The sequence below is a fragment of the Zingiber officinale genome, chromosome 9A, assembly GCF_018446385.1.
Source record: "Zingiber officinale cultivar Zhangliang chromosome 9A, Zo_v1.1, whole genome shotgun sequence".
Taxonomy (NCBI): Eukaryota; Viridiplantae; Streptophyta; class Magnoliopsida; order Zingiberales; family Zingiberaceae; genus Zingiber; species Zingiber officinale.
The window spans coordinates 20,544,802-20,616,890 of NC_056002.1; positions in this window are offsets into that span (position 1 = coordinate 20,544,802).

Below are 72,089 nucleotides of genomic sequence, written 5' to 3' on the forward strand. Positions count from 1 at the left end.
TTTAAAATTTTCAAAGCCGAAGTTAAACTTCAACTAGGTAAGAAAATTAAAGTTGTTTGATTTGACTGTGAAGGTGAATATTACGGTCGATATGATGGATCAGGTGAACAACCTCTAGGACCTTTTGCGAATTACCTTGCTGAGTGTGGAATTGTGCCTCAATATACCATGCCTGATACACCCAGTCAGAATGGTGTAGCTGAGCGTCGCAATCGAACCCTAAAAGACATGGTGAGAAGTATGATGACTTTCACTTCTTTATCAGAGTCCTTATGGGGTGAAGCACTCAAGACTGCAGTTTACCTACTCAATAGAGTACCTAGTAAGGCAGTAACTAAAATCTCATTCGAGATGTGGACGGGTAAGAAGCCTAACATTAGACACTTACACGTCTGGGGTTGTCTAGCTGAAGCTAGGCCTTATAAGCCTAATGAAAAGAAACTGGACTCAAGAACAGTTAGCTGTAATTTTGTAGGATACTCTCAGAAGTCAAGAGGGTATAAATTTTATGATCCCTCTAATAGATACTTCTTCGAAACGGGAAATGCCAAGTTTATTGAGGACAGTGGGAGTGATAAAATCAGGGAAATATCTTTTGAGAAATGCATTGGCAATCCTCTTGTGGTTACTACTAGTGTGATCAGTAGCGGTATGGTTACCATATCACACATTATGGGTATCACATATCCATTAAACGTAGTGAATCAAGATATTCCCATGACATCTCCAATACAATTGGAGGAACCTGCCACTAAAATTGAAGTATTGTCTCATATTAATGAGCAAGTACCTCAACCACCTCAAACACAAGTGCCTTTAAGACGATCCACAAGGGAACGGAGAAGCACGAATTCTCATGATTACATTTATCTCCAAGAGCATGATTTTCACATAGGGTTGGAAGGTGATCCTACATCTTTCTAAGAAGTCAAACAATGCTTTGATCCTGAAAGGTGGATTAACGCCATGCAAGAAGAGTTGAAGTCTATGGCGGACAATGACGTTTAGGAACTTGTCGAATTGCCTAAAGGTAAAAAGTACATTGGTTGTAAATGGATATTTAAAACCAAGCGAGATTCAAGGGGTAACGTCGAAAAATATAAGGCTCATCTTGTTGCTAAGGGATTCACTCAGAAATAAGACATTGATTATAAGGAGACTTTCTCCCCTGTGTCGATGAAAGACTCACTTAGAGTAATCATGTCACTTGTAGCTCATTATGATTTAGAGCTACATCAAATGGACGTAAAAACTGCATTCCTCAATGAAGATATAAAGGAGTCTATATATATGGTGCAACCAGAGAACTATGAGTCTAAGGACTTAAAGTACCTAGTATGTAGATTAAAGAAGTCCATTTATGGTTTAAAGCAGGCGTCCCATCAGTGGTACCAGAAATTTGATCAAGTGGTTACCTCATTTGGATTTAAAGAGAACCCCGTTGATAAGTACATATATGTCAAGTTCAGTGGGAGCAAGTTTGTTATACTTGTTTTGTATGTGGATGATATATTGCTTGTGAGCAATAATAAGGATATGCTATTTCAAACTAAGTCATTTCTATCTGGTAATTTTGAAATGAAATGTCTTGGTGAAGCATTTTTTATTTTAGGCATACAGATCTATTGTGATCGTTCAAGAGGTATTCTTGGACTTTCACAATAGACCTATATTGAAAAGGTACTTATAAGATATGGTATGCAGAATTGTACACCCAGTGACACACCTGTTTTAAGAGGTAATAAGTTTAGCTTGCAACAATGTGCACAACTTGAACTTGAAATAAAGGAGATGGAGCTATTCCCATATGCGTCAACAATGGGAAGTCTCATGTATGCACAAGTTTGTACTCGACTAAATATAACATTTATAGTGGGGATGTTAGGCAGATATGTTAGTAACCCAGGACCGCCACCCTAGAAAGCGGTAAAGAGAGTGATGCGGTATTTGCAAAGAACTAAAGGACATATGCTCACATATCGGAGATCAGATCACTTGGAGGTGATTGAATATTCAAACTCTGATTTTGCTCGATACTTGGATAGCAGGAGGTCCACTTTGGACTATATCTTCATGCTTGCTGGAGGGGCAATATCTTGGAAGAGCGTTAAGTAGACGCTAGTAGCCACTTCTACTATAGAGGCAGAGTTAGTAGCATACTACGAAGCATCCAATCACAGGATTTGGCTGTGGAACTTCATCACAGCATTACAGATTGTTGATGGCATTGACAAGCCACTGAGGATCTACTGTGATAATAAAGTCATAGAACTTTATGTCAAGAACAACCGTAGTTCGTCGAAGTCCAAGCATATCGACATCAAGTTTCTAGCGGAAGAGTTCAGAGTTGTCAGATTATGGTAGAGCACATCATCACATATTCCATGTTGGCCGATCCACTCACCAAAGGCTTGGTGCCTAAGGTGTTTCATGCACATGTTATGGATATGGGAGTCCTTCTTATGGAAGAAGAACTCATCTAGTGGTAGTCTGTATTTATCTTATTGGTCTATATTTGATAATAAAGACACATTTTATTTTGATTATTGTACGTACTTAAAGTTCAAAACACTAATGGGAATTTATATGTTTGTTTGACACTCTAACTGTGATATCATCATTTACTACTGTTGTTTAACATTTGATGTTTGTAAATATGATAAAGATTCCTTTTGGAATCATAAAGTTGATCATGATTTGCTATTGCAGTTTAGCATAAAGTATTTTGCAAATATGATCTGACCTCTTTTGAGGTCATCTTATGATCAGTTGGAAATTGACATGTATTGATCACATTTCATGTAATTTCCACTCTATACATCCACATCTTGATCTATGTCATTAATGACATTGGTATTGTAATTACTGTTGGGGCTTATTACAATCATATACAGTAGCTATGTAACAACCCACCCTTCTTACTACTACTCTCTAAGGGCGATTATTACCTAACTACTACTCTACTTATTAGTGTCACTGACGCTATTATTAGAATCAGTTAGATTTATCACGGTTCAGAGGAATTCCTACCGAAAAATTTTGGCAGAGTCTCCCCTGTACCGGTGACCAAATCCATGATACATAAGATATATACGCAGCCATAGGCGGCTGGATCACATTTTTCACAACCACGCAGTTATAAAATAAGAGTGAAAAGAAAGAACTACTCTAGCATAAATAACCAACTACGGTACTCCACAAATAACACAAGTAAACCAATTACAAGTATAGAATAAACTCAAATACAGTCTCAACTCATAATAGCACTTAAGGAAAACTAAAGAATTAAACAGAAGGTTTTTGACAATATTGTCAATTAACTCTGGATCTCTCCACAGTCCAGTCACCACACACCTTCATCATCACCACCACCCTGTCGCCTCCCTTTTATATTTTAGCTTTTCCTTTATCTGCAGTAGGAGGAAAGAAAACAAAACTATAAGCGAAAACACTTAGTAAGTACTAATCTATCTCACAAAACTTAAAGTGCATAAAAGTAATGAAAAAATACTGAAACTGAAATGCTAAAACAAAGCCGCATGTACTCATGGTATACAGAAATAAAACTGAATACTAAACATGCTCACTAACTGACAGGATAATAAGGAAATTAACACTGTAAGCTTAGAATTAAAGAAACTAAACTTTTATTGATTCTAAGCATAAAACCTACTTCATTTTCTTATATCCTTATTCTAGAAATTAATCTTTTAATTTCTATTTTACTTTCTTCTTCTTGTTCTTTTCTTTCTTCTTTACTTTTCTTTGGGCCCAGGCTTAGTACCATCTTTGTTTTGCGCGCTCTCTAATAGTGACTGAGGTAGCGAGCCTCTAGTCCTATGAGGTAAAGACCTTGGTCTTACCAGGGCCAAGACCTTGGAATTGGTCACCTGGATTTATTTAACGACAACCTTGGAAGTCGGATACTAGTCTCTTACTTTAATTTACTAGTTATCTCTTTTTAACTAGTCTCTAGTCTTTTCTTTACTCTTTTATTTTCCTCATAATTTTTTACTAGAGTTTGTTGGAATCCTTTAGATATACCTAACAAGTATAGGATTACAATTAACTAAACATGCTATATAAAACAACACAAGGGAAACCAATCTAAACTCTCTCTAAGCATGTTATCAAACAAGGCAAAAGAAAAGGAAAATCTGAACTTCTAACATGTTGTAAATAAAGGAAAAGAAAGCACATCTGAACTTACTAATCACGCTATAGAATAGGGCAAAAGAAAGTAACTTTGGGCCTTCTAAACATGTTATAAAATAAAGCAAAAATGAAGCTAATTTTGGGGCTTTCTAAGTATGCTGTAATAAAAGCAAAAGAATGCAACTTTACACTTTCTATCATGCTGTAAAAACAGGGCAAAGGAACCCCTTTTTGCTGGAATTTATGGTAGCAATTAGACTTACACGGGTACCACATTTAAGAACTAAAGGCACGCTTAAAAGACAACCATAGGTTGAAATCAGGGCTGTCCGGTTTAACAAGAATTCAAAACAGAAATTCCATGCAAGAGATGCTCTAATCTACCCGGTATAAAGAGCTTCAATTCTGTAATAGCATAAATTTAAACTAACAGCATGAACCAATATCATAATCAAGGAACTAATGGCACCAACAGGGAGTGCTATATTTCCCCAACCGAACACCTCTAAGCCTTGAAAACTCTCGGCAGTTCTAATCACAAGAACACCTAAACCAAAATCCTTAAACGAATGAATAAAGAGTTGTTCACAGAACACCTCTATGCATTCAAAACCATCGGCAGCAACCATGAAGTGGCAACCTGTACGGTATGATCCGAAAACAGGGAAGCAAGGGAACAAACAGAAACCTAAATTTGCATGGCAAAATACCTAGCAACAACTAAAGGAAATTACAACAAAAATAGCTTTTCGCAGCTTGCTATTAACAGCGCACATTAAAAGCACGCCGTTAATAGTATTATTAACGGCGTGCATATTGATGCGCGCTGTTAATAGTATAAACTTAAAATTACGTCTAGATATTAACAGCGCACATTAAAAGTATGCCGTTAATACTATAAATATTTAATAACAATAACGGCATGCAAAAATAAGCATGCTGCGAATACTTTTTAAAATTATTAACGGCATGCAGCATGCTGCGATTAGTTTAAAAAATAATAATAATAAAAAATTATTATTTACGACCATGATTAAAAGGAATGTGTTTTGACCCAGCATGTTTTGACCAACTTTATTTATTTTTTTAAATTATAGTTTAAAAGATAGTTATCTTTAAAAAAAATAAATTAAACAAAAATATGTAAATAATAAAAAAATACATCCAACCCCAAAAGCCGATCAATAATAAACATGGTTAAAAAAAATAAGTAAAGAAAAACTTAAAGTAAGTAATTAAATAAAAATGTAATAAGTAAAAAAACACAATTAAAATAAAAAAATGCTAGGTTAAAAACATAAACCGGATCAAAGCCGTCGAAGCCATCGCCGCTTCCTCTCCCACTATAGGAAAATTGATCTATTGTGATATTATCTTAATGACACTTATTTCTAAGTGTCATAATAAATACCTTATAATGACATTTATTTAAAAATAATACAAAAGTAAAATAAAATATCATGTTAGATCCTTTATCTTGACATTTCTAATAAATGTCATTATTAATCCATTAATAATTAGTTTAATCTATTAATAATTAGCCTTAGCAAAAGTCCAAACCCTCGTCCGCACTTGTCACACCCTCCGCACTTTTCCCTACGGCGTCGAAAAACTTCTCACGCTGCACGCTGTAAGATATCGGAAAATTTAAATAATAAGGTTATTTGGGAAATAGCCTTATAAAATTTTTCCAGAATTTTTAGAAATTTTTTGGAAATTTTTCCGAGCTCGTACGACGGGTTTTAAGGGGACAAATTGACGGCGCGGATAAAGCCTGTTTGGGATATCCATTTAAATGAGGAAATGTTTTATTTATATAATCCTTTTTCCTTATTTTCTTTCCCAATTTCCCAAACGCCGAACCTTTCTTCCCCAACCCCTCGCGACCCGACTTCCCTCTCTTTTCTGTTCTCTCTCGTGGACGATCGACGCCGACGGAGCAAGGCTTCAGCTCCGGCGATCTTTTCTCTGTCGGAATCGACCCTTAAGCTCAGATCCAGCCGAAGCCCTTCTCCTTCTCAGTCCGATCTCTCTCTTCTCTCACGCGGAAGATCCGACGCACCCGACGCCGATAGAGGGCAACTGCTTTCCGACGATCTGGGCCTCTTCGCGTCGCTTGAGGACCGTCGCTAGATTCTTGAAGGTGCTGACGCTGTCCAAGCTCTTCCGATGGAGCGATCCCTTCCTCGGCCGGTTCTTACGCGTGAGCGACGATGGCTAGGTGGCTAGGGCACGGTGGAGGGCTTGGTTTTGGTTGTTTCCGATCGATTGACCCTTCGTTTCCTCCTTCTTGAGCTGTTCACATAACGATCCGTGGCTCCTCAAAGTGGATCGGATTGGGTGATACCTTCTGGAGACAACCGATTGAGGTAAGCTTAGGTCTTCTTCTCTGTTACCGATCCTCTTCTTCTTTTTGGTTGAATTAGGTTACAGATTTGGAGATGTTGGTATCAGGGAGGTGTTCTTGAGCTGCCGGGAAGAGGCTAGAAGGATGGTTAATTGATCAGTGATCTCCCTTCTTGACCTCCTGTTGTGATCCGATTGATTCCAATAAGGTTGAGTGCTGTGGATCAACAAGCACGACTGTGAGGTGAGGTTCTGTGTACTGTAGGTGTTCTTGGTTCTGCTCTACTTGTTCCAGCATCAACAGTAGTTGTGATTTGAGGTAAGGTGTAGGAATTAGGGTTAATTGGATTACTAGATCAGTTAGTATGATTGGTATATCATTAGTTGATACATGTTGTAATTAGTTGTTGATTGTGTGTAGATTTATTTAGTTTAGAATTAATCTAATGGATAAGAGTTCATCTCCTCTTAGGTTTGTGTATATCCTAATTCTCCCATGTTTCTACCTCTTTTTCTAACAATTAGGATAAGAGTTCTATGATAGAGTTCTAGGTTTTCCATACTTTATTTTCTTTTTTTTTTTTAATATCTTTTTTGTTTTGTTCTATGATAGAGTTCTAGGTTTAGTATGTATATTATCTTGATGACATATTAAACGTTTTCTTTCAACTTAGGTTCCTGCAATCTCTATGATTCATTTGCAATCTAGTTTATTGAACTATCTCTCTTATAACAATAGCAAATCTGTTTGGCACAGGCCAAAGAATGATCATATTTATATACTGTTATCCATAAAAAAAATTAACTTTGTGGCAATTACATGATGGAAGGACATAATACCAAGGAAAAACTTTGTCAGTTACCTCTACCTATTAAAATATAATGATAGGTTTTTTCAAGTTTTGTAATTACAAGTTTTGTAAAACTTGTGTGAATAATACATGATATTTATTTGTTTAAAATATAATGATGTAGGAATCAATTTTTTATATGTGATTTTCTTTCTTGGTAATCAAAAAGTTAACTTGCATGTTTGATTGTTTTGGAGATTTTTTGTCTTAATGAGTGATTCACCTTTGTTTAGAACCCTCCCAAGCTGGCTACTCCTCTATTTGATACTAAAATGGCAGAGGACCCTAAGATGACATACATAGACCTAGATAATCTTCAAATTGTGTTTTGAACGAAGAGGTATTTACTTATATTCGCAAGCATGTTATATATAAGTCTGCCACTAGATTCATGTCTTTAATGTACTGTTGAATTGATAGCACTAATTCTTTTCCGCACAGTAGTGTTTAGTCTTGCATTGTGATGGCGTCTGAGTGTTGGCTTGGTCTCTGTTGTCTTGCTACATATCTAGAAAGCTCCATGATTTGTGCTAAGGTAGTTCTTCTCAACGAGCATATCTGAGATGGAACTTCCATGCTACTTGCTTTTCCGAGTTTGATTTGCTGCTACAAGATCGAAAAGATATTATGTAATTGTTGTTCCTTCTGGTCGAACAGTTTCACTTTTCCGTCTTAGTTTCTTGTATGTTCTTTGTTAAATAATTACGTGGATTTAATTCTTATCGGTAACAGCTGAAACGTATCCAATTTGGATTTTCCAGCTCAAAATATCAGTAGTTTTGTTGTGGTAGTGCCTTAACAGGATTTGAGACTTCTCCATTCAGGTAGGTTATGCTCGTTTGACTCACATTATGGTAATTATTTTTAATTTTTTATAATTTAAGTAATAAATAATGATATATGTATCTTTTGAATTGTGTTGTAATGATTTTGTATATATTTCTATATTTAAGGAAAAGACAAGTCCGGTAGATACAAAAATTACAAGATTGCAAGTTTGGATTGAAGGTCACAAGAAAAAAAATGGGGAGCCTAGTACTCAAGCTGTTGGAGAGAAAATAGTAAGCATGTCCACTCATTTTAGATTCCTTTAGTATTTTATTTCACTGATCTTGTTTTTCATAAGAATTTATACTTAAAATCTCTATTTATACAGCCTAAAATGTTTTTTTTGTACCTCCTTGTACATGTGTTCAAGCTGTTTTTTACTTGTGAGTTGATACATGTGTTCAATTTCAGGTGGACCTAATTTGACCAAATGATGAAATGCAGTTTCTCGATGATGCAATAGGAAGCACGGTCGCATGATTATCTAAATTTATAGTATTGTGTGATTGATACATATTATACTAATTTGTTTAGATTGTAAGTTGAATTGTTGTTATGTAATTGCTAGTTTGTTAGAGATTTCATATATTGTTTTAGATGTTTTGAGTTTTTGTGGTATAATGAAAAGCTATGACTTTTATTAATTCTGTATGGATTTGATTTGTACTAAATTTGTTGTAAAATTTTAATTTATTATTTTTGTCAATTTTTTTTAATATAGTTAAGACCATTAACAGCATACGTTTGCGCGCTATCGATAGTATTTTTCGCAGCGCGCAACGCATGCCGCGGATACTATTATTCGCGTCGTGCTTTCTGCGCTGCGGAAAATACTATCCACAGCGCGCAAAGCACGCCGCGGAAAATACTATTCGCAGCGCGCAAAAGCACGCCACGAATAATTTATGACTTTCAACAGCTTTTAACTGTGCAGCGCGCAATGTGCGCTGCGAAAAGTGAATTTGCGTGCTGCGAAAAGCCATTTTTGTTGTCCGCGGCGTGTGTTGCGCACTGCGAAAAATACTATCCGCAGCGCGCAAAGCACGCCGCGGATAATAGTATCCGCGACGTGCTTTGCGCGCTGCGGAAAATACTATTCGCAGCGCGCAAAAGCACGCCGCGAATAATTTATGACTTTCAACAGCTTTTAACTGTGCAGCGCGTAATGCGCGCTGCGAAAAGTGAATTTGCGTGCTGCGAAAAGCCATTTTTGTTGTAGTGAAAGGATCTATAACAACCCTAGGACCATCTATTCAGCACAATGGAATCCATGAGCAAGGAGAACAAAACTCAACACCCAAAGCTACTCCTACCACAGGTGAGTAGTACTTACTTAGGGTTTCTTGCACTTACAACCGGAAAGGAGAGGAAGAAAGCTTCTAGGGTTCGGGTAGCTAACTTTTCCCGGCGATTCCTTCGTGCTCCCGAGTTCTCCTCTGTCGCGACAACCACCCGCGGATGAAGGATGGTCGGGAGAAACTTCGTCGGCGCCGGAGACCACGCCTGACTTCTTCTTCATTGTCGCCCGAGCAGGAGCGCCGCGCGGAGTCGAGATCGGGGAGAAGGTAGGGTTTCGGCTCGGGAAGGAAAAGAACTAGGTCCTTTAATAACTAGGGTTTTATTCCAAACTATACTATATCCTTAATTCTTTCTACATAGAGTTAACAAAAATCTCCTAGCTCAGTTGGTCAAGCCAGTTTTGGCTTGGGTCCGTCCGACCCGAGGTCGTGGGTTCGAACCTCGCTTCCAACGATTTTTGCCTAAACTTCCTTTGTTTCATAAAAATACTAAACGACATCCAAAAATTACGCAAAAATATTCTAAAAATCTCTAGAATATTTTAAAGGCATTTCCAAATATTTCTATGGATATTTGGAACTCAGAATAGGAAAAATTGGGTCGTTACAATTTCCCATACCTTATAAAAAGTTCATCCTCGAACTTAGAATAGCTCTGGATACTTCTGTCTCATGCTGCCCTCCCGCTCCCAAGTGACTTCCTCGTGCTTCTGGTTCTGCCAGACGACCTTCACTAGTGATACTTCTTTATTTCTCAATCTCTTAACTGCTCTGTCCACTATCTGTGTAGGTCTGCTCTCATAACTAAGATCCTCTTGGATCTGCACTGACTGAGGCTGAATCACTTGGCTCTAGTCACGTTGACACTTCTTTAGCATGGAGACATGAAATACATTGTGTATTGCTGACATCTCTTATGGTAAGTCCAGCCTGTAGGCTACTTTCCCAATCCTCTCTATGATCAGGTAAGGTCCTACATAGCGAGGACTTAATTTGCCCTTCTTGCCAAATCTCATCACTCCCTTCATAGGAGCGACCTTGAGGAAAACTGAATCTCCTACTTGGAATTCCAATGGCCTACGGCGTGTGTCAGCATAACTCTTCTGTCTGCTCTGGGCAGTCTCAATTCTCTGTCTGATTTTCTGGATCGCCTGAGTGGTCTCGTCTATCAGCTCTGTCTGAATACCCAGCTCTACTTCCATTTCTTTTCTCTCTCCTGCTTCTTGCCAGCATATGGGTGATTTGCATTTCCTGCCATATAGTGCCTCATAAGGTGACATCTTGATGGTGGCCTGATAGCTATTGTTGTAGGCGAATTCAGCTAAGCACAAATACTTGCACCAACTTCCCTTGAAATCCAGTGCACAAGCTCTGAGCATATTTTCTAAAATCTGATTCACTCGCTCTATCTGTCCATTAGTCTGTGGATGGAAAGCTGTGCTGAACTTGAGTTTGGTGCCTAGTGCATTCTGAACGCACTCCCAAAAGTGTGAGGTGAAGCGCTCATCTCTATCAGAAACGATAGATTTAGGAACTCCATGAAGTCTGACTACCTCTTTAACATATAGTTGGGCCAACTGCTCTATGAAGTGGGACACCTTGATGGCTAAGAAGTGAGCAGACTTGGTCAATCGGTCTACTATTACCCATATCGCATCATATCCATTGGTAGTTCTTGGAAGACCTGTTATGAAGTCCATGGATATGTCTTCCCATTTCCATTCTGGTATTGGAAGAGGCTGAAGAACTCCTCTTGGTCTCTGGTGTTCTGCTTTGACTCTCTGGCATGTCAAGCAGGTACTGACATACTTAGCTATATCTCTTTTGAGTCTTGACCACCAAAACCTCTGTTTCACATCTTGGTACATCTTGGAAGAACCAGGATGCATGGAATATGGTGTACTGTGAGCTTCTTCTAAGATCTTCTTCCTCAGTTGTTCATCATGGGGCACGCAAATGCGACTCCCTTGATAAAGAATCCCGCTATCTGTTACTCGAAACTCTGATTTGTCTTCTTTCTGTAACCCTTGCTTGATTTTCTGGATGTCTGGATCTTCACTTTGCTTTCTCTGTACCTCCTCAAGCAATGTGGACTCTAAGGTCAATGCAGAGAGTTGCCCTTCAATAATTTCAAGTCCAAAATCTGACAACTCCTTCAGCAGTGGCAGGGCTAGTGATGACAAAGACATCAGTGATGCACTAGATTTTCTGCTGAGTGCATCTGCCACTTTGTTAGCTTTGCCTGGGTGGTAGAGAATTTCACAGTCGTAATCTTTGACCAACTCTAGCCACCTGCGCTGTCTCATGTTTAAGTCCTTCTGAGTGAAGAAGTACCTAAGACTCTGATGATCTGTGAAAATTCTACACTGAATTCCCTACAAATAATGTCGCCAGAGTTTAAGTGCAAAAACCACAGCTGCCAGCTCAAGATCATGAGTAGGGTAGTTCTTCTCATAGTCTTTGAGTTGTCTGGAAGCATAAGCTATGACTTTCCCTTCTTGTATGAGTACAGCTCCTAAGCCCATCTTGGAAGCATCGCTGTAGATGTCGAAACCCTTATCGCTCTGTAGAACAGTCAGAATGGGAGCACTGATCAATCTCTTCTTTAGCTCTTGGAAACTCTGCTCACATTTATCTGACCATTCGAATCTCTTGTTCTTTCTGGTGAGGGCTATTAGTGGAGAGGCTATCCTGGAAAAGTCCTCCACGAACTTCCGGTAGTACCCAGCTAAACCAAGGAAGCTTCTAATCTCTCTGACGTTCTTGGGTCTACTCCAGTTGTTGACCGCTTCCACCTTGGCTGGATCCACTTAAATACCTTCTTTAGAAATAATGTGACCTAAAAACGCCACCTGATTTAATCAGAACTCACACTTTGAGAATTTAGCATAAAGCTGCTTTTGCTGCAGAGTCTGCAGTACCATCCTCAAGTGCGTGTCATGCTCCTCTGGGGTCCTTGAATAGACCAGAATGTCGTCGATGAATACGATGACAAATTTGTCAAGATATTCTCTGAACACTCTGTTCATTAAGTCCATGAAGACCGCAGGTGCATTAGTCACTCCAAAAGGCATGACCACAAACTCGTAGTGTCCATATCTGGTCCTGAACGCCGTTCTGGGTATATCTCTTTCTTTCACCTTCAGCTGATGGTACCCAGAGCGCAGGTCTATCTTTGAGAACACTGTTGCTCCTCTTAACTGATCAAATAAATCATCGATCCTGGGAAGGGGGTACTTGTTCTTGATTGTCACTTGATTCAAAGCTCTGTAGTCTATGCACATCCGCATTGATCCATCTTTCTTCTTGACAAACAACACAGGAGCTCCCCAAGGTGAGTGACTGGGGCGAATGAAGCCTTTGTCAAGTAACTCCTGTAGTTGTTCTTGTAACTCCTTCAGCTCTGCTGGAGACATGCGATACGGAGATTTTGAAATTGGACCGGTTCTAGGAACCAATTCAATCTCAAATTCCACCTCTCTGTTGGGAGTGTAACGACCACCCTTCTTACTACTACTACTCTCTAAGGATGACCGTTACTTAACTACTAACTCTACTTAACCGGTATGATTAAAAATCACATGGAAACCCTACCGAAAAATTTCGACAGAGTCTCCCCTGTACCGGTGACCAAATCAACAATACAAACAAACTATACTCAGCCACAGGCGGCTGGAACATATATTTTCACAACCAAAAGGAATAACATCACCACGCAGTTTGATGAAATCAAAGCATGCAAGTAATAAATAGCGGAAACAAAATAAAAACATACAGTTAACTAACAGCGGAAGACTAAATGACTCATCTAATATGTTCTTAATAAATTCTTAAACTAAGTCCCAAGGCTTCCATAGTCCTGGCATCACACATCCCTCGATCACCTCCTTGTCGCCTTCCTTTCTATATCTTTTCCTTTCCTGTATCTGCAGTAAGAGGAAGTGTAGTCTATAAGCAAAATTTGCTTAGTAAGCGCTATCTAACTCACAAAAACTCGATGTGCATGTATATAAATAAAAACATGCTAAAACTGAATGCTAACATGTAAAGCTACTCATGCTCATAAATAGCAAATAACAGTAAGCTAACTCATGCTCTTCTAATAGTAAAGAAACATACTGAAAGGCTAAACATGTAAGACAAGTCTATACTATCATGCTAGCATAAAGAATTTAACTTACTAAATTCTAAACACTTTCTGATTCTTATTAAACTTACTTAAAAACTTATTCTTTTATTTTACTTATTTAAAACTTATTCTTTAATACTTGTAAACTTTTGTAAACACATTGTTTTATTAGTTCAAAAGCTTATACTTATAATACTTCAAAATAATAATCAACTTCTTCTTGGGCCCAGGCGTAGTACCATCTTATGCGCGTTCCCTAATAGGTTGGGGTAGCGAGCCACCAATCCTAAAAGAGCAGACCTCGGTCTACCAGGGCCAAGACCTCGGAATTGGACACCTGGATTTGTTTAACGACAAGCTCTTGGATGTCGGGTACTAGCCTCTTCTTAAAAGTAAAATACTTATTAGCTTATTTACTTCTTCTTTAAATGCCTCGGCATTTTAATAGGCACCTTATGTGCCAAAAATCCCTAAAGTCTCGACTTTGGGATCTACTTAAGGCCTCGGCCTTTTCTTTCTTTTCTTTATCTTTCTTATACTTTTCTTTATCTTTCTTATGCTTTTCTTAAACTCAAAATACTATTAGGGTATCTTTCGTATGCATTTATGAATGAAACTAACTATGTAACACATAATCATGCACAGAATACAAAAGAAATCTACCCATACAATGTTTATCAAAATCTGCACTAATGCTTAATAGAAATCTGCATACTAGCTTAATAAAAATCTGCATAATAACTTAACAGAAATCTGCATACTAGTTTAACAAAATCTGCATACTAAAAATTCTGCATATTCAAGCTAACAACAACTCTGCATTTAAGCTTAATAACAATCTGCTCTTGTAAAATCTGAAATGCTAATCTACAATGCTAACCATTCAAAATCTGCCATGCTAGACAATCAAAAATCTGCAATGCAAGCTCTAAAGCTAGGATAGGTTTAATGGGCTATCCTTGTTCAACTTATAGCACAAAAGGTTTACTCTTCTCCAAATCTAAATAACTAACTTTTGGTTTCATGGCAGCAAACTTCAAGATAAACCGAAACTAAGAAGGTAGGTACAGCTTAATCTGAATCAAAGAAGGAAACTAAAACTCAAACCTAAGCTTAAAATCTGAAAGCATCATTAAGGGTTCTAATCAACCTTGAATCCGATCCAACATTTGCTCAACCAACTCATGAACTGAACACATAAAAAAAAAACATCTCTAAGCACTTCAATCCTATCCAAAAAACTCCAAACCATTCATGCCCATTCCAAAGCACAAACCGAAACTTCCCAAAACTCCTGTTCAGTGCCACTGCCAGAAAACCAAAAAGGGACCGAGAATGCTAGGTCTCGGGAGTAAAGAAAGGATCAAATACAACAACGAATTCGATCTCAACAAGAACTCAGAACTAGCTTACTCATTCCTATCCGAAAAACCAAAATTCGAAGCTATTCTACAAGAACAGAATACAAGATCAAAACCAAACTGAAAACTAGGGTTCATGCATGCTTCGGATTGCAAAGAAAAGAAATAAAAACCCCGGAGCTACCCTTACCGCAGGTGAGTAGCGACTTACCTTTGTTCCCTTGACTCACAGCCGAAGGAGAAACCTTCTAATGCTTCTAGGGCTTCGGCAACACTCCAAATCCGGCGATTCCTCGCGTCCACAACTTCCCTTCGACGAGAGGATCCCGAAATGGTGAAGAGCTCCCGACGTTAGCTCCCTCGCTGGCCTCCGGAGGTGAAAACCCTAACTTGCCTCGCCTTCCGCCCGAGCACGGCCGTCGCGCGCAGAAGAGAGACGCAAGGAGAGGAGAAAGGAAACTTTAGATCGTGGTAATCCATCAAGCCCTAAGTTCTCCTATTTTATAATCCAATATTCTGTTATGGCTTAAGACCAATTCCTTATAAATTTGTTTACAAAATACTTGCTTGGTCTTTTGGCTAGCTCGTTCGCTTAAGACTTGGACCGGGTTGGGGGTTTGCGGGTTCGAACCTTAGCCGGAACTCCCTTTTTCTTTTAATTATTTTCTGTTACCAACTACTCTTTAAATACTATTTGTTCTATATATGATTAACAAAACTTGCTTAGCTCAGTTGGTTGGCTGACTTTGGTTAGGGTCTAGTTTGGTCCGAGATCTTGGGTTCAAAACCCGATCTTAACACTTTTTATCTCTTCTTTTATTTTTAAACTTCTTGCTCTTGGTAAAAATACCAAACGAACTCCAAAAATTGCATAAAAATATTCTATAAATTCCTAAAAATCTCTAGAATTTTTCTAAAACATTTCTAGATTTTAATAAGGTCTTTTAGAACTCTAAATCATGAAATTTGGGGTGTTACAATTCTCCCTCCCTTATAAAAAGTTCGTCCTCGAACTTAGAATAATTCCGAAGATTTCTATCTCATACTATCCTCACGTTCCTAAGTAACTTCCTCATGCTTCTGATTCTAAATGACTCCCACTAATGATACTCTTTGTTCTTTAATCTCTTAACTTCTCGGTCCTCTATCATTTATCTCGCATCGTACCCATTAGTGGTCTTTGGAAGACTTGATATCTTCCCTATCCTTTCTAAACATACTTATATATATATGAATATAAGAGAAACAAAACTAAAATTGTCTCTATTCTTTCTAAGCATATGTATCAAAACATAGAAAATTAAAACATGAATTGTCTTCTTTACTAAGCACATATAAGCAGATACTCTATACTGCAAATAATAAAGAAAGCATAAAAGAAAATTAAATACTTTCTTACTTGAGGACGGCAAGGATGGTGCTGATGTGTGATGCTGGAGAATGGGAACTGCTCTGATACCAACTGTAACGACCACCCTTCTTACTACTACTACTCTCTAAGGATGACCGTTACTTAACTACTAACTCTACTTAACCGTATGATTAAAAATCACATGGAAACCCTACCGAAAAATTTCGACAGAGTCTCCCCTGTACCGGTGACCAAATCAACAATACAAACAAACTATACTCAGCCACAGGCGGCTGGAACATATATTTTCACAACCAAAAGGAATAACATCACCACGCAGTTTGATGAAATCAAAGCATGCAAGTAATAAATAGCGGAAACAAAATAAAAACATACAGTTAACTAACAGCGGAAGACTAAATGACTCATCTAATATGTTCTTAATAAATTCTTAAACTAAGTCCCAAGGCTTCCATAGTCCTGGCATCACACATCCCTCGATCACCTCCTTGTCGCCTTCCTTTCTATATCTTTTCCTTTCCTGTATCTGCAGTAAGAGGAAGTGTAGTCTATAAGCAAAATTTGCTTAGTAAGCGCTATCTAACTCACAAAAACTCGATGTGCATGTATATAAATAAAAACATGCTAAAACTGAATGCTAACATGTAAAGCTACTCATGCTCATAAATAGCAAATAACAGTAAGCTAACTCATGCTCTTCTAATAGTAAAGAAACATACTGAAAGGCTAAACATGTAAGACAAGTCTATACTATCATGCTAGCATAAAGAATTTAACTTACTAAATTCTAAACACTTTCTGATTCTTATTAAACTTACTTAAAAACTTATTCTTTTATTTTACTTATTTAAAACTTATTCTTTAATACTTGTAAACTTTTGTAAACACATTGTTTTATTAGTTCAAAAGCTTATACTTATAATACTTCAAAATAATAATCAACTTCTTCTTGGGCCCAGGCGTAGTACCATCTTATGCGCGTTCCCTAATAGGTTGGGGTAGCGAGCCACCAATCCTAAAAGAGCAGACCTCGGTCTACCAGGGCCAAGACCTCGGAATTGGACACCTGGATTTGTTTAACGACAACCTCGGATGTCGGGTACTAGCCTCTTCTTAAAAGTAAAATACTTATTAGCTTATTTACTTCTTCTTTAAATGCCTCGGCATTTTAATAGGCACCTTGTGTGCCAAAAATCCCTAAAGTCTCGACTTTGGGATCTACTTAAGGCCTCGGCCTTTTCTTTCTTTTCTTTATCTTTCTTATACTTTTCTTTATCTTTCTTATGCTTTTCTTAAACTCAAAATACTATTAGGGTATCTTTCGTATGCATTTATGAATGAAACTAACTATGTAACACATAATCATGCACAGAATACAAAAGAAATCTACCCATACAATGTTTATCAAAATCTGCACTAATGCTTAACAGAAATCTGCATACTAGCTTAATAAAAATCTGCATAATAACTTAACAGAAATCTGCATACTAGTTTAACAAAATCTGCATACTAAAAATTCTGCATATTCAAGCTAACAACAACTCTGCATTTAAGCTTAATAACAATCTGCTCTTGTAAAATCTGAAATGCTAATCTACAATGCTAACCATTCAAAATCTGCCATGCTAGACAATCAAAAATCTGCAATGCAAGCTCTAAAGCTAGGATAGGTTTAATGGGCTATCCTTGTTCAACTTATAGCACAAAAGGTTTACTCTTCTCCAAATCTAAATAACTAACTTTTGGTTTCATGGCAGCAAACTTCAAGATAAACCGAAACTAAGAAGGTAGGTACAGCTTAATCTGAATCAAAGAAGGAAACTAAAACTCAAACCTAAGCTTAAAATCTGAAAGCATCATTAAGGGTTCTAATCAACCTTGAATCCGATCCAACATTTGCTCAACCAACTCATGAACTGAACACATAAAAAAAAAACATCTCTAAGCACTTCAATCCTATCCAAAAAACTCCAAACCATTCATGCCCATTCCAAAGCACAAACCGAAACTTCCCAAAACTCCTGTTCAGTGCCACTGCCAGAAAACCAAAAAGGGACCGAGAATGCTAGGTCTCGGGAGTAAAGAAAGGATCAAATACAACAACGAATTCGATCTCAACAAGAACTCAGAACTAGCTTACTCATTCCTATCCGAAAAACCAAAATTCGAAGCTATTCTACAAGAACAGAATACAAGATCAAAACCAAACTGAAAACTAGGGTTCATGCATGCTTCGGATTGCAAAGAAAAGAAATAAAAACCCTGGAGCTACCCTTACTGCAGGTGAGTAGCGACTTACCTTTGTTCCCTTGACTCACAGCCGAAGGAGAAACCTTCTAATGCTTCTAGGGCTTCGGCAACACTCCAAATCCGGCGATTCCTCGCGTCCACAGCTTCCCTTCGACGAGAGGATCCCGAAATGGTGAAGAGCTCCCGACGTTAGCTCCCTCGCTGGCCTCCGGAGGTGAAAACCCTAACTTGCCTCGCCTTCCGCCCGAGCACGGCCGTCGCGCGCAGAAGAGAGACGCGAGGAGAGGAGAAAGGAAACTTTAGATCGCGGTAATCCATCAAGCCCTAAGTTCTCCTCTTTTATAATCCAATATTCTGTTATGGCTTAAGACCAATTCCTTATAAATTTGTTTACAAAATACTTGCTTGGTCTTTTGGCTAGCTCGTTCGCTTAAGACTTGGACCGGGTTGGGGGTTTGCGGGTTCGAACCTTAGCCGGAACTCCCTTTTTCTTTTAATTATTTTCTGTTACCAACTACTCTTTAAATACTATTTGTTCTATATATGATTAACAAAACTTGCTTAGCTCAGTTGGTTGGCTGACTTTGGTTAGGGTCTAGTTTGGTCCGAGATCTTGGGTTCAAAACCCGATCTTAACACTTTTTATCTCTTCTTTTATTTTTAAACTTCTTGCTCTTGGTAAAAATACCAAACGAACTCCAAAAATTGCATAAAAATATTCTATAAATTCCTAAAAATCTCTAGAATTTTTCTAAAACATTTCTAGATTTTAATAAGGTCTTTTAGAACTCTAAATCATGAAATTTGGGGTGTTACAGGGAGGTAGTCCAGGTAGCTCTTCTGGAAATACTTCTGGATACTCGCATACTACCCAGACCTCCTCCTGCTTGAGTCCCTTCTGCTCTTCTGCCTTTACTATGTATGCAAGAAAACCTGCACACCATTTAGCTAACATCTGGTGAGCTGCTAGAGATGAGAGAAGTTTCTGGGTCTTCTTCCTTGGCACTCCTGTGAACTCAAAAGTTGGTTCACCTTCTACGGCAGTCCACTGAAGCACTGTACTTGCTGAGGAAATCCATACCAAAAATGATATCGAAATCCTGCATGGCGAGAATTATCAGATTTACGTATAGCTCTCGGTCTGCAATTCTGACCAGTACGGCTCGGAGCCACTGATTGGATTCCATGACCTCCCCAGAAGGTAGGGTCGTCAGGAACTTGGAGTTCGTACTCTCTGTAGGTACTTGTAAACTACTGGCAAAAGGTATCGATACAAAAGAATGGGTCGCCCTAGTGTCAAATAGTACAGTAGCTATGTGCTAGAAAATAACTACTTGACCTGTTACGACCGTGGAGGCACTAGCAGCTTCTTCTTTGGTGAGGGAGAATACTCTGGCACCATCAAAGGCTGGAACTGGTGGGGCTTCTAACCTTCCTTGACTGATATAGGGTCCCTCCAATGCTGCTTTCATGTGGTGCAACTGTGCAGGCTGGCCTCCATATTGCAATGGTTGTGGCTGAGGTGCTTTGAATTTATTAGGGCATTCCTTAGCCATGTGTCCTTCCTGACCACAGGAGTAACATCCAGTCTTACCCAAAAGACAGGCTCCTGGATGTGTTCTCCCACATTTGGGACAGGGAGGAAACTTGGTTTGCTTATTTGCTGGTCCTCCCTTCTGGCTACCTCCTGTGTTCCACTGCTTCCTTTTACCTTTGCCTTTCCAGTTCTGTTTACTTGACTGTGATTTCTGGCTTCCTGCTGTCTTGTCCTCTGTCTTCACTACCTTATGTTGCGCTCGTTGTGCCTTGATGTTGTTCAGGTAGTGTTCAGCAATTAATGCTCTACTGATCAACTCTTCACCAGTCTGGGGCCGATGAGCTCCACTGCTCACATTCAGTGCTATCTGGGGTCTCAGCATTCTGAGCATCAGCCTGACTCGCTCCTTCTCTGTACTTACTAGCTCTGGGCAGAGACGAGCTAGTCTGTTGAACTTCTTGGCTGCTTCCTCCACTGACAGGTCACCTTGCTTGAACTCTATAAACTCCTCGTAGTGCTTGTTGGTGATCTGCAGGTGGAAGAACTCTTCATAAAACTCGGACTGAAAATCAACCCAGCTCATCTGATCAGCCGCTCTCTTGGTCTTTATCCTCTCCCACCACATACGAGCATCTCCAGACAGGCAGAAAGAGGCGCACTTGACCTTCTCGACTTCTGGCCAGTGAAGAAGCTCCATAGTGCTCTCCAGTGTTTTAAACCAAGCCTGGGCATCCCAGGGCTCAGTCGTGCCTGAGAAGCTCTCTGGTTTCAGCTTTAGCCACTGTATAAGGTAAGCTTCTGGTCTCTGAGGTGCTGTGACGGCTCCCAGGGCAGCTGGTGGAGTCTCAGTTACCACTGGATTCGCTACAATGACAGCTGGAGGATGGGGGGAACTGCTTGCTGGTTTGCCATTAGATTGGCAATCACTTGCTGCTGCTCTGCTACTTGTCTCTGGAGCTGAGCAACCACTTCAGAAAGATTGGGCTCAGTTGCTCTGGGAACTTCGTTCTCTTGAGCTTGGTCCTCAGCACGAACGGTACGGGGACGTCCTCTTCTTGCCATCTATTCATGCAAGGAAAAAGACTTGATATTTTCTCTATCCTTTCTAACATACACATTTATACAGGAATAAAGAAAACAGCAAAAACTCTTATCTGACTTAAGCACTTATAAGCAATTACTTTATACTACAATTAGTAATAAAGGAAAGCAATAAGGAAAGATATTAAATACTTTCTTACTTGAAGACGACAAGGATGATGCTGATGTGTGTGTGTGATGCTGGAGAATGGAACACTGCTCTGATACCAACTGTAACAACCCACCCTTCTTACTACTACTCTCTAAGGGAGATTATTACCTAACTACTACTCTACTTATTAGTGTCACTGACGCTATTATTAGAATCAGTTAGATTTATCACGGTTCAGAGGAATTCCTACCGAAAAATTTCGGCAGAGTCTCCCCTGTACCGGTGACCAAATCCATGATACATAAGATATATACACAGCCACAGGCAGCTGGATCACATTTTTCACAACCACGCAGTTATAAAATAACAGTGAAAAGAAAGAACTACTCTTGCATAAATAACCAACTACGGTACTCCACAAATAACACAAGTAAACCAATTACAAGTGTAGAATAAACTCAAATACAGTCTCAACTCATAATAGCACTTAAGGAAAACTAAAGAATTAAACAGAAGGTTTTTGACAATATTGTCAATTAACTCTGGATCTCTCCATAGTCCAGTCACCACACACCTTCATCATCACCACCACCCTGTCGCCTCCCTTTTATATTTTAGCTTTTCCTTTATCTGCAGTAGGAGGAAAGAAAACAAAACTATAAGCGAAAACGCTTAGTAAGTACTAATCTATCTCACAAAACTTAAAGTGCATAAAAGTAATGAAAAAATACTGAAACTGAAATGCTAAAACAAAGCCGCATGTACTCATGGTATACAGAAATAAAACTGAATACTAAACATGCTCACTAACTGACAGGATAATAAGGAAATTAACACTGTAAGCTTAGAATTAAAGAAACTAAACTTTTATTGATTCTAAGCATAAAACCTACTTCATTTTCTTATATCCTTATTCTAGAAATTAATCTTTTAATTTCTATTTTACTTTCTTCTTCTTGTTCTTTTCTTTCTTCTTTACTTTTCTTTTCTTTTCTTTTCTTTGGGCCCAGGCTTAGTATCATCTTTGTTTTGCGCGCTCTCTAATAGTGACTGAGGTAGCAAGCTTCTAGTCCTATGAGGTAAAGACCTTGGTCTTACCAAGGCCAAGACCTTGGAATTGATCACCTGGATTTATTTAACGACAACCTTGGAAGTCGGGTACTAGCCTCTTACTTTAATTTACTAGTTATCTCTTTTTAACTAGTCTCTAGTCTTTTCTTTACTCTTTTATTTTCCTCATAATTTTTTACTAGAATTTGTTGGAATCCTTTAGATATACCTAACAAGTATAGGATTACAATTAACTAAACATGCTATATAAAACAACACAAGGGAAACCAATCTAAACTCTCTCTAAGCATGTTATCAAACAAGGCAAAAGAAAAGCAAAATCTGAACTTCTAACATGCTGTAAATAAAGGAAAAGAAAGCACATCTGAACTTACTAATCACGCTATAGAATAGGGAAAAAGAAAGTAACTTTGGGCCTTCTAAACATGCTATAAAATAAAGCAAAAAGGAAGCTAATTTTGGGGCTTTCTAAGTATGCTGTAATAAAAGCAAAAGAATGCAACTTTACACTTTCTATCATGCTGTAAAAACAGGGCAAAGGAACCCCTTTTTGCTGGAATTTATGGCAGCAATTAGACTTACACGGGTACCACATTTAAGAACTAAAGGCACGCTTAAAAGACAACCATAGGCTGAAATCAGGGCTGTCCGGTTTAACAAGAATTCAAAACAGAAATTCCATGCAAGAGATGCTCTAATCTACCCGGTATAAAGAGCTTCAATTCTGTAATAGCATAAATTTAAACTAACAGCATGAACCAATATCATAATCAAGGAACTAATGGCACCAACAGGGAGTGCTATATTTCCCCAACCGAACACCTCTAAGCCTTGAAAACTCTCGGCAGTTCTAATCACAAGAACACCTAAACCAAAATCCTTAAACGAATGAATAAAGAGTTGTTCACAGAACACCTCTATGCATTCAAAACCATCGGCAACAACCATGAAGTGGCAACCTGTACGGTACGATCCGAAAATAGGGAAGCAAGGTAACAAATCGAAACCTAAATTTGCATGGAAAAATACCTAGCAACAACTAAAGGAAAGGATGCACAACAACCCTAGGACCATCTATTCGGCACAATGGAATCCATGAGCAAGGAGAACAAAACTCAACACCCGAAGCTACTCCTACCACAGGTGAGTAGTACTTACTTAGGGTTTCTTGCACTTACAACTGGAAAGGAGAGGAAGAAAGCTTCTAGTGTTCGGGTAGCTAACTTTTCCCGGCGATTCCTTCGTGCTCCCGAGTTCTCCTCTGTCGCGACAACCACCCGCGGATGAAGGATGGTCGGGTGAAACTTCGTCGGCGCCGGAGACCACGCCTGACTTCTTCTTTGTTGTCGCCCGAGCAGGAGCGCCGCGCGGAGTTGAGATCGGGGAGAAGGCAGGGTTTTCGGCTCGGGAAGGAAAAGAACTAGGTCCTTTAATAACTAGGGTTTTATTCCAAACTATACTATATCCTTAATTCTTTCTACATAGAGTTAACAAAAATCTCCTAGCTCAGTTGGTCAAGTCGGTTTTGGCTTGGGTCCGTCCGACCCGAGGTCGTGGGTTCGAACCTCGCTTCCAACGATTTTTGCCTAAACTTCCTTTGTTTCGTAAAAATACTAAACGACCTCCAAAAATTACGCAAAAATATTCTAAAAATCTCTAGAATATTTTAAAGTTATTTCTAAATATTTCTATGGACATTTGGAACTCAGAATAGGAAAAATTGGGTCGTTACAAGCTATGACCTCTTTAGTCTTATACCAATGAAATTAATGGACCAGATTATTTACACGGGTATTTTGTACTAATAAAGTTTAATATCAACTAAAGTTTTACTTGTATTTCACATACAACTCACATATAACTCAAGTGAGAGATTGTTGGATATAATTATCCCTATTATGTGGGCTTATTTGTAAGTTGCACACGTGAATATGATCCGAACCCTTTAAAGTGATCTAACTTATGTCTAGTGGGTTTCGGGTAATTGGATGTAGATCTCATATGTGTAGAACCTATAGTCCCGCATTTATTATTATCGATGGGCTGATAATAATGGGTTGGTCCTCGGAGGATTAAGGTAATCTTGAGACATCTCTTCGTTCCCCGTTGACGAAGAGAATTTGGCGCCATCAACCCTAACTCCTCCGAAATATCTACCTTTTCCTTCCGCTGTTTCTTCTTCTACAGGATCTCTTGATGACGCTAAAGGACAAAGATATGACTCTTCAATCAGGTTCTTTGTCATTATGTTTATGTATTATTTACTTTTTTATGTCATGTTTTCGATGAAATGAAGATCCATGCTCATATGTTCTTGTTTTTTCCTATACGAATTCTTATTTTGATTATCTAGAATTCATACTGCTTAGGTTTTTACGAGAACCATCACACATCGCCTAACTGGAGCATTTATTGGTCATCTAAGTACATGCCCATGCCATCTTAAATATGTCTCTCAGAGTTTTCCCTCAATAAATGCAACTCTGACTTTCTCTCTAATGTTCTTATTTCTTATTTTGTCCGTTATCGTATGTCCACACATCCATCTTAACTCTACCTGTGAAGACTTAGTCATAGCCAGTCCCAAACTGGGATAAAAAAAGAAAGTTACGTTAAGATATCAGTTAGCGTTAAAATTATGATAAATATTTAATAAATGAATGAAAAATAGTCCATTTATTTATTTTTCCAAATAAATGACAGCCGACTTCAAATATGCTTTATCAACACTTAAAATACTATAAGGGCGAGTTTGGTTCAAGTTATCATATATAATCTTGGTTATGTGATTACCAAGTAATCACATAACTAAAGTTATAGAGAATAAAACATAACCAAATGTTGTTTGCTTCAACCTAGGTAATGCAATAAAAACTTATTTATTCGAAGATTTTAATGAATAACTTAATTTTTATAAAATCAACCATATATATCTTTTAAACTCTACGTTTTTTTTAATTTTTTTTTCACATTTTTCTTTATTTTTATGTATTTTTTATTTTTTATTTCTTTTCATATTTTATTTATTTTTTATTTTTTTCATTTTTAAAAGTTTTTTTTTATTTTTTTTGCTTTTTTTATTTTTAAAATTTTTTAAAATCTTTTTACGTTTTTATTTTTTATTTTTTATTTTTTTACGTTTTTTATTTTTTTTCTATTTTTTTATGGTTTTTAAATTTTTAAATTTTTTTTCCTATTTTTCCTTTTTTATATATATTTTTTAAATTTTTTACATTTTTTTATTATTTTTTATGTTTTTTAAATTTTTTTACATTTTTTCTATTTTTTAATGTTTTTTTATTTTTTTATTTTTTCCTATTTTTTATGTTTTTTCTATTTTTAAATTTTCTTAAAATTTTTTAATATTTTTTAATATTTTTTTACATTATTTTTTTAGATTTTTATTTTTATCACATTTTTCTTTTATTCGAGAATATTTTAAGTAAAAAAATTTTGTTAATCGCGGAATCAAGAAAAATTTCAATTTTCCGAGATTTTCCGATTCTGGGTTACATGCCCCTTTTACTGACGTATCGGGTATGAAACATTACTCGAGAATCATCGATTACTTAAACCAAACATTATTTTCATTGATAACTTTAAATAGATAATTAATATTATCAAAAATAATATTCAACCAAACACACCCTAATTATATTTGCACTTTCACTACCACTAATATTCTTAATACAATGTCACGGTACTTGACTTCTGTTGAGGATTTTGAGATAATGCAATGTTTCTTGAATTCTAATGCTCTCAAGTACCGTTTGATTATATTATTTAATTAATATGTTTGACAAATAATTTAAATTATATTTAATTCTTGTTTCTCACATAATCATCGAGTATGTAGAAATTTAAAATAAGACTTGAGTCAGTTTATTTGAATACAATGACTTGCAGGTTTAGGGTGAGGTGAGTTAAAAGACTAAAGGACAATGAAATATGGAATAAGAGTTTCGTGCATTAGGTGGAAAGAAAAATATAAAAGGGGAATGAAGTGTCTCTCAGGTATGGTGTTGTTTCGGTCAAAATTGGATAAAAGATAGTCCACAATGTGGGGTTTAAAAAAAAGATTGGATCTCATTGGATTAATTGACATTTTGTTGGAGACTATTTTACTCGTCACATAGTAGCAATTTTATGGTTGACATCAAGTTTAGGTCCAAATAGGATATTTTAATATATTTAGATGAGGTTCTATTTTAATAATTTTTAAAAGAAAAGCGTGGAAAATGATGCTCTTTCAATTTTCTGTAAATTGAGAAGAACCTAATAACAATAAATTAACCATTCCTTAATCTTTACTTCTTATAATTGTAAATTAGTTTGGTGGATGCAGTAGTGTCCAATTCAAACCCAATTCTATATCTTAAACTGTCCACAAGTTGTCATAAGACCATACATATAACCACAACTTCAACTTCAAACTCTTTCGGTTTTTTATTGATCAATCAATTGCTCTTTCATCATCAGTTAGTTATTTAGCTTATCGGTATAGTTGTTTAATCATCTTCTTTTAATTTTCTCGGGGCAGTGCGGTAATTAAGACATAGGATATTACTATATTAGGTCATAGGGTTAAAATCAGCACGTCTAAATATACCTTCCCTCATGTAACCTTCCCTGTTGTATTATTTAAATCAAGTCATAATTAAGATAGAATATATCCGTATTTAATGGATATGCTTTGAATAAATGAAAGGCTAAGGCTAGATCTAGATGCATAATTTTAGGATCGGATTGTTTTTTCTTACTGCTATATAAAGACATATGTATAGCCTATGCTTTGTATGAACTTTTAATGAGAAACCAATAGTACATTAATTCTCTGCTATCTTTCTCTTATTCATCTAAGTGCTATCAGGTGTTTTCTTTGACTCTTCTTCATTTGAGTGTTATCAAAGTGGTATCAGAGCCGGTAACCTTCTAGCTCGTTTTTTTTTGTAGTAAAATATGACAAACAATTTTAATGTTGTTTGGTCTGGTCCCAAATTAGATGGGAAGCTCGATTATAATTATTGGCAGATAATGATGTCTACACATTTAAAAGCTCAAAATCTTTGGAGCTCTATTGATTCAGGTCTTTCAGAAGGAGCCGATGCAAACTCTCAACGTCGAGATCAACTTGCGTTGGGACAAATTCATCAAGGAGTTGATTATTCAATTTTTGGTTTGATTGCAAATGCCAAGACGGCAAAGGAGGCGTGGGACACCTTAAAATTGTCATACAAAGGAGTTGATCGAGCACAAAAATCCAAGTTGCAGTCGCTACGAAGGTTATACGATCGATGCGAGATGTCATCTACAGAAACAGTTGAGCATTATTTTTCACGTCTTACTGATCTTGTCAATAAAATGAGATTATATGGTGATAAAATTGGAGATGATGCTGTTGTTGAGAAGATTCTTCGAACCATACCATTGAAGTATGATCATGTGGTGGCCTCAATTCAAGAATCACATGACATTGAACTGCTGACAATTGCAGAATTAAAAGGTATGATAGAAAGCCATATTGACAGGATCGAAGCAAAGACGGAAACACCAGCAAATGAAGAAGCTTTAAAGAGTCAGGTTACTCTTAACACGACTGACTCTAGTCAAAGAGGAGGAGGATTCAATAGAGGTCGAGGAAGAGCAAGAAGAGGATATAGAGGAAGAGGTCGAGGTAACTACTCAAATCAAGGAAGAAGTGGAGATAATGCCATGCAAGAGAGGTTTTTGGCTCACTGCTATAATTGTGGAAAATATGGGCACAAAATTGCAAATTGTAGATACAAGAAATTCAACAATCATGGCAACCAGGCAAACATTGCTGGAAATTATGGTGAGGACTCTAATGAATCTGAGACTTTACTTTTGGCTAGTAATAGTTTACCTGCAAATGAGAACGTATGGTTTTTGGATACTGGATGTAGTAACCATATGTGTGGAAGAAGAGAGTTATTCTCGGAATTAGATGAATCAATTCAATCAGAGGTTACTTTTGGAAATAAGACAAAAGTACCAATATTGGGAAAAGGTAAAATTTATATCCAGTTGAAGGATGGTTCTCAAAATTTTATATCTGATGTCTTTTATGTTCCAGAACTTCACCAAAACTTATTAAGTATGGGACAATTATCAGAAAAGGGTTATAAAATATGCATTATTCAGGGGTATTGCATCATAACAGATGGAAATGGGAAGTTGATAGCAAAGGTAAAAATGTCTCAGAATAGATTATTTCCTTTGAAAATTCAGCATAAATTTCTTTCTTGCTTTAATTCTGAGATTTTGGATGATAATTGGTTGTGGCATATGCGCTTTGGGCATTTTCATTTTTCTGGATTAAATTATTTAGCAAGAAAGAAGCTTGTTTTTGAGTTGCCTGATATTGTGAAGTCTAATCATGTTTGTGAGACTTGTTTAATTGGCAAGAAGCATAGAGAACCTTTTCCTGTAGGCAAGTCATGGAGAGCCACAAAACAGTTAGAACTTATACATTCAGATTTGTGCACAGTGGAAGTACCATCACTTGGAGGTAATAAGTATTTTATTACTTTTATCGATGATTTGAGTCGAAAAACTTGGGTTTATCCTCTACATCACAAGTCAGAAGCATGTGATATTTTCAAGCAATTTAAATTATTTGTTGAAAAACAAAGTGGACTTGAAATCAAAATCTTAAGAACTGATAGAGGTACAGAATATATTGTGTGTGATGATTTTTTAAAGAAGCATGGTATTCAACATCAAATGACAGCTAGATATACTCCACAACAAAATGGAGTGGCTGAGAGAAAAAATAGAACTATTATGGATATGGTAAGATGTATGTTGAAATCAAAAAATCTGCCTAAGCATTTCTGGGCAGAAGTTGTATCTTGTGCTATTTATGTGTTGAACAGGTGTCCAACAAGAAGTGTTCATGATAAGACACCTGAGGAAGCTTGGAGTGGAAGAAAGCCGACTGTCAAACATCTCAAGATCTTTGGTTGTTTGGCATATGCACATGTACCAAATAAGTTGAGGAAGAAACTTGATGATAAAGGCGAGAAGTGTATTTTTATTGGTTACAGTGATACATCAAAGGCTTATAAGCTATATAACCCTGAAACTAAGAAAGTTATTATTAGTCGTGATGTGGTCTTTGATGAACATGGTAGTTGGAATTGGTGTATAGAAAAAGAAAAGTCTATTATTGTTCCTGATATTCCTGACGACTTTCTGGATGAACAGCCTACTCAAGATAATGTTCAAGTTTCTGTACAATCTGAAGCACCAACTAGAAGATCACAACGCGAGTGCCGATTACCAGCTCGCTTGCAAGATTATGTGTTAAGTAATGATAATGATCTGTCTGATGAAGAAATTGTTCAGTTTGCTCTTTTTTCAGATTGTGATCCTATATTTTTTGAAGATGCTGCTAAAAAGACTCATTGGTTGAAGGCAATGGACGAGGAAATTCAAGCCATTGAAACTAATGGTACTTGGGAATTGACTGAATTACCTCCAAGAAAAGAACCAGTTGGAGTAAAGTGGGTATACAAGACAAAGTATAAGCCAAATGGTGAAATTGATCGTTTTAAAGCGAGGTTGGTTGCAAAAGGTTACAAGCAAAAAGCAGGTATTGATTATTTTGAGGTCTTTGCTCCTGTAAGTAGACTTGATACAGTACGCATGCTTATTTCACTTTCTGCTCAAAATAATTGGAAACTGTATCAAATAGATGTAAAATCTGCTTTTCTGAATGGCTTCTTGGAAGAAGAAATATATGTCGAACAACCTGCAGGATATGTGAAGAAAGGGGAAGAGAATAAGGTGTACAGGTTGAAGAAAGCTCTATATGGTTTAAAACAAGCACCAAGGGCATGGTATAGTTGTATTGATTCTTATTTTATTGAAAATGGTTTTTTGAGATGTCCTTATGAGCATACTTTGTATGTTAAGCATATTGAATCTGGTGATACACACATAGTCTGTCTTTATGTTGATGACTTGATTTTTACCGGAAATAACTTAAAGTTAATCATAGAATTCAGGGAAGCCTTGGTTAGTAAATTTGAAATGACAGATATGGGTCTAATGAGTTATTTCCTAGGGCTTGAAGTTATTCAGATGGATGATGGGTTTTTTGTCTCACAAAAGAAATATGCTTCTGATATTTTGAAAAGGTTTAGGATGGAATGCTCCAAACCAGTTCCTACTCCAGTGATTGAAAAGATAAAGTTGTCTAAAGATGAAACTGGTAAGAGTATGGATATTACTGCTTATAAAAGTTTGATTGGGAGTCTAAGATATTTGGTTGCTACAAGGCCAGATATTTCTTTTGGAGTTGGAGTACTTAGCAGGTTTATGGAGAAACCAAAGGATTCGCATTGGGCCGCAGCAAAGCGAATTCTTAGATATGTCAAAGGTACAATTAATGATGGAATTTTGTATTCTACTAATAAAACTGTGGGACTTATTGGATATACAGATAGTGATTGGGCTGGAGATGTTGAGACTAGAAAGAGTACATCGGGATATGCTTTTCATCTTGGTTCAGCTATATTTTCTTGGTCTTCTAAAAAGCAACCGGTGGTAGCACTTTCAACAACAGAAGCAGAATATATAGCGGCAACAAATTGTGCTATGCAAGCAATTTGGCTAAGAAAGATTTTAGATTTTCTACAACACAAACAAGATGGTCCTACGACAATTTTTTGTGATAACAAGTCAACAATTGCATTATCTAAGAATCCAGTATTTCATGGCCGCTGCAAGCATATAGATATCAAGTATCATAAAATCAGAGAATGGGTTGCGGAAAAACAAATCAACATCGAGTATTGTCCTAGTGAATGTCAAGTTGCAGATATCTTTACAAAACCAATGAAGACAGAGATTTTTCTCAAGTTGAAGAAGGCAATTGGGATGGCTAACATTTGTGACTTGGTTTAAGGGAGGCTATGTTGTATTATTTAAATCAAGTCATAATTAAGATAGAATATATCCGTATTTAAACCAATAGTACATTAATTCTCTGCTATCTTTCTCTTATTCATCTAAGTGCTATCAGGTGTTTTCTTTGACTCTTCTTCATTTGAGTGTTATCATTCCCTCATGTTTTGACCACTGCACTGATAGCTAGTAGTCATCCATAATTTACCTCTTTCATATTAATATAAAAACAGATTGACAGAAACACTAACAATGAACGAATTATCTTTTACCATATTTAATCGTCTTTTATTAAAATGTCAACTCTATTGATTTTCTTAATTTGTTATCATTGAGCAGTAAACTATTTGCCCAACAATCGACTAACCATTCTACTGTTTGCCCAATAATTGACTAACCATTCTACGCTTTCTAGAGTAGTAACATATAGAATGTCTTGTTGGATTTTGAACTAACTCCTCAATTGACTAACCTACTTGTCAACTAAGTTCTCAAATCGGTCTATTAGTACTCCAACTCCAATCATTTTAGGTTATTTAGGATATAATCAAGTTTCACAATGAAAATACATAAAAAAAAATCATAAATTTATAAAAGAGCAATGATATGTATAAGAAAAAATCTTAAGAAAATACTTAGGGATAGACACATAAATTCATGATCCACAATTTCACTTTTTATGGGTCTCATTATGTTATGCGTCCATCCTTAAGTATTTCCCTGAGATTCTTTCTATGTGCATATCATTTTTCATTATAAAAATAAAATATATCTTAATCATTTCTAATTTTGAGTTTGTTGAGAATAGAATCAAAGTTATACAATAAAAATATACAAAAAAGAGCATGAGTTTATAAAAATAGAATATATCCTTATTGATATGAGGTATTTTGGGTAAAATCTAAAAATAAATTTATGAACACTTAAATCTAAAGTGGATAATATATCATACCATTGTGGAGATATGTAAATTCTTTTGATTCTAATAAGTGGTGTGAGAGTCATAGTCCAAAGCAAGTCATGTGGATAGTATGATGGCCTTGAATGAAGGAGGTGGGGGCTCTCAGATGAGTAAACTCTAAGAAAAAAGTGTTAGGACATGTAGAGAGCGGCGACAGAGGTGGGTAAATAGCTCGCTTAGATTTTTTAAACTTGATTTGCAGTGAAAAACTTAAAGCAATATTAACATCTCAATTTTACTTAGTATCTACCTCTTTGATGTGACTTATCCAAGGGTCCACTCGTCATTCTCACAGATACACTATGAAAACCTCCTTTCCAAAAGCAGAGAAGCCTCATACAAGATCAAACACGAGAATACAATAAGAAAACAAGAAGACAAATGCAAAATGCAATAGAGAATGACTTTAGGGTTTACAATGAGGAACCTTGCGTTGCTTGCTCTTTTCTTGCTTTTGATTGTCTCTTGGTAGATGGAAATGTAACAACACTTTGCTCTAAAACTTATAAGAACCAGCTGAACCAATGTTCTTCAAATCTTCACAAAAACCCCTTTTCTAAGGTTACTTCGATGCCTCCTAATCGATTAGGCTTGCCCCTAATTGATAGCCACATTAGCTTGACCGTTCAAAACCTGCAGAATGACTCTTTTTCCCTGGCTAATTAATTGGTGAGTCATACCAATCAATTAAGAAACCTCTAACTGATTGCCCCAATTGATTCCGAAGCTTTGTCTATCGTGAAAAGGCTCTCAATCGATTACCCGAATTGATTGGTTTGGCCATAATGGATTGCCCAATCGATAACTCTAATCGATTTGTTTGGAATTAATCGATTTCTCAATCGATTCGATCACTACCATGTTGGGCTATGCTGAATCGATTATACCATTCTAAATCGATTAGTCTAATTGATTGGACCATGTTGTCGATTAATTTAATTGATTGGGCTATACTGAATTGATTGGTGTAATCAATTTAGTACTCGTGCTTCATGAAAAAGCCTTCCAATCAATTAGACATTCTTCCTAATCGATTGGCCTTGGGCAAATCGATTGAGCAAATAGATTGCCCAATCCTAAATTCTGAACTTAAGTTTAGGATTTTTTTTGCCCAACCCTAAAGTCATCGTGACTCATTAGGACTTCCCATTATCTTGCATCCGATCACCCTTGACTTGCCCGAGCTTGTTCACCAAGTGTTCGGTCAACCTTTGACCCACATGGACTTATTATCTCGTGCCAAGTTGTTGGATTGAGATGCATGTGAGGGGGGGGGGGGGGGGGATAAATCATGTGGTTTTCTAAAACTTGTCTTTTTAATTTTTAAAACAAGAGTATGCCATGGAAAAAGAAATAGACAAAAATGAAAAAGCAAGAATATAAAAATTTACTTGGTTCGGAGCCTTTAGCGACTCCTACTCCAAGACCCAGGTCACACATACCTATCGATGGATAATCCACTGAAAATCTCCTCTAGAACTGTAAAACGCCCACCCTTCTTACCCAAGGGCAGCGCTACGATCTTATACTACTTACGTACATGCTTTAGTTATACTATAACAGCGGAAAATTTTAAATCATTCCTTTTATTTAAATAAGCATGATATCACATATTCTGATTAGTTCGAATGTGCATATATTGATCATATAACTAAAAATATTAATTTGTCCGAATCGTTCTTGCCGAGCCACCACCACACACATCACTATCTGCTCCTCCTGCTGCTCCGTCGTTCCGAATATCCGTCCCCCATATCTGCGGTACAAGGAAAGTAAGCTATGAGCACTCATGGCTCAGTAAGTTCCTTTCCTACTCACTAAAACCGAATTCATATCATTGCATATCAATATCATGCGAGGTATCATAAGCATACGACATACAAGGGTATCATATTCATATTCATATCATAATATCACATGACATTATATCTAATCATCAGATAATTCAAGCACATATGTAGGCAATGCATCATGAATTTGAAAACTTATACTTATAAGTACTTGAAATTAATATCATCATTAGAGGGGATCCCGGTTTGTACCACATACATAATGCGCGCGCTTCATAGGTAGGTCCAAGGTAGCAAGTCTTGAACCCTACCATGCATACATACTAGGCCCGAGTCTTACTCCATCGACCTAGGGCATTCAGAGGCCCATTACTGACGAGGCCCGAGTCTTACTCCATCGACCCCGTGGCATTTACGGAGCCCACCCTTGGTACAAACCATACAAAAAAAAAAACTTATCATGCATAACTATCATATCATGTCCCTAACAATCTTTCATGCATTTCCTTTTTCATTTCTTTTCATTATGTATAGCATTTCCTATGCTATAACATATCATTACGTAACATAATTTCATTTCTTCTCATTATGTATAACATTTCCTATGCTATAACATATCATGGCATATTACGTAACATAATTTCATTTCTTTTCATTATGTATAGCATTTCCTATGCTATAACATATCATGGCATATTACGTAACATAATTTCATTTCTTCTCATTATGTATAGCATTTCCTATGCTATAACATATCATGGCATATTACATAACATAATTTCATTTCTTCTCATTATGTATAGCATTTCCTATGCTATAACATATCATAGCATATTACATAACATAATTTCATTTCTTCTCATTATGTATAGCATTTCCTATGCTATAACATATCATGGCATATTACATAACATAATTTCATTTCTTCTCATTATGTATAGCATTTCCTAGGTTTCTTTCCCTTTTTCTTTTATTTTCCTTCATGGCCGAAACCTACCAGTCCTTAAGCTAGGTTTCTTAAGTGGCCTAAAGCATGGAAAGCCTAAGTAAATATCATGGCAAAAGTTACTAAGAACATCATACACAAAATTGGATCATAAACAAGCTAGGACTCTTGTGATCTTACATGTCTTATATCATGTAACTAATTTTCTACATTCCAATTAAACATGAGAGCATTAATCAACTTTCATATCATAATATCACAGAGGTCTTGAGCATATTAATATTTTTGTTTAGGCTAATCTAAGCTATCCCTTTTATCATGGCCGAAAAACCCTAAAAAGAGTTCATGAGTTTCTAGCAATGTGAACACCCTTTAAGAAACTTTATATCCTATCATAGGAGCATGTTTATTTAAATTTTTTTTTGAAGGTCTTTCTAACCCTTAACCTTTCTGGTCCGAAGCATACAAGTGAGTTTTCTTTTGGTTCCAATTAATTTCCAAGCAAGAAAACTATAGAAAGGTCCTTAGCATTTCATAGAAGGAACCTTGCACTAGTTTGGTTAGACAATAATCTTCCTAGCCTCTTTAAAATATTTTTGGTTAAATCCTAGGGTTAGATACTCCTCTGATCATACATCATATCAGTATAAAATCATGGAAAAGAATCCTTCTACATAGCATAGAAAATCTTATCATGAAATGAGGTCTTGTTTAAATCATCTTAGATTTGAAAACCTTTTCTTTAGCCGAATTTTCTTAAATTCTTTCCTAGGTTTTCTAATCCTTATAAATCCGAAAATCACATAAAAGCCTTGTACCACAGGTGAGGGGAAGCTTACCTTCTTTGCTTAAGTTTCCTAGAGTTGAGAACTTGCTTGTGGACCTTTCTTCCTTGCTTGCTTTGCTCGGCACCAATGGAGGAAGAAGTGGCTAGGTCTTTTGGTGGAGAGGAGGAGGAAGAAGAGGAGGCTTCTTCCTCTTGTGTTGCTCGGCAACAAAAAGAAAGAAAGGAAAGAGGGAGTGTCTCGGCACCTCTAGGAGAAGAGGAGGAGAGTGAGTTGAGGATGAAGCCACCCCTCCATGCCTATTTATACTAAAATGAGGGAGGAAAACTTGACTTGATTCATCCTCCTTATTTATTTCTCCTCTTTAATGATAAGAATATTCTAGAGAAATGCTTCTTGAGTTCTCTCTTTTCTTTCCTTTAATTTCTCTCTTTTCTTTCCTTTAATTAAAATTCCTATCTCTCCTCTTACAATATCCTCTCCTATCACACTTGGTTAACATATGCATGCATCCACAAGAGAACCAAGGATCAAAACTTGGTTATGTATATTTTTACTTCTTTTTACTTCCTTTTCCTTTTAAGTAAAAAGAATCCTTTCTTATTCTTAACTACTTAGTCCTTTCTCTCCTTATCAATAATTATCCTATCCCCTTTGATATCCTATACATGTTCCTTACAAGAGGTCCAAGGTTCAATCCTATTTCTCTTCTAACATATTATTGATATTCTTTTGTACATAATAATTCATATATCACCATATTATGCATTATGCATAAATATTTCATACACATATATATTATCTCATATTCCTTCCTTTTGTTTATATTAATTCCATGTATTATAAATATAGATGATATATATTCTCAACTTTATTTTCTTTCATAAAGTTTTAATCATCTAAATCCTTCCCATCTTAATATTCAACTTAGAATATTTACACCTTCTTTTCACTACCTTCAAACTCTCATTATCCTTACTTTCTTATCTAGGCTTTCTAGGGGTGTTACAAGAACCGCCAGAAGAGGGAATCGAATACATGAGAATTGGGAGAGTGTAACAAGCTACACTTCCCACTTACAACAAATAAGTATAGTAATTAAATTATAGTTACCAAACACTTTCATACATGGTCAGCTCGAGCTTGGTGTTTGGTTGGATTCTCTGTCACGCCCCCAGAAGAGTCCCTGTCCGAGAAAATTTCGACAGCATCTCCCCTGTACGGCGGACAATCAAAAATTTTCTACAAGCACTAAATACTCAGCCACAGGCGGCTGGAATCATAACAATAATAAAAATCAATCATCACGCAGTTTATATATATATTCAGCCTCTGGCTGACACAACCACGCAGTAATAATACTCTGACTCAAAACCCACCCTACTCAACTACACTCGTAAAGCTCAAAACCGACGAACTCACCTCTTCAGCCATCCAAGCAGGCATGTAGTAGAATAAAAACCAAATCCAAATCCATCGATATAATAAAATCTATATCATGTCCATAAGCAAATAAATCCAGAATATAACGAGTTCAAACAGTCTAGAACAGAAAGAAACCAAAGAAAACCAAACATATCCTGGAGGTCTGCAGGACCAGCACTACGTGCAGTGAGGACTAGCGACTGGAACTCCCTCCTGACAGCATCAACCTGAAAATATCAACAATGGAGGCGGGGTGAGTCCAACACTCAGCAGGTACAGTTGATATGCAAAGTAAAGAAACAACACCTAGCACTAATCATGCGTACAGTCTCCTGATAAGAAAGATAAGAATGCATCTGAAATAAACAGGAGAATACTGTACTAACCAGGTCCTGAGTATAAGGTCAAACAGTCCGAGGGATAAGGAAATCCTGTATGCATGTCAAACATAGGTATCCAAACAATATGCAGCATATAAATGCAGCAAACACAAACACAAGCAATAAATGCATCATGCATACGATGCCAATGATGCGTCCTGGTCACCCCTGACGCCAGTCGATCATCTCATACAAAAGTGAGGCCGAGTGGGTAGGGCTGTGACAACCGTGCACTCTGTCGTCACTACTCCTGATGAGTGACCGAGTGGACGGGATGCTGTCGGAGTACACCTATCCTCCTACCCCAAATCATAAATGGGGGAGCGCAATGCTCTCATCTCCCGGTGCTCAAAGACGGGGAGGAATCCCTGCCGGATAACACGTTGTGTCACACTACCCATGAGCGGACCAACGGTGCCTAACAGAATCCCTGCTGCAACACACTCAGCCTGAATCGACCACTAACCCATGAGTGGTGGTGTGTGCATATCCATGTAACTGGCGATGTGCTCAACAATAATGGAGCGGACTATCGCTCAGCATGCAATCATGTAAATGGTGCATGGCATTAACCACAAGAATATCCTGACCTAATCCACATATATATAAAAATGCATCATAGGTCAACGAATCCAAAACAATCCAAAGGTATACAGAAGGTATAAAACCTAGGTCCTGAACATGGTCAAGCATGGCATATCACTACCCCTATAAGCATGTATAAACAGGTAAAATATACCCGAGATGCAAAACCAATCAATCAATCAAGCATGTAAGATTTGGGTAGTGATTAACCGAAACAGATAAGAAACACAATTAATGCAACATGTTAATTTAATTACTAAGCATATCAAATGACATAAGTCAAAAGTACCCGCCTCCGACAAAATAGAAAGGTCCAATCCGACGTCGAGATACCGTCTCGAATCAGAGTCCTGTAATAAATCGTACAGTTTAGCTAAGTTAACTATAAACAAATAGCTAAACAACTTCCAAATCCACCAACCATCTAGGGTTAGTTTCATTAACCCTAATTACACCATTAGATTTATTCCAAATCTAAATTAATAACTATTGCTAACATATCTAGAAACCATCTACAACGGAGACCAATTCCTACACAATTAACGAACCCAAATCAAACACATAACAATCTATATATGTACCAAATCCTTACCTTAATTCAACCGCTGCTGAAAGTCAGAAAGTTGCTGCCCAAAAGAAACAGCTGCTGGAAAGTGGCTGTCGGAGCCATTTACTCTGACCAGATCAAGAAGAATGATCAAAAACATTCACAAAACAAACTATTAACAATTGAATTCTAGAAATAAACTGTTCCCCTTTACCTCTTCCACTCCAATTGTCTGTAGTGACCAAGGATCCGGCGTAGAAGAAAAATCCTCTACCAACGTTGTGGTGGCTGAAACCTAATGTAGCCACTGCCTTCCATCATCACCCCAACTCAGGCTATGAAAGGTATTGAACACCCCAAACCACAACTAGGGCAGAGCACTAACCTCCAAGATGATTGTTGGGTGACAACGTGGAGAATAATCGGCAACAGTGCTAGGGCACGAGTCGAAGCAACTCAAGGGAAAAGGAACCGGTCGAGGTAGCCACGTCTGCAATGACATGCTCAACCCTGGTAATGGCAGTGGTGGATTCAAGCTAGGGGTTGGATCCCTTCCCTGGGCCGAGGACCAGCCCATGCTGAGGCTACCACTCCGATCGGGAATTAGGGGCAGCTGGAAAACTAAAGGGCGACGTCTGCGCCAGGGGTACCGGCGGTACTAGGCTGTGCCGGCCGATCGGCGGCGGCAGTAGCCAGTGGCAAACGGGAGGTAAATCTAGGGCAAGGATGCGCAAGAAAGGGGCGGCGCGATCCAAAGAAAAGGGCGGCTCGATGAAGAGGAGACGAAGATGTAACCCTCAGCCACGGATTGGTATGCGAGGAAGAAAGAAAAACCGCTGTCGGTTAGGGCTAAGATTGCGACGGGGAGAGAAGAGGGGCGCGCGGGTGGCTCGGCAGGGAAGAAACGGCGACAAAAGAAAATGAAAAGAAATAAAGGAAATAAAAGGAAAAGGATATATAAATATAATCTTTTCCTCGCTTAAATCGGGTAGCCTAAACAGGCTTTTCCGGACCCCGTTCTTGTCCCCGTGAACTTATCCGTACGAGCTCCGAAAAATTCTCGAAAAATTTCCAAAAATTCCGGAAAATTCCCTTATTAATATTCGCCTATTTTTACGGTATTTTACATTCTCCCCCACTAATAAAAATTTGGTCCCCAAATTTCCTTATCTACCATCAGCAAGTACTAACAATAGACAGGAAGTATAAATGCTGAACGGTAAACTGAATCACTTACCTCAAGTGAAAAGATGGGGATATCGAGCTCGGATAGTGTCCTCGAGCTCCCAAGTAGCCTCCTCGTCTAAATGATGCTGCCATCCGACTTTAACCAGCTGGATAGTCTTGTTCCATAACTGGCGCTCCTTCCGGTCGAGAGTCCGTACCAGAACCTCCTCATAAGTAGCATCAGGCTGAAGGGGAACTGGAATATCTGCCAGCACATGTGTCGGGTCGGGCACGTATCTCCTCAGCATCGATACTTGGAATACATCGTGCGCACCTGATAGGGACGATGGTAGTGCCAATCTGTAAGCTACCGCTCCGATCCTCTCTAAGATCTCGAAAGGGCCAATGTACTGCGAAGCTAGCTTACCTCTGAGGCCAAATCTCTTCACCCCTTTCGTGGGTGAAACTCGTAGAAATACATGGTCACCAACAGAGAACTCTAAGGGTCTGCGTCTCCGATCAACATAACACCTCTGGCGATCCTGCGCCTCTAACATCCTCCGTCTGATAGTACGGACCAACTCTGCGTCATGCTGAGCTCTATGAGGTCCCAACAACTGGGCCTCTCTAACCTCATCCTAGAGGACGGGTGTCCGACAAGGTCTACCATACAACGCCTCAAACGGTGCCATCTGGATAGCCGAATGAAAGCTGTTGTTGTAGGCAAACTCTACTAACGGCAGATGGTCCTCCCAACTGCCTCCGAAATCCATAACACATGATCTCAGCAGGTCCTCTAAAGTCTGAATGGTCCGCTCTGACTGTCCATCTGTCTGCGGATGGAAAGCTGTACTAAATTAGAGCTGCGTGCACCAAGGCCTGCTGCAGACTCTGTCAAAAACGGGACGTAAACCGTGGATCTCTATCCGAAATGATACTCAACGGAACACCATATAATCTGATGATCTCTCGGCAATACAGATCTGCCAATCGGTCCAGCGAATCAGTCCTCCGGATCGCTAAGAAGTGTGCGGATTTGGTTAATCGATCAATGATTACCCAAATCGCGTCATGGCCTCGTCGTGTCCTCGGCAACCCTACCACAAAGTCCATGGTAATATGTTCTCATTTCCACTCAGAAATATGAATCTGCTGAAGAAAGCCGGCAGATCTCTGGTGCTCGGCCTTCACTTGCTAATAGGCATGACATCTAGCTACAAAATCCGCGATGTCTTCCTTCATGTCGTCCTTCCTATCGTTCCACCAATAGAAACACCTCAAATCTTGGTGCATATGGGTACCGCCTAGGTGGACAGCAAATCGAGAGCGATGAGCTTCCTGAAGTAGCTCCTGTAAGACCGGATAAGACTGAGGTACGCATAATCTGTCTCGGAAGTATATAATACCCTCCTCGTCTCGTGTGAACTCGGTCTGCTACCCGGAAGCTATCTGGCTGCAAATAAACTGCAAATACTGATCAGCAGCCTAAGGCTCTCGGATCCTCGTCCTGATTAACGACTGAGCAACCATGGTAACCAGAGTACCCTGCTCTATCTATCCTTATCCCTCAAGGCACAACTCGGAGAAATCTTGAATCAAGTCTGTGACCACAACTCGATGGCAAGCTAAAGTCCCTCTGGATTTCCTGCTGAGTGCATCAGCAACCACATTAGCTCTTCTCGGGTGATAGCTAATGGTACAGTCATAATCCTTCAGGAACTCCATCCATCTCCTCTATCGGAGATTAAATTCCTTCTGGGTAAAAATATATATTTGAGACTCTTATGATCAGTGAGAATCTCAAATGTAATACCGAACAGATGCTGCTGCCAAATCTTCAAGGCAAAATAATGGCAGCCAACCACAAGTCATGTACTGGGTAGTTCTCCTTATGCTCCTTCAACTGTCGAGAAGTAGGAGACTACCCTGCCGTGCTGCATCAAAACAACGCACAAACCATGTAGAGACGCGTCGGTATAAAGCACGAATCCGTCTTCTTCAGAAGGTAAAAACCAACATCGGAGCTGACACTAGTCTCCACTTCAGCTCCTAGAAGCTGATATCATAATCCTCAGTCCAAGTGAACTTCACGCCTTTCCTGGTCAAGCGTGAAAGTGGCATAGCAATCCGAGAGAAACCCTCAACGTATCTCCGGAAATATCGAGCCAAACAAAGGAAGTTGCGAGCCTCTTCTATAGACTCCGCCTACTTCCAACGGTAACAACCTCGATCTCCTGTGGAACCACGGTATAATCCTACTGGTGACCGTGTGTCTCAAACATCTCACAGAAGACAACCAAAATACACACTACTGATCTTCACATCTAGACATTTCCATCGAAACATCTCTAGGACTATGCAAAGATGATGTGCGTGACTCACCGTGGATCCAAAATAAATCACAACATCGTCAACAAAGACAATGTAAACCGATCCAAACATCCTGGGAATACCAAAATCATCCAGTCTCTGAAAACATCTAAGGTTCTGCAAGCCTTAATGATAAAACCAAGATACATAATGTCTGTATCACAAACCTTCTTAACCATAACATCCCTGACAATAAATCTGTAATATAATCATCAATGATATAGATCCTCTAAGCATAGATCCTCCAGTGTGAGAGCAACGCTCCATCACAGAAAATACCATATATGTGGGAGCAACGCTCTACCACAATAAATCCTCAATATGTAGGAGTAACACTCCACTACAAATAATCTATAACATGTATCTGCAATAGATATAGGAGCAATGCTCCGCTACAAGAAATCCGAAATATGTATATGTGGGAACTCCGCTCCACCACAAACGATCCATAAGTGTCCAAGGCACCTAACTATCCAACTAGAGGCTGCACGAGACCACTCAACCACATATCACTGTGGGCAGCCAGAGGTATAAACAACCTAGTAAACAAATCAAATCCATAGTCAACTCTATCATCATCCTAGTGGGTTAGTCACCCACTAAATAGGAAAATTAGTTGACAGGGTTATACAACCAATAACATAATGTAGACACTCAGCATTCTACATTCAACATAGGTAGAATCATCATGATGCTACCCACCATACACCTGGTACACATGCACACACAACATATGTATGATCGACATAATCCTCCAATTTGTACACACCAAACGCACTCACAGCACAGGTATAAATCAATGTGATACCTCCAACAATACCTATCAAACCCGTGTGCATATATCAACATAGGTATAATCAACAATACACCTCAACAACACTCACATGACATATGTACACCTATGCCAAGAGTATAATCAACGTAATACTTCCAACAAATCATAATCGGCACAAGATATACTCTCAAAACAATCATATAATAAACAAGATTCCTCAAATATTACACCCAACACTTCTGCACATATCACAACTCAGATTAGATCGATAAGATACATCCAATAAAACACTCAAACATATGTGCACATTCCACAATATAGTTTTTAATTGGCAAATACCTCCAATAAACAATCAGACATGTATGTCTAACCTCTCGGGTATAATCTACTAGAAACCCACAATAATCATATGTATAAAGGGGTACGACCCAAAAGATAAGTCAGAATTCAAGAACATCAAGACACTCTCATTTTTTTATCCTCAAAAATATCAGCCCACATAATATCAGATGAATAAGTCTCTACTCCCCATGAGAGCAAATTAATATTCCAAACATCAAATCACTATTTATCCACATAGTCCAATATCAGAGGAAGCAAATATCAACTTTATCATCCTGTTTACTAACCACAACCAACCAGATTTATTACAATCCACAAGTACACTCAACCGTAAATTCTCTAGCACCTGATCTATATCTGATCACGAATTATAATCATCAAACCTGTGAATATCATACATGACACTCATTATGTCACCATCAACGACATCCCAAATATAAATCATCGAAATAGTTATCCACTAATAGATCATCAAAACAAATATCTAGTAATTGATCATCAGACAACCACATAACATTTATCCTCATAAATCATTAGAAATCAACATATCTCAATACATGATCTCCCAATATCCCTCAACCTCAAATCATTCTCAACAATGATCAAACATGATAACTCCCCAAATGACCAATTTTCATCGTATCGGATATCCTAATATCCAAAAGATACGAGTATAAAAACTCTACTGGCTAAGTCTACAGGAATATGTAGGTATCATCCATTACCCAGCTAACAATAGCAGAGGCTGGTATGTGCCTCCATCTCCTACTAGTAGTAACAGAAGCAAAAACTACTGATGGTATGATATGAAAAATTACCAGAGACTATAATCCTTGATCTCTTTTAGGGTCGACCAAGATCAGTGGCTAACCCATCACATGTAATATGGCTACAACAATCAGACAGGTAATAAAGATAAAGTGCTAATAGATGCACTAACTATCATAAAATAAACATCATACCTATTTGCCGTTTGGAGATGTTCCATCGCTGTCCAGTCCCCAACTTCTGACCTCAAAATTCCGAACGAGAAAATCGCCGGAAATCCATATAAATCCGAAACGGAAATCCGAAACATAACCATATCGAAAATCCGAAAATCCGAAAATCCAGAATAAATGCCCAGTTTGACTCGCAAACCTGGCTAACCAAATACCCAGAATACCACAACAGGTATCCGATAAATCTCCAGAACACCAAAAGCAGGTATCATAACCTCGTTCTGATACCACTAAATTGTCACGCCCCCAGAAGAGTCCCTGTCCGAGAAAATTTCGGCAGCATCTCCCCTGTACGGCGGACAATCAAAAATTTTCTACAACCACTAAATACTCAGCCACAGGCGGCTGGAATCATAACAATAATAAAAATCAATCACCACGCAGTTTATATATATATTCAGCCTCTGGCTGACACAACCACGCAGTAATAATACTCTGACTCAAAAACCACCCTACTCAACTACACTCGTAAAGCTCAAAACCGACGAACTCACCTCTTCAGCCATCCAGGCAGGCATGTAGTAGAATAAAAACCAAATCCAAATCCATCAATATAATAAAATCTATATCATGTCCATAAGCAAATAAATCCAGAATATAACGAGTTCAAACAGTCTAGAACAGAAAGAAACCAAAGAAAACCAAACATATCCTGGAGGTCTGCAGGACCAGCACTACGTGCAGTGAGGACTAGCGACTGGAACTCCCTCCTGACAGCATCAACCTGAAAATATCAACAATGGAGGCGGGGTGAGTCCAACACTCAGCAGGTACAGTTGATATGCAAAGTAAAGAAACAACACCTAGCACTAATCATGCGTACAGTCTCCTGATAAGAAAGATAAGAATGCATCTGAAATAAACAGGAGAATACTGTACTAACCAGGTCCTGAGTATAAGGTCAAAATAAGGAAATCCTGTATGCATGTCAAACATAGGTATCCAAACAATATGCAGCATATAAATGCAGCAAACACAAACACAAGCAATAAATGCATCATGCATATGATGCCAATGATGCGTCCTGGTCACCCCTGACGCCAGTCGATCATCTCATACAAAAGTGAGGCCGAGTGGGTAGGGCTGTGACAACCGTGCACTCTGTCGTCACTACTCCTGATGAGTGACCGAGTGGACGGGATGCTGTCGGAGTACACCTATCCTCCTACCCCAAATCATAAATGGGGGAGCGCAATGCTCTCATCTCCTGTGACGGGGAGGAATCCCTGCCGGATAACACGTTGTGTCACACTACCCATGAGCGGACCAACGGTGCCTAACAGAGTCCCTGCTGCAACACACTCAGCCTGAATCGACCACTAACCCATGAGTGGTGGTGTGTGCATATCCATGTAACTAGCGATATGCTCAACAATAATGGAGCGGACTATCGCTCAGCATGCAATCATGAAAATGGTGCATGGCATTAACCACAAGAATATCCTGACCTAATCCACATATATATAAAAATGCATCATAGGTCAACGAATCCAAAACAATCCAAAGGTATACAGAAGGTATAAAACCTAGGTCCTGAACATGGTCAAGCATGGCATATCACTACCCCTATAAGCATGTATAAACAGGTAAAATATACCCGAGATGCAAAACCAATCAATCAATCAAGCATGTAAGATTTGGGTAGTGATTAACCGAAACAGATAAGAAACACAATTAATGCAACATGTTAATTTAATTACTAAGCATATCAAATGACATAAGTCAAAAGTACCCGCCTCCGACAAAATAGAAAGGTCCAATCCGACGTCGAGATACCGTCTCGAATCAGAGTCCTGTAATAAATCGTACAGTTTAGCTAAGTTAACTATAAACAAATAGCTAAACAACTTCCAAATCCACCAACCATCTAGGGTTAGTTTCATTAACCCTAATTACACCATTAGATTTATTCCAAATCTAAATTAATAACTATTGCTAACATATCTAGAAACCATCTACAACGGAGACCAATTCCTACACAATTAACGAACCCAAATCAAACACATAACAATCTATATATGTACCAAATCCTTACCTTAATTCAACCTCTGCTGAAAGTCAGAAAGTTGCTGCCCAAAAGAAACAGCTGCTGGAAAGTGGCTGTCGGAGCCATTTACTCTGACCAGATCAAGAAGAATGATCAAAAACATTCACAAAACAAACTATTAACAATTGAATTCTAGAAATAAACTGTTCCCCTTTACCTCTTCCACTCCAATTGTCTGTAGTGACCAAGGATCCGGCGTAGAAGAAAAATCCTCTACCAACGTTGTGGTGGCTGAAACCTAATGTAGCCACTGCCTTCCATCATCACCCCAACTCAGGCTATGAAAGGTATCGAACACCCCAAACCACAACTAGGGCAGAGCACTAACCTCCAAGATGATTGTTGGGTGACAACGTGGAGAATAATCGGCAACAGTGCTAGGGCACGAGTCGAAGCAACTCAAGGGAAAAGGAACCGGTCGAGGTAGCCACGTCTGCAATGACATGCTCAACCCTGGTAATGGCAGTGGTGGATTCAAGCTAGGGGTTGGATCCCTTCCCTGGGCCGAGGACCAGCCCGTGCTGAGGCTACCACTCCGATCGGGAATTAGGGGCAGCTGGAAAACTAAAGGTCGACGTCTGCGCCAGGGGTACCGGCGGTACTAGGCTGTGCCGGCCGATCGACGGCGGCAGTAGCCAGTGGCAAACGGGAGGTAAATCTAGGGCAAGGATGCGCAAGAAAGGGGCGGCGCGATCCAAAGAAAAGGGCGACTCGATGAAGAGGAGACGAAGATGTAACCCTCAGCCACGGATTGGTATGCGAGGAAGAAAGAAAAATCGCTGTCGGTTAGGGCTAAGATTGCGACGGGGAGAGAAGAGGGGCGCGCGGGTGGCTCGGCAAGGAAGAAACGGCGACAAAAGAAAATGAAAAGAAATAAAGGAAATAAAAGGAAAAGGATATATAAATATAATCTTTTCCTCGCTTAAATCGGGTAGCCTAAACAGGCTTTTCCGGACCCCGTTCTTGTCCCCGTGAACTTATCCGTACGAGCTCCGAAAAATTCCCGAAAAATTTCCAAAAATTCCAGAAAATTCCCTTATTAATATTCGCCTATTTGTACGGTATTTTACATTCTCGGTGGCAGTCGGGCATAGTAGAGTCATAGTAGGGCAGCAACAGAAAGCCACAGTAGTCAGAAAGACAATCGGACGTGAAATTTGATCCTGAACAGCTCAGTCTTTATCTGCGATGAAGTCTAAATTTTATCCTACAGAAGGCTCCTTCCATAGCCTTGAAGGCACCTTCTATGAACAGTACGAAAGCGCCTTCCATACCATGGAAGGCATCTTGAGTACTGTTCACCTAAGGCCTTTTGTGCTCCTTATTATTGGTGAAATTTACGCTAACGATTTAGATCGAGTTTTGATGAATGACAAGTAAGTTAAGTTAGGTCTCATTGTGGTCTAATTACTTTATCAAGTGTGTAGGAATTGACAGGTCTGGAGGACCTGACAATAAGATGAAACACAACTAGGTCTGAGGACCTAATAGTTGGTACAAAGCCCAAATAGGTCAAAGGACTAACTTGATATCTGGCAAGAAGTCCAATTGGGTTCACAAATCCTGATAACTGGCCGAAGTCTAGTTGGGTCTGTGGACCTGACAATTGGCATGAAGACTTGATGGGTCAAGAGGCTAGTCAACTGACTATGAGTTCGTAAGTGAAGGTAATGTTAGGACCATCGGATGGCTAGAGAGGGGGGGGGTGAATAGCTTCCTCTAAAAACTCAATTAATCTCCTCACAAAAATTTGTTAGCACAGCGGAAATAAGCAAAAGGAAAATTGATGCAAGGAAAAGAAACAACCCACCACTAACACAACAAGGATGTACGAGGTTCGGGGATAACTTGCCCCTACTCCTCGGCGTATCCGTAAGGTGGATGATCCCTTGATCTTTCGGTAGATCACACCCTGGACAGATTCCGGCTAAGTATTTCTCCTTCTCGGTGGAGTAACCTCTCCACAAAGTCTCAGAAAAGATTTGAAATGAAGCACAAGACTTACAGAATTTAGTGGCTAAAAGGAATGAACAATAAACTTACAGCCACGATGAAAGCAAAGCGCAAAGACAGAAGAAGTTCCTCAGCCAAGAGCTCAAAAACACAGCACTCTTGCTTGATCGACAGAGATTTTTTCAAAATCCTCACTCAAACCTCTCTTCTTCCTTCTTCTTATTCCTCTGCTTTCTCACTGTCTTCAGCCAGAGCCGAATCACTGTCACCTGTATCGAATCACTGCGACCAACTCAAGCGTCGCCAATCACTCTTCCTCCTCATCTGGTTCTCTGAACTCACACCAATACCATCCATGGTCTTCACTGGTGTCTCTGAGCTCGAACCAATAAGCAAGAGTCAAGCTGTTGCCAACTGATCGCAGCCAGTGAACGTTGACGCTCCAATTGCACCATTTGCAGCGAAACACAACAGAAAGAGCACTTGGTCTTATTCTTCTGATGGAGCTTAATTTGAATTTAAGCATTGGCACGACACCTGCAACCTGTAACTCAAAAAGCTTACAGCAGATGGTTAGATCAGATGAATCAGAAATCGCAGAGAAATAGCAGAAGACAAACGACATCGTTGTGGATCGGTCAACAGACTGATCCACAGCCCTCTGGACCGATCAGGACACATCCTGATCGGTCTGGGATGATGCTGATCGGTCTGTGGACCGATCAGCCTATAGGTGGATCGGTCCACAGACCGATTCCCCTGTTATTCTGAATCTCATCATTTCTTTCTGATCGGTCACCAGACCGATCAGATAACCCACAGAGAGCTACTGTGTGGTTACTGATCGGTCATGAGACCGATCAGATAACTAAGGTATCACTGGATTGGTCGACAGACCGATCCAGACAGTCAAAGTATCACTGGATCGGTCAACAGACCGATCCAATGCCTCTGTTGATTTTAGAGCTTCCCAGCCCTAAACCCTAACGTCTTCCTGGTCCAGAGAACGAGCTACCGAGCCCTCTCTGACCTAGTCTGGAGAACAAGCTACCGAGCCCTCTCCGACTTCCACGTCCGGGTCAGAGAACGAGCTACCGACCCCTCTTTGACCTAGTCTGGAGAACGAGCTGCCGAGCCCTCTCCAACTTCGTCCGGTCCAGAGAACGAGCTACCGAGCCCTCTCTGACCTAGTTCGGAGAACGAGCTGTCGAGCCCTCTCCGACTTCGTCCGGTCCAGAGAACGAGCTACCGAGCCCTCTCTGACCTAGTCCAGAGAACGAGCTACCGATCTCTCTTCGACTTCGCGTGCCAAGTATCCGTACTTGGACTTTTCCTCTCCACATGATCAACCTTGATCATTAATCAGTCTGAGTTTAATTAATATCTGATACAAACTTAAATCAGTGTCAACATCAAAACAACAGCCAGGTCAGACTGTATTAACAGGTAAGTCACTAGAGAGTGACTCGGTGAGGACGCGTCCCGGTTGAGGGACAGTAAACGTTGATCCAATTTAGGTTCATTTCGAATCCCTAAACTGAGACCTTGACTAGTTCCTGATCTTGGAAAGATAGAAACTAATTAATACTCCTTATTATGATTGTACTAAAACTTATTTTGTAGGTTAGATATTGTTATGTTGGACTAACCTAACTTATAGGGCAAAAGGAGCAAAAAAGGGCTCAAGTGAACAGTACCCGAGGCACCTTCAAGCATTGGAAGGGCATTCGCACTGTTCATTGAAGGTGCCTTTGGTGCTATGGAAGGTACCTTCAAAGGGATAAAATCTAGACCTCATCGCAGATAAGGAGAGAGCGGTCCGGGATAAAGTTTTGACCATTGAAGGTGCCTTCAAGGCTATGGAAGGCACCTTCCACACCCTTTAAAGGGGTATCTCGAGGAGCATTCAAGACAGAAAGTGTTCGGTAATATAAATTATTGTACTTAATTTCTACAAACGAGAAGTATAGTATGTGACACTTCTCCGATTCTTTTGTACTCAATCCCCTCTTTCGGTGGTTCTAAAAGAGGTATTTAGTGGATTACACGTCGATAGGTTCATGGGACCTGGGTCTTGGAGTAGGAGTTGTCGAAGGCTTCGGATCAAGTAAACCAACCGAGATTCTGAAAAATAAGATTTTTAAAATCCATGTGATCCCCCCCCCCTCCTCATGCGCGTCTCGAACCAACAAGTGGTATCAGAGTAGGTTTTACTTTGAATTGGTGCAACCACAAATCAAGCCAGGGGAATCATTTTTTTTTCTTTCATATCTTATCTGAATTGGTAAAACCTACATCTTAAGATAATTATTTCTCATTTGGTTTCAACTCAAAGTTGGTGCAACAACACTGGAGTTCTTCAATATTTTTTTTTCTCAAGCTCTACTAATCCAAGACCAAGTCTTGGTACCTCCTCTTAGTTCTCTATTTCAGTGATAAATGACCCAAATTGAGGGATACAACATTGCTCATCTTCCTCTCTTCTAAGGAGATGACTTCCCCTACTGGAAGATGTTGGGACCTTGATGCCCGTTAGAGAAGGGGGGGGGGGGTGAATAGCATCTCACCCAAAATGTCGCTTCCTATAATGATTAGTGTGCACAGTGGAAATACAAGACAAACACTAACAAAAAAAAGGCAAACCTAACACGTTTAGCGTGGTTTAAAGATGAAGCTCCTACTCCATGGTTGTCTGTAAGGTGGATGATCCCGATCCGTCGGTGGATGACTCCCTGGAAAACCTCCGGCTACCTCGAGTAGCTCCTTGTGGGTGGAGAAATCTCATCATAAACTCGCAGAAGCTCTTGATCACTCAAGAAGATCTTGGAGACTCTAATAGGAGTTAACCACCTCTATTTTCGTCAATCATGGCCAAGCACTCCAAGCTCTCCTAAATAGAGTTCGGGGGAAAACACCTAGCTGTGTTTCCGACCACCAATCGACTGGTATAATCACCAGTCGACTAGTCTTAAGTGAAATTCGACCATTATAAGCCAACGGTCGGCTACAAGTCGACTGATGAAAACACCAGTCGACTGCTATAGTAACACTACAGTAATGCTACGATAACGCTATAGTACTACTACAATAACTCTACAGTGCTGCTATAGTACACACTAAAATTTTACCCTAGGTATAGTCTCTCATGCACTCATCCTTGCCCGTACAACCTAGACCTAGCCTTCTAGCCACCTCCATCAGTCTCGCGTCCCTCGGATGCCTCCCTATCCATCACGTCTTGCCTTCTGGAGCTTCCATCGACCTTGCCCTTGTTGTCGGGTCTTCCTTTTCCAAGAGGCCCCAACTCCGAGACTTCATCCATTTCCAAGTCACACTTGGACTTACGTTACCAAGACTACATGCTTGGACTTACATTACCAAGACTCACGGTTGGACTTTCCTCCTTTGCCAAGATCACACTTGGACTCTCCTTGTTGTATCTGTATCCTATACATTCACAATGCATATCAAATACAAAAATAAACCTAACTTAAACCTTTACCCAAACATCAAAACCTAGGGAACCTAGATTGTTCCAACAGAAGAGACGAATGTAAGTATAATTGAAAACCAACTTTGACCAGTGGTTCAATGTCACCAAAGGATATAAGATGCCAGTCGATCATAATACCAGAATTCCAATGGATCCGAAAACTTAAAATCTGGAGATGAAGAAGAAAGCCCCGATTGACTTCAAGGCCCTCAACACAATCCAGTGTGGACTAATAAAGGATGAACTGAATCGCGTCGGCCCACATGAAAAATGCAAAGGAGCTATGGGACAAGCTAATAGAACTACACGAGGGAACCAACGATGCAAAGGTAACAAAAAGAGACTTATTTCTTAAATAGATTATTTAACATCAAAATGTAGGAAAGAGAGTCTGCCAGTCAATTGCATGCGAGAATAAAGGACATCCTCAACGGGTTCCACACAATCGACCATCAAATGGAGAACCAAGATCTAATAAGGTATGCTCTAAACGTATTTCCTCGAAATGCACTGTAGGCATCCATCGTGAATGCCTACAAAATCTCGAGGAATTAGAGCTGCACGAATAAACTAACGTCAAATTCAAGAAAGGTATTACTCTTGTTGCGTGATCATCAAAAGAAAAATCTAAACCTAAACTAGAACCAGAAGATGAGTTTGACCCAGACTCAGACGATGAAAAACACCTAGTGAACTTGGTAAGAAAGATGTTGACTAGGAGAAAGAAAGACTTCACTAAAAGGGATCTGTAGAAGATTAAGTCTAATCCCAACAACAACAAAACAAACATCACATGCTTTGGATGCAATAAGAAGGGACATTACAAGAACGACTACCCGAATCTCAAGAAGAAGAAATCCCTCAAGATGACTTGGGACGAATCATTCGCAGAGGAATCCAACAACGATGAACTAAAGCACACCAAATATCTTATGCTAATGGCATATGGACTATAATCTAAAAGTGAATTAGAAGACGGGTCCGAATTATAATCGAGCCATGAGTTCGACCTCGTTTCTGAAGGTTCCGACGAGGTACAATTTATTTTAAATAAAAAGTTTTTTAGAATAATTACATGTTTACATAGGGAATTAACTATGTCTAACAATCAAATAAATGAACTAAGTATATAAAATAAAACACTTAATGAACAACTAAAATCAATCTCAATGACCGAGATAATTCAAGCTGAAATCCCAACTCAAGTTGCAAAACTTGAAGAGGACAATGTCAGATTAAAAGGAGTAGTTGAACTAAAGCAACTACTAGAAAAATTCACAACTCAATCGAAGTACCTTGATATGATACTTGGATCACAAAGAGCTATGTACAATAAGTCCGAACTCAGATACAAGTCTAGCTCAACTAATAAAACATTTATATCTATAGTCAATCAAAATAAAAATCAAACCAAAGTCTGGGTTCCAAAAGCATGCCTAACCACGCAAGTAGGAATCAATCAATATTATATATACTATCTTAAACTAAATAAACCAAAAAAACCAAAAATCTCAAACCTAATCTAAAAAATTAAACTATCTAAGCTAAATTCAATAAAATCTAACAAAGCAATAACTAAACCTAAATTAAATAAATTTAATCTAAACTATAACCAAGCTATTATAACTATAAAACAAATCGACACAAACCTAAAACATAAAGTTCAATAATTCAGGAGGAGACTCCAAACTAGTTGGCACCTCTAAAGCAATAGTTTACCCAGCCAGGTAATTAGGACTAAGTTAAATAAGGACAAAAGTTATTTTGATTAATGGTATTGGAGAAGTTTTAGATGATAGTAGGTTAGGGAAGCTTCATCTATGCATGTTTAGAAGGATATGACTTTGACCTGGTGCATTTGGCTGAGTGGAACTAACTGAAGCTACCCCTTACTAATCTTAACTAGCTAACTAAAGTTTTATACTAAGTTCAGTGGACAGGATTATTTAATAATTTTCAAAGGCGTGGTTACTCTAATGATGTTTGGGTGACTTACCACAGCTTAGAAGTTTATCCAAAAAATGTCTATTTGTTGAACCCAAAGCTAAACTTGAATCTAATATAAAATTAAACTAAACCCTAAAATTTTAACTTAACTCATCTCACAAAAACATAGAATTCTCTGATTGAAAATATAGATTGGATAAGATGACTAAGGATTAAAATTAAATTAAATTAAATTAAATTAAATTAAATTAAAATAAACTAAATTAAAATAAAATAAATCAAATTAAAATAAATTAAAATAAAAATAAATTAAATTAAAATTAAAACTTAATTAAACTTAAACATAAAAAAATTTGCCACCAAAGGTGCCTCCTATACTATCGGAGGCGTCCTCCGAAGGGCAGGAAAATTTCAGCCTCAATCGACTGAAGGCGCCTTCCATAGCATGTGGAAGACTCCTTCCATCAAGTTGAAGGTGTCTTCAATTCAACTTTTTCCATCAAACAGAGCACAACTCTATTCGTGATTTTACTCACGGCATGGCACCTTTCTACGACTAATTTCCACATTTCCTCAAGTTTTCTACCTCTAAACTTCAGCAATACCTTCTAGGTATACTCTAACTTAATATATCTAGTCAATATTTGGTTGTTTGTAAGTTTCCTTTAAAAATATGTGTTTACATACGATATTGTGCTACTTTAGGAAATGATGAAATGTTGCTCCTACCTCGAGCAGCACCCCATCTACTGATGCTAGATTTCCCACTGAGAGACTTAGGTTAGACTTTCTACATCATACATACATTGCACTTAAATTTAGGTTTTTGAGTAGGTCCTTTTTCACCAGATATTGTGCACCTATCATTGAGATCATTGACTATTACCAGTTAGATAGGTTAGTTTACTGTAGTCATTCAGTAAACCTAGACCTATGTGCATAATTTTACAACAACCTACTTAAGATCGACGATCTGACATACTCCACTAGAGTTGGTGGGAAGGACTTTAGCTTCTCCCCTACTCTATTGTATGATAGCTTAGGACTTATTACCCTAGTATGGATTTGCCATTTGGCAAACCCTACTCCCATATTACATTGAATACTATCCACATGTATTTTTTTGGGGAGGAGAAACTATCTACTGTGACTGACTTTAGGTCACTCTCCCTTAGGGTACAAGACTATGGCCTGTATCGAGTCCTAACCACCTGCATTTTGCCGATCACATCACGCGATGTTGTGATGATGCGACCCTTCCATTCCTTCTTCCTACATGCACTTTGTCAGTGCCTTTACATTGACATTACATTACACATATTCTAGAATGTCATTCATACATTCAGTCTTGTCACTAGGCGTCAGGTTTATATGCCCTATTGTCACATTTTAACATATATATTTTCGACTATAGGGTCGGGTAGATATGACCCAGGGTACAACCAATTCCCTTAGTGCGTATGACGAGATTGGTCAGCATCAACTTGCATTAGTGCATATAGATGTTACTACTCAGGGGCAACTAGCTTGGAGAGAGGGACCACAGCTAGACGCTTCAAGCGAGGCTGAGGACGATTTTCCACCTATCATTCCGGCCGAGGGAGAGGAGTTGCTGACATTCACATCCGATGAGCTCTTTGGACATCCTCTGACTCTGACCCAACCCTCGACCTCACTATCCATTGAGGACTGACTAGCTCGACCCGAGGAGTCTTTTGCACAACTCTGGTAGTAAGTCTCGAATAGATTCAACCCTATTCGGGGAGATGTCCATCGGATTTCAGCAGATTCTTTAGGTTTACCGAGCACCTAAGTAGCCCCCACCTCCATCTATCGATGATGACTAGATTTGACTATGTCTAGTGCACTGTTATATATTGTATATCTGATTGACTTGATCTACACCTTTAACTATTTTTTTGCCTATCTATTTGCTAATCTAAGAAGTTCCTTTTTAGACTAGGGCTATTATTTTTAAAATTTTGCCTATCTTAGCTTTCCAAACCTATTATAAATTTTGAATACCTCTTTCAAATTTAGTGGTAATTTTTTCATAATTTGGTTCATTTATCTACGTATTTTTTTTATCAATCTCAAAAGGGGGAGGGTTAGGGTTTAAGTAAGAAAATAAAAAAGTTAACCTTAAAATGATATAGAGAATAAATATTTACCTGTTGATCTTTATTCTCTTAAAGTCATTTTTATTTTTTCCTAACTATAAATCAGGTTGTCATTATATCAAGAAGGGGGAGATTGGTGGTGCAATTTGCACTAACGGTCTAGCTCAGATTTTGATAAATGACAATTGAGTTATGTTAGGTGTTATTGTGGTTTAATTACTTTACCAAGTGTGCAGGAATTGACAGATCTAGAGGACCTGACACCAGGATGAAATTCAACTAGGTCTGATGACCTGATAGTTAATATAAAGCCTAGATAGGTCAAAGGGATGACCTGATATTTGGTAGGAAGTCTAGCTCTACGGGGCTTGACAGCTAGTCGAAATCTAGTTGGATCTAAGGACCTGACAACTGCCATGAAGACCTGGTTGGTCGAGAGGCTAGTCAACTGACTACAAGTTGGTAAGTGAAGGTAAGTCATTGGAGGAGAGTGACTCAGTGAGGATGCGTCCCGATTGAGGGATAATAGATGTCGGTCTAGTCTAGGTCCATTTTGGATCTCTAAACTGAGACCTTAACTAGTTCTTGATCCCGGAAGGATAGGAACTAATTAATACTTCTTATTATGATTGTACTGAAACTTGTTTTACAGGTTAGATATTGTCATCTTGGACTAACCTAACTTATAAGGTAAAATGAGCAAAAAAGGTCTCGGGTGACCAGTACCCGAGACGCCTTCAAGTATTGAAAAGCGCCTTCGTACTGTTCATTGAAGACGCCTTCGGTGCTATGGAAGACATCTTCAAAGGGATAAAATCTCAACTTCATCACAGATAAGGAGCAAGCTATTTGGGATAAATTTTTGGCTATTGAAAGCGCCTTTAAGGCTATGGAAGACACCTTCTACACCCTTTAAAAGGGTATCTCGAGGAGCTATTCAAGATAAAACTTCCATTCAAGCTTCTACGCATCTAACTGGCTTTCTGACTGCTCTGTCTTGCTGCTGCTGCCCTACTATGATTTTACTACACCCTAACTATCATCGAGAAGCCATCCAAACACCGAGCTTAGGCAGACCATCTACGAAAGTGTTCGGTAACATAATTTCTACATACGAGAAGTTAGTGTGTTACACTTTTTCGATTATTTTGTACTCCATCCCTTCTTCCAGTGGTTCTAGAAGAGGCTCTTAGTGAATTACATTTCGATAGATCCGCCAAACCTGGGTCTAGAAGTAGGAGTCATCGAAGGCTCCAAATCAAGTAAACCAACCGAATTTGTGTGTTCTTTTGCTTATTTTTCTACTTCGCCTTCTAACTTAGTTTTCCACCGTGCACTTTGATTTCAAAACCAAAAAAAATAAGATTTTTGAAAGTCACGTGATTCCCCCCCCCCCCCCCCCCCCTCTCATGTGCATCTCGACCCAACAAGTGGTATCAGAGCAGGTTTTGCTCTGAATTGGTGCAACCATAAATCAAGCCGGGGGAATCATTTTTTTGTTCTTTCATATCTTATTTGAATTGGTAAAATTTACCTCTTTAGATAATTATTTCTTGTTCAGTTTTAACTCAAAGTTGGTGTAACACCACTCGAGTTCTTTGATATTTTTTTCTCAAACTCTATTAATCCAAGATCAAGTCTTGGTACCTCCTCTTAGTTCTCAATTTCAGTGATAAATGGCGTAGATTGAGGGATACAACATTGCTCACCCTCCTCTCTTCAAAGGAGATGACTTCCCCTACCAGAAGAGATGAATGGAAGTATACTTGAAGACCGACTTCGACCAGTAGTTTAACGCCACCAAAGGATACAACGCGCCAGTCGACCATAACACCAGAATTCCAATGGACCCGAAAAATTGGAATCCGGAGATGAAGAAGAAGACCCAAATTGACTTCAAAACCCTCAACACAATCCAATGTGGACTAACAAAGGAGGAATTTAACCACATCGGCCCACATGAAAATACAAAGGAACTATAGGATATGCTCATAGAACTATACGAGGGAGCCAACGAAGCAAAGGTAACAAAAGGGACTTGTTCTTAAATATATTATTTGACATCAAAATGTAGGAAGGAGAGTCTGCTAGTCAGTCGCACATGAGGATAAAGGACATCCTTAAGGATCTCTACACAATCGATCATCAGATGGAGAACTAAGATCTAATAAGGTATGCTCTAAATGCATTTCCTCAAAATGCACTGTGGGCATCTATCATGGATGCCAACAAAATCTCGAGGAATTTATCAAAATTAAAATTAGATAAACTTTTCTATGAATTAGATTTGCACGAACAGACTAATGCCAAACCCAAGAAAGGTATTACTCTTGTTGCAAGATCATCAAAAGAAAAATCCAAACTTAAACCAGAACCAGAAGATGAGTCTGGCCCAGACTCAGACTGTAACTCCCTCCCCTTTACTACACTCCTGCCTAGTGAGGGCGGGGTTACTTTCTTACCCTTAGACTTAGTAAACTTAAACATTCATACCTACATACAACGGAAGCATATCTATGTTTGCCTAGAATCATACTAAGCATAGAATAACATACTAAGCATATGAGTATGAAATACATGGTTCAACTTAAATAGTCATAGTATTCATTTCTAATACATGCATAGGGAATCATAAAAGACATCACATAACATAGCATATTATTCTAAGTTCACTTCAGCAGGTCATTTTATTTCTTTAGCCAAGTCACCATCACACATCTCTTGCCCCTTCCTCCTGCTCCTCTAGTTTATCCATCATTTACCTTTATCTGTGGTACAAGGAAAAGTATCTGTAAGCACTCAAGGCTTAGTGAGATCCTTTCCTACTCACAAAAACCAATATATCATTTAAAATCATCATATCATACATCATGGAATAGATGACACTCATATCATATAATTAAAACATATCATATCATGGCATAAATCTTATCATGGTATAAGTAACGTCATATCATAGCATAACTCATATCATAACATAAGTAATCATCATATCATGGTATAAGTAACATCATATCATAGCATAAATCATGTCATAATATAAGTAATCATCATATCATGGCATAGGTCATATCATAACATGGGAAATCATCATATCATGGTATAGATCATGTTATAACATAAGTGTACATCATAGCATAAGTGAAAACATCATGACATTTCCTTTCATAACATCAAGACATCATATCATAGCATAACAGTAAGCATCCTTTCACATCATTTCGTAAGCATGGGTTGCAAGATGTCCTTTAAAACATGGGTAATGTCATGTGCAATATGCCTTTCAAAACATGGTTTATGTCATGGGTGAGATGTCTTAAAACAATATCATATAGTACTTAAAAATGATCTCAACATGAAGGGGCCCGACTTAGTACCACATACATACATAATGCGCGCATCCTAAGTAGACCCAAGGTAGCAAGTCTTGAACCTACTAGGAAACTAGGCCCGTAGCTCGGCCTAGGGGTACGTAAGGAGCCCACCCTTTACTAGGCCCGTAATTCGACCTAGGGGCGCATAAGGAGCCCACTCTATTGGTACAAGCCATTCAAAATAAAATACATGCCATATCATATCTCTATCATTTCATAACACATTCATGTCATTCATAGCATATCTTATTCATGTTATTCATAGCATATCATGTTCATGTCATTCATAGCATAGCATATTCATGTCATTCATAGCATATCATGTTCATGTCATTCATAGCATATTTTGTTCATGTCATTCATAGCATATCATGTTCATGTCATTCATGTCATTCATAAGGTATGCATAAATGGGCACATAGCCATGCATACTTGGGCACATAGCCATCATACTTGTCTTGGGCACATAGCCATCATATTTTGGGCACATAGCCATTTTAGATATCATTCTCATGCATGGTTCATAAGCATATTTAAACGAGCAATATAATACATCATGGAAAGAAAAAGAAACATAATCATGCATGGATCACAAGTTAACTTCTTCTAATTCATATCATGGCAAGGAAAGTACATATTGGGTCACAATTTAGTCTAAATCCACAACCCACTAAGGGTGGCCGAAACATGCATAGGCTCATTTAGGTTACATGAAATCATACAAGCATATGAACCCACATTCATTCCTATAACATTTATCATAAGGAACATCATAAGCATATTTGATCTAGGTTCTATGCTTCCTAGGTTTTAAAATCCATCTTGGCCGAAATATACAAGGTCCAAAACTTGGTTACAAATAGCATGTAAACATGTGAATCCTAATCAATTTCCATGCATTTATCATAGGCATTCACATGAGCATATTAGGTTAAAGTCCAAGCTTCCTAAGTTCACCAAGTGTAAGTGGCCGAATGCTACAAAAGCATAAGTTCTAAGCACAAGAGTACCCTATAAATTTCATAGCATATCATAGAGAAAAACATAAACATGTTAGGGTTGAATTTAGGCTTGCCTAAGCCCTACATTTCATGTTGGCCGAAAGTTCATCATGGAAAAAAAACTAACCTTAAGCAACATGAAATCTCAAGTGCATTATGTTATCTTCATATTTTTTCATAGGGTAAAACATAAACAAGCTAGATTTGAGGTTGAGCCTCCTTAAGGTATTTAATCCCTTAATGGCCGAAACCTTAAGGTAAGATCCTACTAGTTCTAAGCAACATACAAGTATAAAACATCAAGAGAACATTCACAACATATTATGGAAAACTTCATACTTGATACTTCTTCTAGAATTTACAAGCATGTGAGTACCTTATGAATTTCATAGCATATCATGGGGAGGAACATAAACATGTTAGGGTTGAGTTTAGGCTTGCCTAAGTCTTACATTTTATGTTGGCCGAAAGTTTATCATGTGAAACCTAACCCTAAGCAACATGAAATCTTAAGTGCATTATGGTATTCTCATATCTTTTCATAAGGTAAAACATAAGCAAGCTAGATTTGAGGTTGAGCCTCCTTAAGGTATTAAATCCCTTCATGGCCGAAACCTTAAGGTAGGGTCCTACTAGTTCTAAGCAACATACAAGTATAAACATCAAGGAAAATATTCATATATCATCATAGAAGAGATCATAGGCATGTTAGTTTTTAAATTGAGCTTCCCTAGGTTTTAAGCCTCTTCATGGCCGAACCCTAAGGTAGGGTATTACCTAACTCCAAGCCTTGTACAAGCATGAAATATCAAGGTCATATTCATAGCATATCATGAGGAAAAACTTAAACATATTGGTTTTGATTTTAAGCTTCCATAAACTTTACAAGTATCATGACCGAAATTTCTAAAGGAAACTCTAGGTTGTAAATTCATCTAAACTCGAATAAAAACCATATAACAACTTGTACCACAGGTGAGGGGATACTCACATCCTCTTGCTTGGTCTTTTCCTAAGAGAAGGTACCCTTTGTGAAGAGAAAGAAGAGAGCTTCTCCTCCTAGTGCTCCTTTGTGCTTCTCTTGCTTGTGAAAGGTAGATCTTGAGGGTTCCTTCTTGTTGGTTTGGTTTTCTTAGGTAGAAAACCTTAGTTGGATTTTCAGGAAAGAAGAGAGGATGCTCTAGGTCACGGCAATGGTGAGGGAAGGGAAGAAAAATGAAATCCCTTCTTGGTTTTTCCTCTTATGCTAGGTGGAAGTAAGAAGCAAAAAGAGACTTTGCTTGTAATGACCCAAATTTCCTCATTTTGAGCCCCAAAAATAATTCAAAAATATTTATAAATACCTTTAAAATATTCTAGAGATTTTTAGGAATTTTTAGAGTATTTTTACGTAATTTTTGGAGTTCGTTTGGTATTTTTACCAAGAGGAAGAAGTTTAAAAAAAATAATAAAAAAATATATATGTTGAAGCCGGGTTTTGAACCCAAGACCTTAGACCCGAACCAGGTTCTAATCGGACGCAGCCGATCAGCCGAGCTACGCTCGTTTTGTTAACCCAATATGGAGAGAATTAGATTTAAAGCATAGTTATAATTATAACCCGAGTATAAGAAAAGAAATTAGGTTTTTATTTTCCGGAAAACCTAAAATTTCTCTCTAAATTTCCTTCTCTCGCGACGGCGCCGAGTTCCTTCTCCTCTCGCGATGGCGCCGAGTTCCTTCTCCAAGTGATTTCCTCTCGGGCGAAGGCGCAGCCAAGGCTAAGGCTCCTCCTCTCGGGCGACGACAGCGAAGAAGCAAGGTCACCTTGTTGAGGAGGACGCGCGGACACGAAGGGAACGCCGAGATCGCGAGCTTCTTCGAAACCCTAGAGTCCTTCTCTTCCGGCTGTGAGTTCAAGAAACCGAGGTAAGTCGCTGCTCACCTGCAGTAGGATAGTTCCGGATTTCTATCTCCTTTGTTTTCGAGTTTTTTTTCTGTGATGATTGTCGGTTTAGGGTTTTTGCCGTGAGTTGCTTGTTTCAGATTTGATCAGGATGTATAGTTAGGCATGTGGTTTATTTTCCGAAGCATGAAGTAGGGAGCAAGGAATTTATATTGCTGCTGTGAGTTGCTGTGCAGTTCAAAATTTACTGTTCTAAGCAATGAGCATGAAGAACAATTAGGGTTTTAGGTTTCCAGTAGCAAATTGTTACAGTAGAAATTCCTTCATTACTTTCCTTGAGATAGCATGAGTATATAGGAAGGATTTGGTATAGATATTGGAGAACTTGCTTGAAATCAATTTGTTGTCATTGGTTTATGTGGATTTATACTGTGAATAATCTGTTTTGAAGGAAGTTAGTGTAGGTTCTGTTGCGGCTTCGTTTTGGGTATAGCGGTTTTGATTTCGATAGAACAGATTTGAGAAGTTTTGAATCTGAATTATGTTCCTTGCATGGCTTCCACTGAATTGTTGGGTTTAATTCGAAGGAGCTTGATCCTATTCATTATGGAGGTTTTAGGTTTTCATAACTGAATTTTGGTAAGAATAGTTCCAGATCTTATTCTCCTTGAATTCGAAGTATGTAGTAAGATTTTTAGTCTTGAGACTTCTGCCGTGAATCTCAATTTCAGATTTGTTTAGGTTTGGAAAATGAACAAATTGATCAGATGAGCATGTAGTTTAGCATTTCAGCTTGTAGAGATTCTGGAATAGATTTCTTTTGTTATTAGTTTTTTTTAAGCATACAGTGTTTGATCCATTGATTGTGTAGTATAGTTTTAAATTCCAGAATTTCTTTTGTTAAATCTGAGCATGAGGAATGGTATTTGTTTTGTTTTCCAGTAGCAAACCCTTTACTAGTTGCAATGGTTTCCTTGCCGGGTTACTGAACAGGGGATTAGTAGAGGTTTCGGCTTGTTCTATTTGATACTTGCTGTTATGAAACTTTATGCAAATTTGTTTAGATTCGGAAGGAATGTTAAGTTGTTGCCATAAGTTTCAAAGAAGAACATGAATGGTTGTTTATATTTGCTGTACAGTTTAGTTGCCTTGGAAGAGTTCTGTGAAGTCTGAATTGTATTAGAGTTTGCTATACAGTTTAGTTGCTTTGGAAGATTTAGAAATCCTCACGTTGGAGTGAAGTTCTTGTGTGAAGCAATAGGATTTAAGTTCTTATATGCTCCTGTTAACTGAAATAGCTATGAACTGTTTTAGAAAGGTTTAGATGAAATCCGTTTGATGTAAGTTTGGATTCTATATTTAGGAAGATAACTCCTGTACCGATTATTGAGGTTAGTTTAGTCTAAAGGTGAGAAGTATGTGGTGATTTAGTTATGCAAGTAATAAGTTCAGAATAGAAGTTTAGTTTAGAAGATGAGAAAAGAGATTTACATGTTGATCAATGTAGATTTTTTTAAAGTATTAAGATGCAGATTTTGTTAAGCTTAGTATGCAGATCTTAGATAAGCTTAGTATGCAGATTTTAGTTAAGCTTAATATGCATGGTGTAATTTGTAGCTTAGTTTTTACTTGTTAATTCCATGAGCATGATTGGCTTTAAGATTAGTATTTTAACAAGCATGAACAACCATGTATTCTAGTGGAAGAATAAGAGCTCTATTAAATTCTTTTAGAAGTGTTAACAAGTATAAGATAGATAAAGAAAAGAAAGAAAAGGTCAAGGCCTTAAGTAGATCCCGAAGTCAAGACTTTAGGGATTTTGGCACACAAGGTGTTAAAAGAAATGTCGAGGCATTATATATTAGAAGTATTAAAAGATAACAAGTATTTTACTTTTATCAGTGGCACTGTACTGGACTCTCAGTTGTCCTTGGGCTGGGCTCCCATAGTCGTCCCTAGGTTCAGATAACCTAGTAGTAACGGCACGGCCGACGGTCGACGGTCGACGGTCGACGACCTGAGGGTCGCCAAATGGGCCGCCAAATGGGTCGGGTCGTTACAAAAGTAAAAGCAAGTACAGTTGCCGGACCCAAGAGAAGTTGATTATTATTTTGAAGTATTATAAGTATAGGTTTTTGAACAAGTAAAACGAGTTTTACATAAACATAAAGTATTAAAGATTAAGTTTAAAACAAATGAAATAATGTTCATATAGTTCTAAAAATCAGTAAGTTTAGTTCTTTATTCTACCATGTTTATTTAGTGGATGAGTAGTTTTCATGTTTACCTATTAGATGAGTAGCATGATTAGCTATTAGAATTACATGAGTAGATTCCTTAGCTTTTCTTTGCTATTAGTTTGACATGAGCAGTTATGTTTATGCTTTATTTCTTTTTAGAGCATATAGTTTCTAGTTCTTTTCGTATACATGCATATTCATATTTTTGTGAGTTAGATAGCGCTTACTAAGCAAATTTTGCTTATAGACTGCACTTCCTCTTACTGCAGATACAGGAAAGGAAAAGATATAGAAAGGAAGGCGACAAGGAGGTGTTCGAAGGATGTGTGATGCCAGGACTATGGAAGCCTTGGGATTAAGGAAGAAGTTTTCTTTTAGTTTCTATTGTCTTTTGCTATGTTAGAAGTATTTGAGGCTGTACATGATATTTTGATGTGATTAGGACATAGTAGATGAATTGTGATATGGTGTGATGAGTTGTGGTGTTGTTTTCTTTATTTTGGATTTATTATACTGCGTGGTTGATTGATATGTGTTCCAGCCACTTGTGGCTGAGTATATATTGCATGTATTGTTGAATATGGTCACCGGTACAGGGGAGACTCTGCCGAAATTTTTCGGTAGGGTTTCCATGTGATTTTTAATCATACCGGTTAAGTAGAGTTAGTAGTTAAGTAATGGTCATCCTTAGAGAGTAGTAGTAGTAAGAAGGGTGGTCGTTACATTGCTTTCCCCTCTTCTTAACTCATCTTTTATTCTCTTAATGATGAAGAAATGTCTTCATTCATCCTCTTACTCCCTCTCCTCTCCTTCCCTCTTGGATCTTCACGAAAATGGGAAAGAGTGAGGAAGGAAAAGACAACTTGTCTTGCTTCTTAATCAAGAGAGGGAGGAAGAAAGTTACTTGATGTTTCTTGCTTCCTTCTCTTAATCATGGTTTTATCTATATCTACAATATCCATTCTCTATTCAACAATAACTCATGATGGTCTAGTGGTAATTCCAAAATCCTTAGCTTAAGAAGGTTCAAGGTTCAATCCTTGACCAATTCTCTTTTTTTTATATATATATTTTTGGTTCCATCTTGTCTTCTTTTATTCTAAGAGAAAATCTTCACATACTTAGCTTAAGAAATTCATGGGTGTTACACAGACGATCAAGAACACCTAGTGAACTTGGTAAGAAAGATGTTCTCTATGTTGGTTGCTACTCGGAAAACCTAATGATTCCACTGTACAAAAATTTTGTACAAAGGTCTGAACCTTTTCCTAGCTACCATGTGTTCTTTTAAATTAAACTTGGATCGCCTGCGGAACTTAATACGTTTGATCCAAAGTTTAATATATTTGTTCTTTTAGGTTTAGACTCGGATCTCTTGCAGAACTTAACACGTTCGATCCAAATCACCTAGGTTATTAATTTTATTAAATATTAATTTCCAAATTTGGCTTCCAGTACTAACGTGGCGAGGCACATGGCCTTCTTGGATATGGGAACAACCACCACCGACTAGACAAAGCCTTTTAAGGAAAGTTAATATTTAATTTCCTTAAATAACTTTAGGTCAAACGAAAAGAACAATCAAATCACAAGGAAAAGAAAAAAAATAAAAGAACACAACATCGAAAACAAATTCGAAATACTAGAATCACATGCCTCTTGTATTTGGTATTATTTCCAAAAATAACTAGTATGATACGGAAAGGAAAAATACTAGTTATATCTTTTAGAAAGACCTCTTGATCTTCTACCGTATTCCTCTTCTACCCTCGGACGTTGTGTGGGCAACGATCTTCCGAGATGAGAACCACAAAGCACCTTCTTCTTCCTTACAAGTTTCGGCCATCAAAACTTCTCCTAGGATGAAGAGGTTCGGCCACCACCACCATGCTCCAAGGGATGCTAGAAACAAAACTTTCTTTCTCTCCTTCTTCTTCTTCTTCTCTAAACTTGATCCGGCCACCATATGAATCTCCACAAGAAGGATGAAGTTCGGTCATCAAAGAGAAGAGAGGAGGAGAGGATGGCCGGCCACACCAAGGAAGAAAAAGAGGGAGAAAATAGAATAGAGTTATTCGCAATGAAGCCTTCTCTACCCCCTCTTTTATAATCCTTGGTCTTGGCAAATAAGGAAAATTTAATAAAAACTTCCTTAATTCTTTTGCCATTGAAAAGGAAAATTTATTTAATTAAAAACAATTTTTCTTTTCAATTTACAATGGTCGGCCACACCATAAAATTTCCAAGCAAATAAAATTTTAAACACAAATTAAAACTTTCTTATTTGCTTCCGAAAATTTATAAAAAATTTCTCCAATAATTTTTCCCTTCATGATTGGTTAATAAAAAGGAAATTTTATAAATTAAAATCTTTCTTTTAACATGTGGATAAAAAGAAAATATCTCTAAAATTAAAATATCTTTTAATCTACAAATAAGGAAAGATATTAAATCTTTTCTTAATCTTTTGTAGAAACTAATAAAAGAGAATTTTTAATTTTTAAACTTTCTTTTAAATAATAAACATGATTAATAGGAAAGTTTTTACCAAAATTAAAATCAACCTTTTAATTTACAAATAAGGAAAGAGATTTAGCTCTTCTCTTAATCTTTTGTAGAATCTTATAAAAGGAAAGATTTAAATTTTTAAACTCTCTTTTAAATCATGTTATCCACATAAGAAAAATTTTTAAAATTAAAATTCCTTTTTATTTTAATAGGGCCGGCCACCTAAGCTTGAGTTCAAGCTAGGGCCGGCCACATGAATTCACCCATGAACCAAACCATGGCCGACCCTAGCTTAGTCTCCAAGCTAGCTTGGCTGGCCCCTATAGGATGGGTAAGAAGGTGGGTATGTGGTGGGTATAAATCTCTATATACAAGAGGCTATGATAGAGACCGAGAGGAGGAATTGGTTTTGGTTTCCCGATGAAATTAAGCATCCCGTGTTCGCCCCGAACACACAACTTAACTTCATCAATAATAATTCATTCCACTAAAGAATTATTATTGAACTACCGCACCAATCCCAAATTACATTTTTGGGCTCCTTCTTATTATGAGTGTGTTAGTCTCCCTGTGTTTAAGATGTCGAATGTCCACTAATTAAGTGAGTTACTGACAACTCATTTAATTAATATCTTAGTCCAAGAGTAGTACCACTCAACCTCATCGTCATGTCGGACTAAGTCCACCTACAAGGTTTAACATGACAATCCTTATGAGCTCCTCTTGGGGACATTCTCAACTAAGATTACTAGGACACAGTTTCCTTCTATAATCAACAACACACACTATAAGTGTATCATTTCCCAACTTATCGGGCTTATTGATTTATCGAACTAAATCTCACCCATTGATAAATTAAAGAAATAAATATCAAATATATGTGCTTATTAATATATTGGGATTAAGAGCACACACTTCCATAATAACTGAGGTCTTTGTTCCTTTATAAAGTCAGTATAAAAGAAACGACCTCTAATGGTCATACTCAATACACTCTAAGTGTACTAGTGTAATTATATAGTTAAGATAAACTAATACCTAATTACACTACGACCTTCCAATGGTTTGTTCCTTTCCATTTTGGTCGTGAGCTACTGTTTATAATTTATAAGGTACTGATAACATGATCTTCTGTGTGTGACACCACACACCATGTTATCTACAATATAAATTAATTGAACAACTATATTTATCATAAATGTAGACATTTGACCAATGTGATTCTTATTTCTAGATAAATATTTATACCAAAAGCTAGGCTTTTAGTATACATTCTAACACTCTAGGCAAAAGAAAGGCTTTACTAAAAGGGATCTACAAAAGATCAAGTCTACTCCCAATAACAACAAAACAAAGGTCACATGCTTTCGATGTAATAAGAAGGGGCATTACAAGAACGACTGCCCGAATCTCAAGAAGAAGAAAGCCCTCAAGACGAATTGGGACGAATCATTCATGGAGGAATCGAACAACGACTAATCAAAGCACATCAACTACCTCGTGCTAATGGCATACGGACGAGAATCTGAAAGCCGAATCGAGCCATGAGTCGCACTTTTGCCTAGAATCTTCAAATAATTAGTTATATTTCAAATAATTTTTACTTATATTTCAAAACTTCTATTTTATTAATGTTTAAAAATTAGTTATGGACGTAGCATAAGTATTCCCCCTAGAAAACATGAACCGCTAGTTCTAGTAGCTAATATCTCACAAAGTACACTAGGTCTATCTTGATTGTGTATTAAAAAAACTTAGAATAGCATGAGATACGTAGGTCTTTTGCCTAGACTTTAAATGCTTATATTTGTGCATCAATATAAGTATGGGGAAAAAATAACATAGCATATTGATCAAGTTAAGTAGTCCTTTTCAGCAAATATCTAACTGAATAATATTATTAACTTGACTAATTCAATGAAAGCTGCTATCTTCTGGTAGATAGTTAATAACTAAATGTTAGACATTTAAGAATAATTTTTAGATTAATACTTTTAAAATAGATATTAGGTTAAGAGGGAGGATTTGCTTAGGCAACTTAAAAATATTTTAAAATTTATTTTTAAAAACACTTTGAAAAATATTTTACAAAATTCATTCAAAGCTTTATGTTTTGAAAGTAACTTACAAATTTTTGAAAAATGCCCTTGAAAATAATTGGAACTTTTATTAAAATTTTCTTTAAACATAAATTTGAAAAATCCTTGTAACATGCTTTTTAACTTTGTTGAACTTTAAATATTTTGAAAATGTTTTCAAAACTAATTTGCTTAAATTCTTTGAAAATATTTTACAAAATTCTTGCAAGTTTCAAAATTTTATTTAAATAATTGTCTTGAAATTATTTTGGAAATGACTTTAGAAATAATTTTCAAAAACATACACCTCTACTTTTCAAATATCTGTTTTAAAAACTAATTAAAATTACTCTTTCAAAAAATATTTTTGAAAATTATTTTAACAATATTTGAAAACTTTTTTTTCACCGTGTTACAATTACTTATTTAGAAAAATGTTTTAAAAAATACTTACAAATTTTTAATTACTTGATCATCTTAATGAAATACTAAATTGCTAACAAGTTTGTTTTCAAAACCTTGTTTCAAAATATTTTTGAAAATTTAACTGAAAAGTCATTTGAAAAATTTGTATGTTTTCAAAATTCTATTTGTTTTTAAATTTGAATAGTCTATTTCCAAATGTAACGACCCGCCTTCTACTGGCTAGGATGTAAGGCCGGACCGTCACATTATGCTGTGCTAAACTATATCCATGACCATCACTAAGTCTAGGTGCGGAAAGCTGTACCAATTTAAAATTTTGCTAAACTAATACAAGTTCTTGGTCTTACATGTGCCGAGGGATGCAATCTAAGGTATACCTGGCATATCCTACATCCCCTATGGTCAAGGAGCTGAATTACAAGGTCTCTTGGTCAAAACCCAACTTCCCAATCGATCCAGATTGAACTCAACCGATTACAAGTTGTTGGATCGATCCATGGATCGATTCAGATTGCTACTGTGCTTGGGGTAATATTCTGGATCGATCGGCTGATCGATCCAGACTGGTCAATCGATCCAGTGATCGATTCCAGAGCTCTCTGTTCGCGGGAGCAAATTCCCTGATTCCTCGATCGATCGGTCGATCGATCCGGCAACTTCCTGTTCGCGACAGAGAGTGATTGGATCGATCGACTGATCGATCCAGAAGCTTACTGTTCACAGAACAAGATCACCAATCGATCAGCTAATCGATTGAAGTCCCCCAATTGATCGGCCGATCGATCGGGTTTCTGATTTCATAGCAGAAGTCTGATTTCAGCACTGGTTCGTGCCAAAATCACATGTATCAACTCTATAAGCATCAAATAGAACTACTAGGCATAACATTACTTATGGTTAGCTAGATAATATCATGACAACTAACAATCTATGCATAACTGTCATAATTCTGAACACTTAAACAACTAAAGTGCAGGAAAGCAATGACATAAAGAAAATGCTATGTTCTAAGTGGGCTAGTGCCCAAACATCGTTATTCCAAGTTCCTTTTTTTCCACACACATCTTCATCGCATTGTCCTCCAGCCTCCACTAATCCATCCTTCCTTTACCCTTATCTGCAGTATAAGGAAAAGAAATATTTGTAAGCTTTACGCTTAGTAAGAAACCATCTACTTCACAAAACATGCATAGCGATGCAATGTATGCTTTTAAGACATGCTATTGAAATCTACGTTGAACATGTTAAAGCATGGCATGACATATTATCATACAAAACATAGAATCAAAACTGATCATAGAACTATCACAGGTATCAATAAGAAAGAGTTAAGCTAAAGCATGAACTGAGCTACACTAAAACTAAGCTAGAACTGAAATTAAACTGTACACACAACTGATTTGTGAGTTTTGAAAACTATTTATCATAGTAGATTAAAATACATAATCATGTTGCTGATGGGCCCGACAATTGTACTTGCTATGCGCGCATCCCTAACTAGACCCGGGTTTGCAAGTCCCAAATTTAGTAGGGTTTACTAGGTTATCTAAACCTAGGGACGACTGTGGGAGCCCAACCCAATGGACATCTAGTCCAGTACAGTGCCTCTGCTGAAAGTAAAATACTGATCATAGCTGAAATTTCTTATCTTGTTATTTCTAGGTTATCTGAACCTAGAGCTAGGTTGTCTGAACCTAGAGGCGACTGTGGGAGCCCACCCATTGGACCGTAGTCTCATATAAGCTGTAGTAAAACTACATATACTAAATAAATGCTTTTATCGCATTTAGTTTAACTATTAAAATGCCTAAGTCGCATTTTAAATTGTGCTGAACATACTATTGAGCACTTGGCGTGCGCTGTTGCACACCCTATGTGCTAAAAATCCATATACTACTAAACTAAAGCATGCAATCACACGAGAGCTACTTATACTGCAGGTGAGGGGTTTCTTACTTCCTGCGCTAGATTTCCTTACGATCTGATCGCTAGATTTTCGGTGGAGAAGATCCCTTCGTCGATCTCCTCGCGTCTACGTGCTCTTCTCTCGGAGAGGAGCGTTCTCGAGCCGAAGTCGTTGCCGGAAGGTGCTCCTATAGCCCTTGGGATGAAACCCTAGGCTTCCTTGGACTTGGGCGCTGAGAGGGTGAGGGAGAGAGAAGTCGGCGGTGTGTGAGGGTTTGGGAAGAGAAATCACGATCAAAAATTAACTCCTCACTTAATTATTTTCTATTTATATTAAGTGGTTAATTCGCCCAACTTAACTATAAATCTAATTGATTCCCTCTTCTTTCAGCACGGCCCTGTTGGGTTCACTTGGTTACTAGAGTTCACCATAAGTCGTAGGACCCAATAGGTCTCGGGTTCAATTCCCGCGTAGGCTATTTTACGATTCTATTTATTTTTGCTACTTCCGCTACTCTAAAAATTCTGTAAAAATATCCTAAAATTCCAGAAAAATACTAGGATATTTATAAAAGTATTTCGAGAATTTTTGGGCATTACACCAAAAGTGTGATTGAAAAGTGTTTGTTTTAAAAAAAAAAACTTATTTCAGAACATTATTTTGACATCATACTTTTTTTTCAAATTGTAATTGAAAAAATCATTATTTGAAAATTT